This window comes from Canis lupus, chromosome 5 (genome assembly GCF_003254725.2).
Source record: "Canis lupus dingo isolate Sandy chromosome 5, ASM325472v2, whole genome shotgun sequence".
Classification (NCBI taxonomy): domain Eukaryota; kingdom Metazoa; phylum Chordata; class Mammalia; order Carnivora; family Canidae; genus Canis; species Canis lupus.
Window position 1 is genome coordinate 76,360,165 of NC_064247.1, and position 69,420 is coordinate 76,429,584.

General features: G+C 51.5%; 2 protein-coding genes across 6 annotated transcripts; one reads left to right on the forward strand and one right to left on the reverse strand.

Annotated features, from left to right (window-relative positions):
• Positions 1-1,936: 1,936 nt before the first annotated feature.
• Positions 1,937-38,433, reverse strand: PDPR (pyruvate dehydrogenase phosphatase regulatory subunit). Of its 3 annotated transcripts, none has more exons than XM_025426823.3 (18): positions 38,283-38,433; positions 31,166-31,452; positions 29,877-30,010; positions 25,645-25,726; positions 25,384-25,547; positions 24,552-24,673; positions 23,453-23,570; positions 22,570-22,719; positions 21,056-21,248; positions 19,547-19,671; positions 17,586-17,741; positions 17,264-17,397; positions 16,762-16,910; positions 16,201-16,313; positions 14,699-14,793; positions 12,838-12,927; positions 7,538-7,720; positions 1,937-6,434 (listed from the first exon to the last, which is right to left on the reverse strand). In XM_025426823.3, exons 2-18 carry the CDS (start codon positions 31,387-31,389, stop codon positions 6,030-6,032), a joined length of 2,637 nt encoding a protein of 878 aa, XP_025282608.1. In that variant the 5' UTR covers positions 31,390-31,452; positions 38,283-38,433; the 3' UTR covers positions 1,937-6,029. The 3 variants fall into 3 exon arrangements, with proteins under 3 accessions (XP_025282608.1, XP_025282609.1, XP_025282610.1); XM_025426824.3 differs by lacking the exon at positions 38,283-38,433 and adding an exon at positions 37,783-37,922; XM_025426825.3 differs by lacking the exon at positions 38,283-38,433 and adding an exon at positions 30,418-30,519 and having other exon boundaries at positions 31,166-31,304.
• Positions 38,434-48,381: 9,948 nt separating this feature from the next.
• LOC112646639 (C-type lectin domain family 18 member A) lies at positions 48,382-62,489 on the forward strand. 3 transcript variants are annotated; one of them, XM_049109617.1, is made up of 13 exons: positions 48,382-48,399; positions 48,855-49,066; positions 49,605-49,696; positions 51,740-51,979; positions 56,767-56,864; positions 57,253-57,374; positions 57,509-57,616; positions 58,169-58,261; positions 58,654-58,760; positions 59,335-59,464; positions 59,766-59,862; positions 60,688-60,779; positions 61,284-62,489. In XM_049109617.1, exons 2-13 carry the CDS (start codon positions 48,952-48,954, stop codon positions 61,319-61,321), a joined length of 1,332 nt encoding a protein of 443 aa, XP_048965574.1. In that variant the 5' UTR covers positions 48,382-48,399; positions 48,855-48,951; the 3' UTR covers positions 61,322-62,489. The 3 variants fall into 3 exon arrangements, with proteins under 3 accessions (XP_048965574.1, XP_025282606.1, XP_025282607.1); XM_025426821.3 differs by lacking the exon at positions 48,382-48,399 and having other exon boundaries at positions 48,679-49,066; XM_025426822.3 differs by lacking the exons at positions 48,382-48,399; positions 58,169-58,261 and having other exon boundaries at positions 48,679-49,066.
• Positions 62,490-69,420: the final 6,931 nt, after the last annotated feature.

The following is a 69,420-nucleotide window of genomic DNA, read 5'->3' on the forward strand; positions in this document are numbered from 1 at the left end:
TGGTGTCTCTTTGATGCTGGTGGGCAGTGAGAGAGGTGGGGGCGGGGGCGGGCTCTGGGGATCATCCTCCGTCTGTCACCCCCATTGCAGTTCAGCAGTGGTGTGGTGAAAGGGGACGTGGGGTCCCCCGCTGGAGAACTGTGTTACCTGGCAGGATGCGCAGGTTGCGCTGCATGGATTGCTGCCAGCCAGTGGACTGCTTTTGAGACATTGTGAAGTCAAGTGACCTATGTACAGCCTGGATTTCCCGATACTACATGCTAATCCTCAGAGGACGGTGCATTGAAGTGACGTGTGTGATTGGTACCTAAATATCCTGACACACAGTCCTTCATCCAGATCTGGTTGCCCACACGGATCTTGTCTCTCCAAAGTTACGTGTCGTTTTGTTGACGCTGTTTATTTAACTGTGTATCATACAGTCTTTGTACTACCTTTTGTATTGGGGATTGTCTTTCTGCTATATGTGTTTATTTCTTGTTTCCTCAAATACAGAAATCCTCAGAGGATGGTGCATTAAGTGATCTTGATTATGTGCTTTTTGGTCAACGCCTATTTGGCTCTTCTGAGAAAAGCCTCTTTCAGGTGATTTTTCTCTTGGAAAGAGAGCAGCAAAGTCTAAGGAGTGGAAAGTTTCTGAATTCACCAAAGTGAGGACATGTTTGGGTTTCTGGTTTAGAGCCCTGCTGAGTTCCCTCCTGCGGCGCATGCCTGAACTGGACACTCTGGAGATCATGAAGTTGGTGAACTGCCCCGAGACCTTCACCCCAGACATGAGGTGCATCCTAGGCGAGTCTCCTTTGGTGCAGGGCTACTTTGTCCTGGCAGGAATGAACTCTGCTGGCATCTCCTTTGGTGGAGGGGCTGGGAGGTAAGTGTTCCTGCTGACACCCTGCTGGTGGGGCTGCTTCCTTCCTAGAGTTACTTGTTTCTGATGTTGTGTGTAATGTCCAGGTGTAACCTGGTATGTTAATGAGGAGGTACACCTAATTTGAGAGTTGTCCATTTCAAAGTAATCACTGTGGATGTTCCAGAAATGTCATTGTGCAAAGTGTTTGGGAATTCCTCTTTTGAAATTGGTCTCAGAGACTATGGGATATACTTTTGTACTCAATGTTGGCCATTCAGTCATCTGGTTATTTAAGATGTAAGGTTTGGAAGACAAATTGATGAGGTTGTTATAGACACATTATTCTATCTACTGATTCATGGATGTAGTTTCTCAAAAAAATAGCTGAGTAAATAAAGTCCAGTGACTGAATTTGTTAGATCCATATAGTGAAAGATCACTGGTGCTTCACTCCCTTTTCTTCCCTCCCTGCTGTGTGAACAGAATATGGAGAGTCTGTTTTGCACCCCACTGTGGGCTCTTATATAAGGGGTGATATTTGCAGTCCAGCTTCTTACTATGAAATCAGTTGTCAGGCAGGAGGGGTGGTCAGATCCAGCGACAGCGATAGTAGCCTCAGGATGATCATCAGAGGCTCTGTCTGGTCTGCTACCCCTGCATGGAGGTTACTTAATGCCCCTATATTCCCTTGGTTTCCACATGGTTTTCTTGGTCTTTAACAGGATAAATGGATTTATGGAAAGTGTCTACCCTTTGTGATGGCAAATACAGGTAATTGAGGTACTAGAGATGAGGAACATTTCACCGGGCAGCCCCGGTGGCACAGCAGTTTAGCGCCACCTGCAGCTCAGGGTGTGATCCTGGAGACCTGGGATCTCCATGAGTTCCATGTCGGGCTCCCTGCATGGAGCCTGCTTTTCCCTCTGCCTGTGTCTCTGCCTCTTTCTCTCTCAGTGTCTCCTCCCTGCATGGAGCCTGCTTTTCCCTCTGCCTGTGTCTCTGCCTCTTTCTCTCTCAGTGTCTCTCATGAATAAATAAAATCTTAAAAAAAAAAAAAAAAAGATTTCACATGTGGACACAGCCAGAGTAATTAAAATGTCTATTTATTCATTTACAAACTTAGTAACATGGAAATCTGAATTGGAATCTGGCTTGATAGAAACACAGTGCACAATGTTAATACCGCATTCGTGGAGGCAGAAATGCTCAGTCACCCCAGATGCCTAAAGTCACCAGAGCTCTTGAGAAAAATCCCATCCCCTAAAGTGCCTCAAATATCTTCAGCACCACAAGCTGACACTACATGTGTAGAGAGGGGCTGAGTGGACCGCACATTTACAAACATAAAGGAGTTACAGCCCTGTACAATAATTACAATGGCATTTCTTATATCCCAAGAGTAGACCAGAGAGTAAAGTGGTAACTGTGCTGCTAGAAACCCCTTGAGTGAAAGAAGCCTCAGAAACTTTCTACCCCACACCTGTTGGTCTAGGGAAGGGAGGTTATGGTGCAGTGGATGGGAGCCCTCAGATTGGAGTTTCTTTTCGACCTTCCTGTCTACACCCCACCATGGGACATTCCGGGGTAAGGCACGAGAACCGGGCTAGGAGAGAGGTGCTCCGATCTCCAGTTCTTGGTGTGCACAGGAAATCTGGCACAGATCTTTTGAAACGGATATTAAAAATACCCTCCCTACCCTCTTCTAATTTCTGTCCTTGAGAGACAGGACACCAAGAAGGCAGAAAAGGGTTGTGAAGGGCAAAATAGGTACATCTAAATGAGAAAGCAAGCCCATGAAGAAATGCGTTCTCTAAGGGACGTAGATTCTTTACTCAGAGAAGTCAAGAATATTATACAATGAATAACTGATGTTTAGTGGACAAAGAGAAGGCAAACACATAGAAAAATATTTCATTCTCTTGAAAAATAGTGCATTTGTAGTGATGAGGGACTGCAAATGCAAGCCCCATACAGGTGACAGGAAGCCTCACAACTCAGCACCTTAAAGTGAATGAGGCTGAGGTGGGGGTTGCTGGAGAGGCGCTGCCGGCAGGCCCAGAGCCTGCTCCCAGCCCCAGCAGCGCATGGCTAGCGTGTAACACTCCTGTGTCCTCCACCCTCACGTGTCCTCCACGGTTCCCACCCCTCTGCTGTGTGCTCCTGAGTCCTTGTGCCTGCAGAGGACAGTTCTTGACTCCTGAAAATCTTCCCTTTATCATGCTGATCAAAGCTGCTTAAATCAAGTTGGGGAGGGAGGCAGGTGCAGAGGGGGTGCACAAAAAGAAATGAAAACAGTAGAAAGTTCTTCAGTATTAAGCACTAGTGACCAAGCCTCCATCTTGGATGTAAGGAGATCCTTACTAGTTATACTGGCCAAGCAGCTACAAAGAAAAGTCAACCTGCTAGCGCACCCTGAAAGTGTGCCAGTGCAGTTCTACCAGGACACAGCCTTCCAGGGGCAGAACCAAGACTACAGGTTATGCAAGATTCCCTTTTATCTCCCTTAGGTTCTCAGAGGAGGGGGAAGACTCACTCAGATGCCAGCATGTGTGTCCCTCAGGCAGAGGATGAACAGAGCAGGGTGGTAGGTGAGCTCTTCAGTGAAGCAAAACCACCTTCCAAAAGTTGCTGTCATTCCTGCCACATCCGTGCTGGTGGTAGGGGTAATGTCTCAGGCGCACTCAGAGGCAAGGTAATGGAGAAAGTGGTCCAACTACTGGTCTGTACAAGAAGGTAAAATCCCGGGACAACAGGACTTCTGGTGAGAAGCCAAGTGACCAGGCTCCCCTCCTGCAGAAATGGGACAACTGAGATTAATCCCCGAGCTTCATGGTCTCTGGGTCCCTGGCTTGAATGGCAGCTCTTGTATTAGGGGGTACAGCCCCCACCACGGCAGAGCACTAGAAATGTAGTGGGAATTGTTTGGTTCTCTCTACTGTCGCAGGTCCTGCCTACGCTTTGTGTTTCTAGGTTCAAAAGGAAAAGAGCAGAACCCTTGCCTGAAGAGAGCACAAGAGGGGACCATGGATTATTTCAGAGAGAAAAAGGACCAGCAACCTGAAACCAGAGTCCTGCTGACAATTCTCAGGAATCCAGATCCCACAAATCTCTAGGAAGAGATGAGCGGTCACACAAGGTAAATGTGTGTGTCACACAAGGCCCAGCACATGTGGCCCTGCTGGAATGACAATGACAATGTTCTGACCATCAGCTATGCTGGAGACAGGAGAGTCACCCTCTTCAGTGTTAGGACCAAAGAGAGAAACTACCAGATTCATATTGTCAATACCTGAATTAACCAAAAGAGATTTCAAGAGAGAGTTTTAAGGAGCTAAAAGCAAAGTGTGTATGTCAGGGCACTAAAGTGATGCCTCAGAAAATTAACATCTTGCCAGAGTCTTAAAAGTGTGACCCCTATTTATGGACAAGATGTAACTTACACATAAGTCTAGAATGGTCTTTTAGATTCAACCCCAAATATTTACGAGGAGGAGTGTGGTGCGGAGCATGGGATACCTTCGGTGCCTCATTGTCTGTTTCCGTCTTCCTTTGTCAGTGAGGCCCTGCTGCTCAGCCCGGTGCCTGGTTCCTGCTCATCACAATGGCTGCCCTCTGCTCTCCAGCAGGGCCGCACCTCTCCCCTTCGCTACTCCCTACCTCAAGGAGCATCGCTCAGCAAACAGAACTCTACCTACCTAGTCCCTTAATAAATCAACTAAAGCCTTTCTTTAAAAAGCGGACACGGCTGTCAATGATCAAGTAGGGATTGTCTGGCTGGGGAGTGTAGAAGGAATCTGTCTGATGAAGTGGGTAAACTGATCCCAAGAAATGCCACAGCAGAGAGACACACCTGAGAACTGTAAGCTGCTCTAAAAACAAAAGGCCCTTGTTTAGGATACTTAAAGATCTCTCAGAGCTAATGCTTCTAAGATACCAAGACAACAGTTTAAAATCAGTAACAGCAAAGGCTGGGTAGTGGTCTGTGATGGTTTTTCACCCCTTAGGAAACAGACCCCCCCTAAAAGTGTGGAGGGCCTTCTTGTACCCCTACCCCCACCCCCACACTTTTCCCATTAGAGACCCAGACTGTGGGCTAGCTGGCCACCCCACTCAGAATCCTCTGTGCCAAAAAAAAAAACCTCTGCACACTCAGGTGGGCCACCTCTGCGTGGACATGTCTGTTCTGGGCCAGAGGAAACAAAACTCGGGAGGCCAGCAGCTCTCCTGAACTCAGCACAGCCAGCAAGGTTTGGTTCCTCCCCAGTACAGTACTAGTTGCTGAGCGAGCCAGCTGGCTACAATGGGCCAGGCGAGGGAGGACAGACCAAGTCCCATGTGCTTGGGGAAGGGGGGGGGGGGTCAGGCTGGGACGACAGCATAGAGCAGCAGCAGCATTCTAGCAGCAGAAAACCACCTCAGGGCCACCTTCTGAGATCAGACCCTTTCAGCTGGGAAAAGCAACACAAAAGGCAACATGGTTTTCCCTTTTAAACACTGGCTTATTTACAGAGGCCTCCAACCCTCTGAGAAATGAGTGAGACATGAAAATTTTAGGCAGGGGGCCCTGGCCTGACAGTCTAGTAACTGGGTCGGTAGGGAGGCCAGGATGGTGCCAGATTAACCATTGACTACAGACCAGGTAACGTCCACGTGGCGCCTCTCGTGAGTGAGGTAGATGGTCATCCTCTTGCTAGAGGTATCAGGGTGCCAACCCACGGCACGATGGAAGAGAATGATCTGCCCGGCTCAACGGCACAGGCTTTTGCCCAGGGCCGACTGAAACCCACAGCAACCCTCCAAAACAAACAGGTTACTCCGGGCAAGGTGGCCTCACGGAGCTGGACTCTTGCCCTGAGGCCTGCACACCACCAGCCTCCCTGGCTTTGAAACACAGCAGGAGAAATCAGACCGCCATGGTTACCTATTTCCAAAGTGGAGTTTGCGCCTGTCCTGCCTGTCAGGCTTCGTGTCACCACGGGGCTCGGGGGGGAAGAGCCCAGAGTGGCATCAGATGGAGGCTGCAAAAGGGATAAGGGAAGGGGGAAGAAGGAGAGAGGTTGCAAAGCAAAAGGTTTAAAAGCCGGTGAGGTTAAAGATCCCATCAAGGAGCTGAGAGCGGGACCAGGAGGAGGAGGGGCCCTGCAGTAGGGGGCAGGCGGGCAAGCAAGACTGGCGGCCATTACTTCCCGTGCAAGTCACTCAGCTCCACGTCATCCTTTCGGCGCTTGTGGGTGAAGAGTGAGGTGACTGGGTAGAGCTTGGCCTTGGCCTGGAACCGGTGTCCTGCGATGTCAATCTCATATTCTCCCCGGTTGATGAAATCTGCTGTCACCACCTGTTCTTCTCCAGTGTCCTCGGAAAAGTTGTGCACAAATCCCAGGCAGACGTGGCGCTCCAGGGTGTAGCTGTAGGCGCTGCTGGTAGTCTTGCCCGCGTACTGCCCGTTGCGGTAAATGGGCTCTCCCCACCAGGGCCAGAGGTCCAGGTCTGTGTCGTGATCGTCCAGGATGAACATGGTGAGGCGTTTGTACACTCCGTTCTGCTTCTGCTGCAGCAGGGCATCTCGGCCCATGAAATCCATCCCCTAGGAGAGAAGAGCAAGGCTGAGACGGGACGGACAAGCCGCGTGGCCTGAGAGCAGCCAGGGGCAGGGGCCCCCGGCGTCACAGCGCCAAGCCCCACTCCCAGGCTTCCCACGTGAAGAAGCTGCATTCACCATGTAAAAGATCTCCTCAGAGGACTTCTGTAACACAGGCACACATTTTATAAACCGATTTCAACCACAAGACCACATAGGAAAAAAAAAAGGAAGAAAAATCAAAAATACTTGTCAGATCTTAGAAAAATGTTTATATATACGTACACACACACATATATATAATCTAAACAAAAAGCCCATGCATAGGTATCGATGTTCACTATATATGTTTGCATGTACAGGAAACCTGAGCAGGACAGAAACTGAGTGATCATGATCAAATGGTGATTTTTAATTTTCTTGATACTTTTCCCTATCTTCCAAAATTAGTATAGATTACTTTTTTATCAGAAAAAGACTGTGGATCTGTACGATAGGCAAGGATTGCTAAGATATTAAGTTTAAAAAACAAGGTGTGATGAAGCAAGCATGTGGAATCCTCCAGCTAGGCTGAGGGGAGTGCATGCTGTGTGTTTGCACTGCCCGGAGCGCTCAAAGAGACACGCTACGCTGGTGCTTCTGCAGAAGCTCGCAGTGCAGTTCAGTGGGGTTCAGAGGTGGGAAAGAGACCTATTCCTATCCTCTTGACCTATGACTTTTTTAATGGTGTATTTACTTTTAAAAGAAACAAAATATGAGGCAAGTGAATATAAGATGAGTAATTTGTACAAATACCCGTGCATGTTAATGGAAAAACTTCCCTGAAAGCACTCAGTCTAAAGGAGAGCCAAGTGGGGCTCCTGGATGGCTCAGACGGAAGCACGCGACACTCAGTCTCGGGGTTGTACGAGGGAGGTGTGGGAAGCGCCAAGTGTTCACAGCCAGTTTTCATATCAGGACAGACATGTTTTTCATTCTAAGGGCATCCTCACTGGCCTCGTCCACCCAAGGCCATCCCAGGGCCTTCCACGTCAGCCCTTCCTTTCCTCTGGAGGATTCTGCTCCTGCGGTGGCGGTGGGGGACGCAGTGGGCTGTGCAGATACAGTACCTTCTCCAGTTTTACCCGAGACTCTCGTCCACATTCCAGGGGGGTGGTGAGGGTATTTAGATCCTGACCCCAGAAGGCAAAAAACTTCTCAATTCGAAGACTACGAAGAGCATAGTACCCAGCATTCCGGATTCCGTATTTCTGCCCAACACTCATCACTTCGTTGTACACATGCAGGGCATACTAGAGGGAGGAGACGAGACGTCAGTAACCCGCACACCTTTAGAATTCAACATGGGGGTGTCTGGCAGTGCTGATAGCAGATAACATTGACCTTGACAAGGGAGAAGGTCATATGAAATTCTCAGGATGTCTCATCCTTGACAAACCAAAGCACTACTGCTGAGGAGTAATGAGCCAGGGTTACCCCTAACCCCGACATAAGCTCCATGAAAGCAGTATCTTCCCCTTCTCTCTAGTGCCTAGGACAGGAAACAATCCTCAAGTAACACTCCCAGGTGTACTCTTACCATCCAGTCAGTGGCCAGGCTCCTAACTGCCTCTCAAACAGCCTGCTCATCTGCCCCTGGCTTTGTTTTCTCCCCACCCCCCCACGACCCCTTAGGCACTGCCATGCTGTGGAATGTGTCACACGGAACTCTATGTACAATGTCTGACTTTTCATAGGTGACAGCACATCTGAGAGACCCAGATCGAGTCACAGAGGAGCCAGGAAGGCAGTGTCCCCCCACCTGTGTCCCACAACAGCCAGCCTCATGGCATTCTATTCTTGGTTCCAGAAGCTGTAAGTATCAGATACCTTAAATAAACAAAGTTTGCCAAACAGAAAGCCAATGTTCAATCCCTGCCTAAACATACTCTGTGGAATCTAAAGCCCAGAACAGACTACATTATTTGCTTTAAAAACTGTAAAACAGAAAAAACAACAAGCAGAGAAATGCTGTACAATCACATTTACGTGTAGAATCTAAAACAAAAATGCAAACCCACAGATCAGAGTTGTGGTTCACAGAGGTGGGGAGTGCAAGGTGGGGGCGGGGGGAAGTGGAAGAAGAGAGGGCAGAGGACAGGACTTCCAGGTAGGAGACAAATGGAACTAGGAAGGGAGCAGACACCCTGAGAACTGCACGCCCCTGCTATGTGACCAAGGCTGAAGTTGTTAAGGGAGTGAATCCTAAGTGTTTTCACCTGGAAAACACCTTTTGTGTTTTTGATCATATTTATGAGAGATGAAGGACACTCATGAAACTCAGCACAGTAGTTCTTTCACAGGGCACCTCAGCCTGCCATGCTGTGCACCTCAAACCTGTCCAGCGGTGTGTTCCCATGACAGCTCAATAAAAGTGGAAGATGCAGAACCCCAGCTTTCATTGGTGTTGCAGTTCTTTCCCCTGGTGGGGTCCGCTGCCCTGCTGGTGGCACTCCTACAACTGAGTAGGCGCCTACCGAATGGGCCACGGCAGTCAGGATGCTGTGAACTTCGGCAAGAGCCTTCATGCTATGGAATCCACACCACACTGAATCCACACGCAAGCGGCTATGGCGTTTGAATGGGGCAGGGGGCAGGGCTGATAGGGAAATGAGAATAGGCTGGCTTCCCTGGTACATTTGCCCTTTGCTGCCTCAAGTGGAGTACTTAAGAGGAAGGCCAGGGAAGAAAGATTTAAAGTAGGTCCCCAGCACATACTCATTTTCTAAGTGCTGGGGATTTAGTGTGAACAAAACAATCTGCCACTTGCTGCCAAGTTCTGGAAGACATTCCCTCAAAGAGACATATGTATAGTTGACAAGTATAGTTAACATGGGTTTCAACTGCGTGGATCTCACGTGCCCATGGAATTTTCAATACAGTACCAGACTGTAAATGTATTTTCCTTAGAATTTTATTAACATTTTCTTTTCTCTAGCCTTTTGGATTGTAAGACTACAGTACACAGTATACATAGCACACAAAGTATGTATTCATCAACTCTTTATGTATCAGTAGGGCTTCCAGTTAACAGTGGGCTATTAGTGCAGGTCTCTGAGGAGTCTGAAGTTTTACACAGAGCTTTAGACTGAGTAGGGGGGAAGGTGCTTCTGACCCCCCAACATGACTCAAGGGTCAACCATATAACCTTACTGAGAATGAAAGTCAGCTTGAAAAGAACCCACGCAGGACACAAATCACTTCCTGGCCTCATGGAAAAATCATAAAAATGGGACCAGCCCAGGAAAATCAGAAGTAGAAACCAAGGCCTCAAGTAATAAAGCTGTTAGAACCACAGAGCCTTCCCTGCCTAACTGGGTTTTTCCAATTAATGACAGGCACTCAAGTGGCAAACCCGACTGACCCTGTGGCACTTCAGAATCAATCCCTACCTATATAGGCACAAGTCAACTACCTCTGTATGAGCTCTTCCAAAATAGTGAATAATCCCTTCATCTTAATCTTCTTATATTTGTCTGGACAAGCACATAACATTTCATGGGCTGGTAAATCCATGCTTCAGCTAATAACTAAAAAACAGCCTACCGCTCTAAGTAATGTGACTAACATCAAGAACAAGACAAAGATGCCTAGGATCCCTATTCCTTGTCATAGCTGGACAAGAGAAATTGTAGGAACAAAAGTTGTTAAGAATTCCTATTACTGTTGGTATATGGTAAGACTGGACCCTGAAAATTCCAGGGACTCAAATGAAAAATAACTAAGATAACTTAGTAAAGAAATAACACAATAGAAAAAATAGCTTTCAAAAATCATAATCACTTAGGGGCGCCTGGGTGGCTCAGTCAGTTAAGTGTCTGCCTTCAGCCCAGGTCATGGTCTCAGGGTCTTGGGTTCAAGTCCCCCATCAGGCTCTGTGCTCAGTAGGGAGTCTGCTACTCCCTCTACCTTTGCCCCTCCCTACCACTTGTGCTCTCTCAAATAACAATCTTTTAAAAAAAATAATCACTTAGAAGATAACGGAACAATGCTACCCTTTCTCATTCACACCACCACCACCGAAAGATTTTTATGCCTGTATCAAGAAAACTTCAAAAACCCCTGAAAGTCACACACAAAAAAACTTGAATAAAAACTAAAAGGCATTCTTTGTAAGATTCAACATGTCAGTTCTTCCTAATGTATAAATGGAACATAATCCAAAAAAAAAAGTCCCCCAAAATGGTGTTTTTTACTAGATAATTATAAAGTTTCCAAGGGGGAAATAAGGAACACGAAGGTTTTTTCCCCAGATTTTCCAAGCACTGGAGGATAAGCACTACCAAATATTAAGATATCTAATAAAGACTCAATAATTCAAACAGTGTGATCCTGATCATGGCTAGACCAAGGGAACAGAATAAAAATCTAGAAATAAGCCCAAATACATACAGGACTTTAGTATCTGGTAAGGGTAGAATGTCAAATCAGTTGGTTATTCACATGGAAAAAAAAGTTTGATCAGTATCTCATGAAGTACAGCAAGAGACAATGCAAAATGATGGAGCACTGAAATATTTTTTAAAAACCACAACCCTATACAACAGAATACAACTATAAAAGCACTAGAAGAAAACTGGAAAACTTTTACAGTCCTGGAGTGCAGAAGTCCCTTCTATGTATCAAACTCTAGAAGGCACAAAAGATTAACTCAATTACATAAAAATAAAAAAATTTATGTAACGTGCAACATTTCTCATAATTTTTTTTCTCATAATTTTTTTTAAAAAAACCTACTTGGCAAAGACAAATGGAAAGAAAAATGACAAACTGAGGAGCACCTGGGTGCTCAGTTGGTTAAGATTCTGACTATTGGTTTCAGCTCAGGTCACAATCTCAGAGTGGTGAGATCGAGTCCCACATTGGGCTCAGTGCGGAGTCTGCCTGTGACCCTCTCCTTCTCTACTCCTCCCCCTACTCTTGAAAAAAAATCTTTAAAAAAATGACAAATGACAAACTGGGAAAAAAATTACAACTCAGCAGCAAGGATTGATTTAGTGCCTAGAAACTGGTAAAAAGACCAATCATTCAATAGAAAAATGTACAAAGGGTATGACCAGAACATTTATTAAGCATTTACTAAGTGCCAAATAACTTCTCTAGGTGCTGGGGATATAAACATTAAAACAGACAACACTGCCTTGAGAGAACTTACCTTTAAACAAGGGTAATCTGATGAACTAAATAAAGAAAATACATTTTATCAGACAATGGTAAGCACTATGGAGCAAAACAAAACAGGGAAAGCAGAGAGGGAGAACCGGGGGTAGAGGGGTAGCTGCGCCCATTAAGGCCTCATCCTGAAGATGCCATGTGAACAATCTGAAGCAGGTGTGGCTGTGAGGACACTCTATGTGGGAGAAGGACACGCCAAGGAAGGGGAACAGCAAGTGCAAAGCTCGAGATAGGGTGAGGTCCGAAGAACAGCATGGAGGATGGGCAGGCAGGAGTACGTGGGTCCTACAGATAAGCTTTTACTTGGAAATGGATTCTGAAAAGTTGCTTCACACATGAAGACAATTAAAAGCTCAATGACGGTTCTGTACCTATCAGCCAAAGCGTGAAAAAGCTGTCTTGGTGCGTGCACACACACGCCAAGCGGAGACACTCGTACGCAGAACCTCAAACAGCAAAGGACAGCAGAGGGCTACAACCATTAATGTCTATTGGTACCAGACTAATAAAATACATTATGATTCAATGATTTGATGGAATACTAACCACTGTTAAAACAGAAAGAGGAAGCTCTTCTCTTTAGGTACTGACCGGGAAGAACCTCTATGAGAAATCGTTAAGAGATCAAGATCAACAACAGCAGAATGCTTTCATCTGTGTTTCTGAAAAAGGGCTTGTGAATGTCTCTGAATTTGCTTGCATATGCACAGAAACTGCTGACATGACCTACAAAAACCAATACTTGCTTCATTAGTGGTGGGTGGTGGGAACTGGTCGGATGGCACTAAATCCTTCCTACAAGTTTTTATGTTTAAATCATGTAAATGGGGATCCCTGGGTGGCGCAGCGGTTTGGCGCCTGCCTTTGGCCCAGGGCGCGATCCTGGAGACCCAGGATCGAATCCCACATCAGGCTCCCAGTGTGCATGGAGCCTGCTTCTCCCTCTACCTATGTCTCTGCCTCTCTCTCTCTCTCACTGTGTGCTTATCATAAATAAAATAAAATAAAATAAAAAAAGTTTAAAAAAAATAAATAAATCATGTAAATGTATTTCTTCTTCAAAAACAGTATGTAACTTAATTCAGAATGTTCAAGTCCCTGTATTGCAGCCTTTCTCAGTTCCCAAGGCCTGGTCAGACAGGGCTCTCTGGCCCCGCCAGTGTCCAGCAAGCCACCTTCCTCTGTTGAGGCTCACCTCAATGGGGATATAAAGCATGAATCCCGGCTCTCCTGTGTGAGTCATGCTCATCACCCGGATCCCATTCGCGTAGCCCACGCTCATCTCCTGTGGAAGCAAAGGGAGAAGGGCAGCACAGAGGCTCTTCAGAGAAGTGAGGGCTCCATGTCTGCTAAAGTGATGAACACCTGAGGTGAACCTCTCCTGAGCTCTGCACCCTCTGTCTGACCCTAAAGGGGATACACATGAATGAAAGAAATTCATCCTCAAAGTGGTCTGTTTCCAAGTATTGGGGTCACCAGGAAAGGAGTACAATCTCTCCAGTCTCTCTTCTCCAGAATGCTAGCCAAGCTGCTGGTGGGAAGTTGAACCAGTCTTTATAAGCATGAAACCTTTCTTTTTGCAAAGTCCTACTAAAGATTTGTTTTCATCGGCATCAGGAGCACCAAGGACCAGGTAAATGTCTTCTTGGGGTGGGGGGGCGGGGGCAGGCAGTGGGGGGTTGGTTGTGCTCTGGTGGTCAAGTCCTGGGCACCTGCCCTACAAAACAGGATGCCTGATGACCACAGAACATGATGCACCTGCTACTCTGGGGTCAGAGACCAGGCTTCTCACACTCAAAACGTGTTCGTAGCAGCTCAGTTACCTCATGGGCCTCTGACACAATCACTGTTCCTATCATGGAAAGTGGTAGGTCCCAGATGCCACTAAAGCAAACTATTCCCATGAGGAGCCCAACATGACATGCTCCTCTGTAGGCTCATGCATGCAGATCACTCGCTCAGGAAGCAAATGGTACAGGGACCCTCTCCGGCCGATGGCTAATGCAAGAGTTTTCTGTTGCTCTCACTCCACCATGGAGAAAAAGGAAAACTATACTGCCAGTAGGTGGATCCAGCTTGGGTTTGAACTTCAGAGAGCGTCCATCAGTAACTGGCAGCTGTTTGTTACAGGTTACCAAACCCACTAGTCTGTTTGGGACTCTCATCAGTATTTAGTTCAGGTTTCTTTACACAATTACAAATTGCTACTGTTGCCAAATTTAAGAAACATAAGCTGTTTAGAGATTCGCCTAAACTGCTTCTCACATGGAGATGCCACATACACAGAAGTTACTCTCTGAAGGGAAAGGGGGAAGCGCTGCCAGGAGAGGGACCTGACCTAACTACCATTTTTTGGCATCAGCATCATAATCCTTTAAAACTTACAATATTTAATCCACTGCTACACAAACACAAAACACTAAATATATAGGACTGATATTCTGAGAAGTTAAATCCACTTCAAAGATATTCTAATGCTTACTGAATAAGGAGAACTGGAAGGGTAAAAAATTTAAAAAATGAATTTACTCAGTCATTTGTTTACTTAATAAAAGCCAGAATACCCTTTGTGGGCATTAATGCTACAATAAGAACATGTAATTGCCATCCCCATAAAAGAAATATTCCCTGCCCATTTAAAACTAAAACTTTGGGGGATCCCTGGGTGGCGCAGCGGTTTGGCGCCTGCCTTTGGCCCAGGGCGCGATCCTGGAGACCCGGGATCGAATCCCACATCGGGCTCCCAGTGCATGGAGCCTGCTTCTCCCTCTGCCTATGTCTCTGCCTCTCTCTCTCTCTCTCCGTGACTATCATAAATAAATAAAAAATTTAAAAAAAATAAAAAAATAAAAAAAATAAAACTAAAACTTTGGGACGCCTGGAGTGTCTGCCTTCGGCTCAGGGCGTGATCCTGGGGTCTATGGATTGAGTCCCACATCGGGCTCCCTGAGAGGAGCCTGCTTCTCCCTCTGCCTGTGTCTCTGCCTCTCTGTGTCTCTCATGAATAAAATCTTAAAAAAGAAAAAAAAAAAAGCTAAAACTTTATTAGCACTTACCTTGCAAAACAGACTTGGGAAGTGGTCTGGAGTCATAGGAGCATAGGACAGCTCAGACAACACATCCACAGCCCGAGGACCAATCAGATTGAGGGCTAAACGAAAAGAACAAGAGATGCTCATCCAGGTAACAGCTGAGCCAAAGAGAAAAGTCTGTTTTGGACACCCCGGCCAGGGTGTTGAAACCGTAAAACCAACCTTTTGGTTAGGTGATCCAAGGGTGGACACAGAGCACCCCAGTTTTGGGGAACACACCTCTAAATGCAGCTGCTGAATGCTGGCAAGAGAGAGCGTACTTCCTCTTCCCAGGTACACAGGGAGACAACATCCCATAGCCTCAAATGCAGTTAGATAGGGTTGTGATCTGTTCCGGCCAACAGGCTAGGAGCCCGCTTTCAGTTCGCACTGTCTCCTCCCCAGCATTGCTACGTGACAGGCACAGCCCAATCCCAAATCTGCACATGGAGGAGAGCCCTGAGGAGAGCTGCCCAACCACCTTGGATCCCATCACATGACAGCAGGTTGTGGTAATTACACAGCAACCTCATAGGCTGGAAAACAACTGTGGTTCTATAGTTTCCCAATCAGGTAGCAAGAAGTTAAATGGAGTTACTGCTATGATGAACTGGTGGTGAGGGCCTGCTGGGACAAGGGGCAGGAATTTGTTAAGTGGGGGTTGGGCAGGTCTTAAACCTGGAATGAGGAGATAGAAGGGGAAATAGAAGTCCCAACAGGACTGCTGAGGAGGAGATCATCAGAAAATTAAGTCATCCTCAAAACTTATTCACTCACTTAAAAAAATAAGGAGAAATTCTGAAGAAAATAATACTTAAGTAATAAACTTAAAAATGCTTTTGGGGGCTTCTGGGTGGCAGTCATTTGGGCATCCGACTATTGATTTCTTCTCAGGTCATGATCTCAGGGTTGTGAGATCAAGCCCTGAGTTGGGCTTAGCACTCAGCATGGAGTCTGCTGACAAATCTTTTTTTAAAAAAGACTCATTTATTTTAGAAAGAGCGCATGCACATAGGAGGGAAGATAGGGAGAGGAAGAGAGAGAATCTCAAGCAGACTCCAGGCTGAGCACAGAGCCTGACAGAGGGCTTGATCTCATGATCCCTGAGATCATGATGTGAGACAAAATCAACAGTGGGAGCCCAACGGACTATGCCACCCAAGCACCCCATCAAATAGGTAAGTAAATATAAAAAGAAAAAATACCATTCAAATGACTGACCCATTCAATATCTGACCAATACCTGCGCTCCTCCACACTGGCTATAGGGGATAGAGCAGTGCACAAAACCGAAAGTGAAGCACAACTCACTCCACACCTCACTGACAGAATGTGGGTATTAGAGATCGACATATGACCAGAGAGGCTCTTATATGCCTCTCACTCTGACCCCACTTCTGAACATCAAACATTAAGAAGACAAATGGAGAAGATATGTGGACGGACTGGTGGTTTCCCATGCAGCTGATGGCCTGGGCCCAGCTCACCGGTGTATTTCCAGGTGACGTCCTCCAGGAGCAGGTTGCTATCTTCCGGCATGTGTTTCTTAAGCCAGGCCCAACAGTGGACCTGCTGGTCAGTTGGGGAAATCATGAAGAAGCTGAAAGGGAGGCAGAGAGTAATGAGAGCCAGGCAGCAGACAAGGGGTCAGGAAGCAGGCAAGTTAATTCATTTCAAAGCGACCAATGAGCACAAGACTGGCAAATGGTCTGAGCTTTCAGAGAGGGCCAGTAGCACCTAATTCCCGGATCTACCACACAAGGACCAAACAGAAGACTCTGGCTTCCTGTTAGTGCCAAGATAGCTACTACCATAAGCAAACACATCTGCCCTCTAGGGTGACTGATCTGTCCACATCGAGTTCTACAGAATCTGGGGTGTTCTCTCTCCTTCCCTTGTGATTTGTGTTGCACTGCCAACAGACGAGGCAGGAGCTGCTGAAACCTCTTTTTCCTCAGTATATACTCCCTCCCGGGTGAGTGAGCTGGGGGCTCTGCTCTACTGCATCTCGTCCTCAGAGGGCGGGTGGGGGGGCAGGGGGGCCTCACCTGCGCTTGCTCAGGCGCGCTATACTGCAGTCATTCTCGTAGCCCCCGCCCTCGTTGAGCATGCCGGTGTGCACGATGTGGCCCACGGGCACATCCAGGTCATTGGAGAAGAGGTACTGTAGAACTTCCAGGGCCTGGTCCCCGGTGGACTGCAGGGTGAGGGAGCAAAGCAGAGCGCGTGAGCACAAGCACATGTGGCCAGGTGACACAGTCCACCATGCAGAGTGACTTGCTGAGGAAACTCCTCTGGTCTCTGTGAGCAAGGTCTATGGATTTACTCCACTCAAGAAGCTCCAGAGAAAGCTAGCTCTGGAGTCGAAGGAAAAGTGGGCCTCTGCAAGCAGACTAAAAGAGCTAAAAATTCAGAAAACCGGTATAATACAGATAAAAAATGAAAATATACCAGAGTTCTTATAGAAGTAGTTTTAAAGTGACAGCAAAGAAGGTGCATTCATGTATATGCACAGGGTCCTCCTCTATTCTTTTGTTCCCAAGCACTTACTGTTATTTCAAACTTTGTGAAAGAAGACATGTCGATGACACACACGGCCTCCTTACAGCACTTGACTTCAGATTCCACGATGTCGAACCAGTCTGGCTTATAGAAAGTCTTGCTCTGCTCCAGTGCTAGGAGGTCTGCGGACACAATGAAAGGAAATGAGAAAAGAGATTTCTATCGGGGACTCTCTATATACATGTTGGTATAGTTTGAAGGTTTTTCTTCTTTATTCTTCTAGGAACACATTCTAGCTGTAATACATTTTAAATGGGTTTTATTGGTTCTTAGAGCAAAAAAGAACAAAAATGAGAACGGGCCCTCTTACCCTTGTCCGGTGGCACAAAGTACTTTGGTCTCTCAAATCCATGTTTCTCCATCCACCTGGCTCCTTGCGCATCCAGCCGGTCATAGAGAGGAGAGGTGCGCAACTGCCTCCCGGTCTGGAAGTCCCAACGGGGAACCTTCAGGTCATACAGCAGAGCTGGAACAGAATAGAACAGTCTCTGCAAGCCCAAACTGCTGGGCCGGGAACACAACATCCACCAGAACCAGGAGCTGCTCCTAGTCACAAAAACACACTCTCCAGGCTAATGGACCTAATGTGCAAACAGTACCCAGTGTAACAGGCCGGCTCCAAAAGAAAGAATAATGCTGCAAGAGCCACTGTCATCCCTCCGTGGGTACGTAGCTGTGAGCCACACAGATCCAGGTCTCTGCTCACAACTATCATTTCAAATCCATAGGCAGAAACCGCAAGCAGGAGGTCAGAATTCTCGGCAGAAGGCAGCTGCAGCACAAGCATGCCGGGGCTGCAGTGTGCAAATGTGGCACATGCTTCTTTACATAGTGCCTTTGTCACTGAAACCTCACAACTGGTACAGACATTTCCTAACACCTACCCATTTCTGAAGTGAAGGGGCCCACAGCCTTGATTTTGTGGCTCTGAAATCGGACAGGTTACATAGTCCTGTCCCAGTGACATCACATAACAAAGCCAGGTCAGAATTCATTTCTCTTGTGGCTAATCAGCAACAGCAGTTTGTAAAAATTGCCAGAAAGAGTGTGATCTCTAGTCCCTTGCACAGGGAAGACCTGACCTTACAGCATTCCAGATAAAAGGGACAACAGGGAGGGGACGCTAAGAGATCCAAGAGAAGGAGCCACACTGGCTGCTCCACCTTGTGACGATTTTTCAATCTCCTCTCACTCTGAAGGTCCAATTTACACTTTCCCCAGTTTCTATCATGTGAGAACCAGAGACAGCCATCATGTTCTCAAGGACAAACTTAAGCTCCATTATGATTTGCACAGATTCTAAACGAACTATGCCTGGGGAAGTCAGGACTTATGGCAGGTCAACATTTTAACTAAAATATTTATTAAAATTGAAGAACCTTAGTGGCCACCCACACTGCTGGCCAGACCCCGTGACTCCCACAGACAGTTCTCTGCCACAGGCTAGAGGAGCATGCAGGTGCTAACAGTTATCTAAAGCCTCATCATCAATGGAACCCCGGCTACTAAACCAACAATTCACTGTTAACCAAGAATGGTGGTTGCAACCAGTGTAGAAATTTAGCTGTGAGCAGAAATATGCCCCAAATATTCAGGTACATTTTGGCAGTCTCAGAATAGTTCCTCAGTATAGGACAATGACACGACAGTCTGATTTGGTTCAATTCCTGATACAAAAGCTGGCTCTAACAGCTTGCTAGAAAATAAATCAGAGACAAGGTAACAAGTGAAAATAAAGAGCCTTTCAAAGTTGGAGGGAAGTGAGAACAAGGAGAAAAACAGAAATGTACATTCTGTATTTACCCAAGAAATGGTTTCCTACCTTGCTAGCATGTTACAGTTAATGGCAAAGATCACTCAGAGAAGCTTGAAGCTTTGAGAATAACCTGGCAAATTCTCTGCCATGGAAAGCACACCATGATCACAGATAAAAGAGGCAGCAAGAGCATTACCTGGCATTCTAGGCAAAGTGGAAAGCAGATGGCAAACACTAGGAATCTACAAGAAGCTGCTGCGGGGACTGGACAGCAACCAGCACCTGAAAGTCCTAGTCTGCATTCCTGTTCCCCGAGGTTAAGTAGAAAACAATATACTAAAGAGACTGTCCCACAAATGTCACATGGGGCTTCATGCCCCAACCAAACATCAGAAGCCTGGCTCACAGCAATTATTACACAACTGAAGGAAAAACCTGCCCCCACTCAGAATGATCACACAGGCTCGAGGGAAGATCCCTTCAGCGAGGTGCAGCTGGGCCAGAGCTCCACTCACGCATGACTTCCATGACCCGGTGGCGCAAAAAGGTGCGGCTGCTCTGGAGTGCTCCAAAACGCTTCAGGTCCAGTTCCCAGATGTTTTCTGAGGGATAACCGTGCACCATCCATTCGGCGAGGTACCTGTTTAGATGTGGGGGAAGTTGCTGGGCCTCAGATGGGACGCTCTCCCTACTGTACACGGAATCAAGAACCAACAGAAACATCCTGTCTGGTCACAGATTGGTTGAAAATTTGGGGCAATTTCCTTAACTTTTCTAAACAAATATGTATCTGCTCTCAAAACCACTACGATGATTTTAGCTCTAATAAGATTCCCTAGAAGTGTTCTAAAAATAAGCCACATCTATTAAAAAAAGACTAAAATAAAATTACAAATGTACTCTAATTTATACATCCAATGGTTTTTTTCTGGAAAACCCTCAGGTCGTTATACAACTATCTGACCACATTTCTGTTCCAAACACTTTTGGTAACTCCTCTTCCATAACTGTTTTCAGAACCATTCTACAAGCCACTAAAGAAAAAAATGGCCTCATTAATAAATTTAAAAATTTAATTGCGGTAAAATACACAGAACATGACAGAACATAAAACAGAACATAAATTTACCATCTTCATCATTTTCATGTGTAAGGTTCAGAGGCATTAAGGTACTCTGAACGGCTGTGTGACAGTCCCCACCATCCACCGCTAGAATTCATTCATCATCTTCCCAAACTGAAACTCCCTCCCCTGACCCCAACCCTGGCCATCGCCCCTACACTCTGAAGTAACTCACAAAAGTGAAGCCACACAATATTTGTCCTTTCTGACTGGCTTATTTTAACTGGTACATAATTTTTTTAAAAAGACCCACCTTAGGCAACCCAGGTGGCTCAGCGGTTTAGCGCTGCCTTCAGCCCAGGGCCTGATCCTGGGAACCCGGGATCAAGTTCCACGTCGGGCTCCCTGCATGAAGCCTGCTTCTCCCTCTGCCTATGTCTCTGCCTCTCTCTCTCTCTCGCTCTCTCGCTCTCTCGCTCTCTGTGTCTCTCATGAATAAATAAAATCTTAAAAAAAAAAAAAGACCCACCTACTCAGCATGATCATCTGTCTTACTCACAGTACTTAACGGTTTCCAAACTCAAATGCCTTCAAAGGATCAACATTTTTTTAAAAAGATTTTTATTTATTTATTCATGCGAGACACAGAGAGACAGAGACAGGCACTAAACCGCTGAGGCACCCATTTGTCCCAGGATCAACATTTGTAACTGCTGCAAGAACTGAAAAGTACAGCCCACAGGCTCCAAGAACAATTCCAGAAGAGGAGTTCCCAAAATACTTTGCACGATGACACTTCTGGAACATCCGCAGTCATTACTTTGAAATGGACAACTCTCAAATTAGGTGTACCTCTTCCTCATTAACATACCGGGTTATACCTGGACATTACACACATCAGGAATAAGTAACTCTAGGAAGGAAGCAGCCCCACCAGCAGGGTGTCAGCAGGAACACTTACCTCCCAGCCCCTCCACCAAAGGAGATGCCAGCAGAGTTCATTCCTGCCAGGACAAAGTAGCCCTGCACCAAAGGAGACTCGCCCAGGATGCACCTCATGTCTGGGGTGAAGGTCTCGGGGCAGTTCACCAACTTCATGATCTCCAGAGTGTCCAGTTCAGGCATGCGCCGCAGGAGGGAACTCAGCAGGGGCTCTGAACCCGAAACACAAACCCAAACATGGTCCTCAGCTTTAGGGGATTCAGAAACTTCCCAATCCACGGGCTTCCCTACTCCCTCCCTCTCCTTGCAGAGAAAATTTCCTGAAAGAGACTTTCTCAGAAGAGCCAAATGGGCCCTGACCAGAAAGCAGAAACCATGGTGGAATTAAGGGGCAACCCCACAAAGTGCATGGCATACAGACTGAGAAAAAAAGACACTCTTCAGAATGACCAGAAGCTGTAGGAGGGCACACAATACACGAGCGTCTAGGCAAGATCTCCAAGGGAGCAGTACTTGGGGACAAGCTCTTCCATAGCACCCAAGGGGACATGCAGTCAAAGCAAGGATTTCCTAAACTGGACCAGCTGCAAAAGACAAGTCCTTGGCCTGTGTGCCAGTGAGCCCACCATCTGGGAATTATTCCACTAGGACAGTGGCAACAGATGAAACCAGACTGGAGCTGGCAGGAGAATCCATATACTATTCTCTCCACTTTAAAAGTCTGAAATCTCCCACAATAAAAAGTTTATTTTTAAAAAAAAAGTCCAGGGATCCCTGGGTGGCGCAGCGGTTTAGCGCCTGCCTTTGGCCCAGGGCGCGATCCTGGAGACCAGGGATCGAATCCCACGTCGGGCTCCTGGTGCATGGAGCCTGCTTCTCCCTCTGCCTATGTCTCTGCCTCTCTCTCTCTCTCTCTCTCTCTCTGTGACTATCATAAATAAAATAAATAAATAAATACATAAATAAATAAATAAATAATTAAAAAAAAAAAGGCCATTAAGGATAGGAGGGAAAACTCTTCATTATAGACCCTTTTATCTTTTGAACCTGGACTATGGGACTGTATTAACTATTTAGGAAACAAAAATAAAATTATTACAAAATCAAGTTGTATATAAATACCAGATCACTATGATGTACACCTGAAACTAATACAATATCATAGCTCAATTCTTCTTCGATACAAAAAAAATAAAACCTGAATAGAAGACCATATTAACAAAAAAGATTCTGCTTTCTAAAAATTTCTTCTTCAATCTTACATGCCATCCTACAAAAAAGTCTCCTTCTAGCCTAGAATTTCAGCAATGGTTTTAGGTAAGTAATTAGCCAGAGGTCCCTTGACCAAGATCTTCGTCCCCTGAATCTGCTACCCAGTTCGCCTTAGACCAGGTGAACTCTGTAGACTGCCCCCTGGGAGCACCTCGTGGGGTGGTGACAAAGATCAAAGAAAGAACTCTTCTTGAAAATGCTTTCAAAAGATAGCATCTTAGACAAACACAGGACATTATAGTCATCCTCTAGTTCACACACCAAAGTGATCCCAGTCTTCCTGCAGATTCTGAATCTCCAGCTGGTTCTTGCCCTCAGTGAAGATTGGCTTCGGGTTCTTCTCAAAGCCCCCAGACAAGATGCCACCCTGCCAGTTCCGGATATAAATTCTTCCATCAGCATCCACAATAGCTGAGGAAGGGAAACAACAAGGGAGTGGGGGACAGAAGAGAAAAACAAGGTTTAGAGGTAGGCCAACTTTCTAAATGGACAGAAAAAGCAGAACAAAAACACCATTACTGGCTTTATTAGCGAAAGAGCATCCAGTAAACACAGATCTTCTGAGATCATTGGGAAGGATCTTCCCTCTCAGATTTACAGTGGAGACTATTTCCCTGGTCGTCCCTAACCTCAGCAGTTAACCTAGAAGCTCTAATTGGTCCTCACAACCAAACTACGGAACTACCACAATGCCATGAAAAAGCCTAGCAGAAAGGGGGGACCTCAAGCCCATTCTAGGGATTGAGACCTTTCAAGTGATGTCAAGCCCTCCCCTGTGGCGCTTGGGGCCATGGAGCCATGTGATTCTGTAGCTTACCTAATAACCTCTCTACAACTATATGTCATTCACGTCAAAAACTCCAGGTTGCATTCCAAATATTCTCAATTTGGACCTCTGTTTGGGATTGCAATTAGCTTATAAAACAAACCAACCAAAAACTGCTTCAATGGAATGCCTGTTTTTGTCCATCCTTTCATAAAGAGCTCTTAGAGAAAAAGTAGAACTGGGTCCGCCTCCTTATAACATGCTCCAGAAAAGATAAGGCTCTTTCGAGCATAGTCTGTCCTGGGCAGAAAGTCTTCCTTTTCAGAGGACAGGACAGTGGCAAGGAAACAATATTAAAAACAAAGCAGAAGTCCTCACTTGGTGTGTTGCTCTGCAGAGGGGTCTCCAAGGGGCGAGTCAGAAGGTAGAAGTGTTCGCAGGCATGTAACGGGATACTAACCGGCTCCTCGTTGGACAGACCCAGCTCGTATGCCCACTACAAACTGGACAGATTGATTTGTGAGTGGGAAGAGGAAGAGGAAGACAAATGAGCAAGTTTAACCGCTTGCAAAGAGTTTGATTTCAAGTGGCCTGTGTGCACTCTGGCCCCGATGTCAGGGGCAGGGAGACAAGCTGTAGCCTGCTATACACAGTTATGTAGATGGGGAGCAACTTTATACTTCTTACACCATAACAATTATTCTTGACCAAAGAATTAGAGATTTAATAGCTAGTAAAAGGAGCTCATGGGGGGCAAGTGAGGCCCTTTTAACAAAAAGCCTGGCCTCGACTACAAACCCCAGACACCATCCCACTCGGCCTTCATTCACAAGGTAAAAAGTACCCCTAGGTCACCTAAAGACTAGAGTGGAAAGCAAGGGACCAATCTGCCTTAAAAGTAGAAGCAGCTTAGTATTCTAAACTGAATCCATGTTCCCAACACAAAAAAAACAGCCTCATGGGATGCCTGGGTGGCTCAGCGGTTGAGCGTTTGTTTGCTTTCAGCCCGGGCCAGGATCCTGGGGTCCCGGGATTGAGTCCTTCATTGGGCTCCCTACATGGAGACTGCTGTTCCCTCTGCCTGTGTCTCTGCCTCTCATGAATAAACAAAAGCTTAAAAAAAATTGCCTCATATTTTATTTGCCAGGTTGCAGAATGAAAGGAAATATCATAGAAGACCCAACGCCAAGGATTTCTGTCAATGCCCGACTGTTTCACAGACTTCCTGGCCAGGAGAGCACCGATTAACCTGGGGTGGAGGAAGGAAGAGGTCACCCCAGTGCTCCTCTCTGAGGACCAGCTAGAGGTCTTCTGATTTAGAGTAAAGGATTCTGAGGTTTCTAGTCCAAACAAGGAACATGTGGTCCCTGACGTGTGCTTAGCCCAACACAGTACTGACCCTACGTTTCTACACCTAAAATCCCAGAGGTAACAGTTAAGTGAGAAAGTCAGTGACACAGTACAGCTGGTAACCTACCTGACCAGCACAGTTGACAAAATACTGGCACTCGATCTGTCCTTTATCTGTCTCCACACCAGTAACCTGACCTTTCTTGACCATTACATGAAGAACGCTTGTCCGGTCATAGATCTGAACACCTGTTGCAAAGAGTTAGAAAAAAAGAAAGAGTTAGGTGCATCCAACCTCTGATGACGCAGAATTAAGGCCTCTGCACCAGATTCTCAACCCCCAAGAAATGCTGAAAATGCCAGATCAGTGCTTTATTTAAAAAAACAAAATTCCCAGGAACCACATCCTGAGACTACATCAGTGTGCCTCTTCCAAGACTGAGAACAGCAGGTGACTGTAATACACAGCTCAACTCCCAGAGTCACAAAAGGCATAGGAGAAAAAATTCAAATACAGCATTTTAAATCCTAATTCACCCACGCCTCGGATCAGTTCATCTGAAGTGCAGAACACCTTAGACACTGGTTAGTGCTCCCCTCATTCATTCCAAACCCAGGACATAGTCAGCTGTGGATCCAGTCCTCACTGTGGCTTCTTGACCTCGGAGCCTCTCTGATTCTGTGTGTGTGTGGGGGGGGGGGGGGGGGGGGGATTTCTAGGAGCCTGAAGTGCACACTGCTTAGTATAAAAGCAGTTCTTATAACTTTAATAAGAAAAATGTGGCCCTAAGGAAAAACATTAACAGTACATTCAAACAAATATTGTGAGAGCCAGTGTTCAAAACCAGAAGGCAAAAAAACAAAACAAAACAAAACACAGAAGGCGAGCTGGTATCAATGCTGATGGTAAGATACCTTCCTACGTAAACTCTTCCTTCCTCACCCAGACACCTCCTTACCATTTTGGGAGGCAGCACTTGCCAGGGCGAGAGCCACATCAGCAGAGGACACCACTGCATCCTCGGGAACATGCATGGCCCCCACCAGGTCGTGCACGTTGAGGAGAGGGTGAAGTTCGGCGACTTTCTTGGGGGAGATGATCTCAGAAGGGATGCCTATGACACTGCCGCAGAACACAAGGGGACAATGACATGCATGGCCCTCTGGCAAGAGGTCAGTCTGACAGGAGCGTCGGGACAGGCTTCTAGCCTCATACGTACTTCAGCCTCGAGTTGATGCGCTTCAGGGAGATCAGCCGGTCCTGAGTTTGGGCCAGAAAGATCGAGCCTGTCCTTATGTAACCTGTAAGGAAAACCAGCCCAGACTAAGCAGATCAGGCCACCTGCAGGGGCCAGGAGGGGGGCGAGCCCACTAGACTACAAGCTAGACCAGTGAGGAGTCCTGGCACTACCACCATCCAGACATCCTCAGCTAAGATTTTGGAAGATCAAGTGAGATTTTCATGTACATCTTAAATAATCACTCTTAAAATAAAAATGAGAAGTACTGTTTTTACAAAGCCTTTTGGAAAAGAATGTAGCTCAGAACCCATCTCTTTCTTCAGTCTTTTTAGGCTTTCTCCTCCTGGTTTTGGTGGGAGAGTGACCCGTGATGTAGGCCACTCACATCAGCACCCAGGGGCTGAGACAGGGCCAGTGGGAATGTGGCTGAAGCTCAGCCAATCAGGTCCTCCTGGGATACTGTGTCTGGAGCAAGTGAGAGAATGGCTGTGGAGGCCAGTCCTCTCTGAAGCAGCAGCGTCCTGCCAAGTGGGCCCTGTTTCAGCTGAGGGGCTGCCTGCTGTGGGGTCCCCATGGCCCAGCCTCCACACTGCCTCCTCCAGCTGGCAGCCTCCTGCCAAACTGACTGGCTCCAACAGCCTTCCAACCAACTCCTTTTTGCCCAAGTTGGTCAGAGTCAATTCTTGTTCGTTGCAATGAATATTCCTGACACAACCATGATCACGCTTGGGTGAGTGACAATCTCCCTAACATGCAGACTCTCAGTTCTGATGATGAAAAAGCTGAATCAATCAGGGTATCTTTTTAAAAGGCAGCACAGGAGGATCACCTAAATATTTTTTTATCTAGTTTGAAATCTTCAGGGAAATATGCCCTTCCCTGACATTACAAGAATGTCTCAATTGGAGAACTGACATTTTAGAGACTGATTTTTAAAAACTGTAGATAGACCAGACCAGTGCAGTGATCATGGTCACTGACTTGGAAGCTAATCACACTCTGAGTCTCACCTGCAGACAAAGGCTTCAGCAGTCACTTCCAGTCACTACCAAACACTCTTCATGGGAGGACAGTGCCACTGTGCACAAAGCTAACACATCACGGTACACACATGATGTCAAATCGCACTCTTCCAAACAGAACCAGCTGCCATAACAGCATATCACTGGTTCACAAGATTAATGGCCTACTGTATTCCCACAGAGGACTCTAAAAGTTTGGTCTAGACCTTTCTGACATAAAATTTGCTTTAACACAGGTTTGAAGCTGTAAAACAGAACTCTTACATTCAGTAAGAAGATAGACATCTGATATTAAAAGACAAGTCACAGAAGAAATATGAATGGCCAATAAGACTACAATACAGGGAGACACCAGGTGGTTCAGTGGTTGAGTGCCTGCCTTTGGCTCAGGGTGTAATCCCATGGTACCGGGATTGAGTCCCACACCAGGCTCCCTGCACGGAGCCTGCTTCTCCCTCTGCCTCTGTCTCTACTTTTCTCTCTCTGTGTCTCTCATGAATAAGGGGATAAAATCTTCAATTAAAAAAAAAAAAAGACTACAATATAATGTTTAACTGAAAAAGATGCAATTTGGAATCTGATTACTTTTTTCATCTCTCAGATTACCAAAAATTAAAACAATACCGTTGGGGTAGCTGGCTGGCTCAGTCAATAGAGCACAAGACTCTTGATCTTGGGGTTGTGAGTTTGAGCCCCATGTTGGGCATAGAGATTACTTAACAAAAAATAGAATGAAAAAATAAAACAATACCCAATGTTGAGAAGACGCTAAAGAAATAAGCACTCACACACATGATTGGTGAGAGGGGATACCTCTTTTGGAAGATGATCTGGCAATACCTATCAGTTTAAAACACAGACACCTTTCGCTCAAATTATCAACTGACTACATCTACCCTTTGGAAATAGCAAGAGAAAACAAACATATACTGACAAGGGTCGGTGCTGCATCATTATAACAAAAAAAAGGGGGGGTGGACCTATAAATATCAGGTTTATATTTGCAGGTAGTGGGACCTGCATAAATAAACCAGCACACATATGGACCCTCTCTCTGTAGTTATAAACAGACTTAATTATGAGCTGATCTGGAAAGCCATCATAACACGATTTCATTTAACAATTACTAAGAATGTTTCTGTATTTGAGGAAACAAGAAATAAACACATATAGCAGAAAGACAATCCCCAATACAAAAGGTAGTACAAAGACTGTATGATACACAGTTAAATAAACAGCATCAACAAAACGACACGTAACTTTGGAGAGACAAGATCCGTGTGGGCAACCAGATCTGGATGAAGGACTGTGTGTCAGGATATTTAGGTACCAATCACACACGTCACTTCAATGCACCGTCCTCTGAGGATTAGCATGTAGTATCGGGAAATCCAGGCTGTACATAGGTCACTTGACTTCACAATGTCTCAAAAGCAGTCCACTGGCTGGCAGCAATCCATGCAGCGCAACCTGCGCATCCTGCCAGGTAACACAGTTCTCCAGCGGGGGACCCCACGTCCCCTTTCACCACACCACTGCTGAACTGCAATGGGGGTGACAGACGGAGGATGATCCCCAGAGCCCGCCCCCGCCCCCACCTCTCTCACTGCCCACCAGCATCAAAGAGACACCAGCCCCACTACGGGGCTCCTGACAGTGACCCAGACCTGAAGTGAGACTAACTTACCTTATGGAAGAGAGGCCTAGGACCCCTGTCCCTCTAGCACGCAGGCTGGGCTTGGTAAACAATGCAAGGCTCGGCAAAGCACCAGGGACCGAACCAGGGCACCCGAAGTCAGCAGTTCCAGCTCAGGGCCCCTTATGTGGACCCCCTTCTGACTCAAACTCTGCTTAATACCCGACGTGAGTACCTGTTGCCATCAAATTAAATCTAACCCAAAGGGACTCCCTCCCACATGTCCTGCGTGTAGCAGGCAGCAACCCTAACAAAAGCCAGAGGTGGTGAGGCAGCAGGAACTACTTTTACTATCTGCACCCAGAGGCCTTGCCTCTCAAAAGGAAGCCTGGCCAAGTCAGGCCCATCTACCAGGCGGGGACCAGGGCGAGGCAAGTGAGGCGCCCACTCTCAGGGCCAGCCTGGGAGCTCCGCTTATGTGCTCAACGGCGTAGGGCCTCTTCCCTCCCCACCTCTAGCTCCTCTCCCCACTAACACACCTACCCGATGCCAGTCTCTAGACATCGGGTCTTAATCTAGGATCTACGGACAACGTTACACTTCACCAGAGTAGGAATCATATGAAAGGGAAATGCCACAAAGCCTTAGTCCGTCATCAAACTTTCTAATAATTCAAATCTCACCTTCCCAATGAAAACTCTATCACGGGTCACATAATTTCTAAGTCGGCCAGCAAAGGAAACCACAAACTGTGCTTACGCTGGGGTCACATGGCAGAGCCGCTTTACTGTTCCTTGTCAGGATGGGGTCTAGAATTATCTGTGATCTGAATCATGCAGGTCTTCAAAAGAGCAATGCTGACGTAGACGAGCATCCTGAATTTCATCACTAGGCCCTGCTACTTCCTCAGGACAATTCCCGTGGCCACCAAACAGTTTCTCATCAGCCACGATGCTCGGTTTGACCCTGGGCTTCCGACCAATCCATCCCCTGACACACGCTGACAGACAGGCTCCTAACTTGAGATCGTGCGGGACCATCCCGTGGCTCCAGTCCTACTTAGCTCACGATTCCCTGGGTTTCCTTTCCTTAATGACACACATGAAGGAGTAACCTACGTTTAAGCTTCTTAGTCAGAAGCAGCCTTAAGAGCACCTGGTGAAACACCACGATTTCACCATCAAGCACCGAAACGGAAGTATTTCCTCGGCTTCTTCGTTCAGGAGCCAAACGTGGCCACTTACTGTATGTGCTCCAGGGAGTGAAAGAATAGGAAATGGGGCAGGAGACCCTCAAGATCCTAAGAACTACAGGCTCTGGGCAGTATCTGGGACGAGGACAGAATGCCCTCGACTGATGGGAAGGGGTGCCAGAGACAGCTCAACACGCTAACAGACTTGCCCAAGGTAAGACCACAGCGAGCGGCAGAGCCCAGGCTCACGCACAGCCTTAACCACCGAATCTCCAGGCAAACGTGGTGTCGGGCCACGTCAAGTGCTGAGTGCCAGACTCTGGGCACAGGCAGACCGGTAAGCGGGGGACTACCTGCTTACCTGTCTGGATGCCCGTTTCTTGCTCTAACTGCTGGTAGAGTTTGTTGGAATAGTCTGCCATCTTCTGCTCGATGGACAAGTGCCTGGCGGTGCTCAGGATGCCAGCACAGAACCTCGTAGAGCCAGCAGCCAGCCTGCAGGAGGCATCCAGAACACTATTAGGTAGACTCCCACACCTGTGAGCACAACTAGTTCAAAGATCCTCATTACGGCATTGTCTGTAATATCGAAAGATGGAAGCAACCTACATATCCAGCGACACGAGCGGGATCGAACAGTCTGGAGTTCCCCTCTACCCTGGGACGCTCTACACAGCCATAAAAAAAGGAACGAGAGGAAGCTTTTATGCAACACTATGGAACAATCCTAATGAAAAAGCAAGGGCGGGGCGACACTGTTTGAGGTATGCTACTAACTCGTATAAAAAAAGAGAAAAAAATAATAAAACAAATACCCAGGCACACATATACAAACTGACCCATACAGATTTGCTCATGTACATGGGGACTATCTGGAACGATACACAAGGAACTTAACTTGCCTCCAGCGAGGGGAACTTCCAGCTAGAAGTCAGGGATGGGAGGCAGACTTTTCCCTGTACACTCTTTTACACTTTTCAATCTGAATCGTGTAAATGTATTGCCTATTCAGAAATAAATACAACAGACGGGTTAAAGGTCATCCAATTTCTGGTAGGCAATAGAACAGAAGAGGGGCATTAGGGGAAGAGTGAAACAACTTGGGACAAAGTATGAACTTCAGTTAATAAAAAGGCATCCACGCTGACTCGTTCTATTTAACGGCGATCCCAGCCTCAGATGTTCATCCGAGGTGCGCACGGGGCTGAGGCATACGGGAGCGCGGCACCGCCTTCCCATTTGTCCTGTAAATCTACCGTGGCTCTAAAAGAAGCGGATTCAAGGACAAAAGGGAACAGAAATCAGGCGGGACGTAGCCGGTTTCATTTGGGCTCACAGAGGAGGCTCTTGAGGGTTTCTGTTGCTGTGTACAACAACAAAGAGGACAAGAGGGTATGGCGTGCCGTGACCCTGAAATGAAACACACCCTTTCTGGATACTTGGCGAGTCGGAACCTGCCACCTCTCCCAAAGCCAGAAAATGGGGGTATCACGTACTCCGAAACCGCGGACAGGAGATCTCGCTCTCTCTGGTTCTTCTCAGGCTACTTAGCGCCAATCATCAGTCAGGTTAGCTACTGGCAGGACAACGTGTGTGTGTGTGTGGGGGGGGGTGAGGGGAGCCCCGAGCCGCGTGCCCTCAGGTCCTTACCTGCCCTGCTCCAAAAGGACAATATCCTTCCACCCCATCTTGGAGAGGTGATAGGCCACGGATGTGCCCATGATTCCCCCGCCGCAGATGACGACCTGCGCCTGGGCAGGCAGGGCGACAGAATGCGCCTCGGCAGCAGACGCGCCGCTTCTCCCCGACGACCAGTTCTGCCATCCTCGGCCGGTCCTTTGTCTTCGGACCACCGACAGCAACCGGTGGAACATCACGTCCGTCGGCGGCCTGGGAGACGTGCTCTCACCCGCCTAGGGAGATCCCCGGCATTCACACTAGATGGAGAGAGCAACCAGATCTTATCCCGCTGTACTCAACGCACGGGATTAATGGGGAAACGAAAAGAAGCAACAAAGGAAGACAATCGTGCTTTCGGCGCGTGTCTGAGGCATCTGCACACTTCCAGACGCTTCACTAGCTGTACGCCCAGCAGTGGACAACGGGGAGGAGGTCCTCGCCTCTATGCAACTTTCGTCAGAGACACAGAGGCGGGGGGGGGGGGGGGGGGGGGGGGTTTGAGTGTGGGGGAGGGTGCCGACGGGCGGGGGGGGGGCGGCCCCCCTACGCTCATAAACCCTCATAAACCGAGGACCGAGGCCAATGTGCTGGAATAACTGAAGGCACCTGTAAGACAGGATGCTCGGGAGAAGGTGACCTTGGAAAAGCCACCTGACGGTGAACAAGAACCAGCTGTATGGTCTCCCAGACAGAGGCACACGCACGTGCCAAGGCCCTGAGGTGAGGCCGACCCCGAGGAGTCCGGGCACAGAAGGGAGGCCGGTGGGCCCACAGCACCAGGAGCGAGGCGGACATGACCCAAGACGAGGCTGGAGAGGCAGGCAGAAAGCAACGACACACGGCGCTCGGACGCCATCGTGACGAGCGGGGGCTTTGCTCCGAGTGCAGAGGAAGATACCAAAGCAGAGAATGGCATGACCGGATTTGCTTGTCCAAGATCAGTCAGGCTCCAGGGCGGGCGCGGACTCCACGACCGGAGGGAAGGCAGGGCTAGGAAGCTACTGCGCAGTCCTAGCGGCAGGGCCCGGGGGCTCCCAGCAGGATGGTGGCGGCGAAGTCAGAGCCACGACTGGATTATTTTCGAGGTGAAACAACAGAACTCACTTGCCGACAAACGGGATGTTAAAATGGGGCGAGGGGAGGAACAAGGACGGCGGCGGGGTTTCTGGGTTAAGTAACCGGTGCCAGGGACTACAGTGTGAAGGACCAGGGTTGGGGAGGGAGGCCGAGGAGGGCACAGGTACGCGTGCGCAGACAAGCAAACGTCCCCCTCTGAGGTGTCAAGGCAGGTCGCCTCGCGGGCTTCCGCGTGGAAAGGCCAAGCAGCAGCTAGACATCCAGGCCTGAAGCTTGGGGACCACATGGGGTATCTGGAGACCCGGCATGCCGGGCAACAAGAAGAACCCTGAGGCTCCCCAGCAGATACAGCTCGGAAAGAGAAGCAAAGTACCGGGCAGACTCACAGAGCGTCCAGACAAACACAAGGGGTTCAAGAGACGGAGAAGGAGCCGCTGCGAAGCAGAAAGAGAACTGGGCAGAGGGTCACGGAAGCCAAGAGAGAAAAGGGTTTCAGGAAGCAGGTTCACTACTGGGGGTGCCCAGGGGTGCAGCAAGATGGCCTAGTTCCACTGGGACTTGACAACAGAGGCCCTTGATGTCCTCAAAAAGAACAACCTTCACAGGAGAGTGCTCGGGATGAAACGCGGACAGGGCAAGCTCCAGAGTGAGGAGGTGAGGGAGCGCAGACTGCTCCTTCACATCCTGCTCTGAAGGGAGCAGAAAACCCAGCCAGAAGCAGGAAAGAATGGGAGCAGAGCAAGACTCTTCGCTGGCAAAGGCTCAGGCCGTGGACGCTGTTTCACTGCTGGTGGGAAGGGCAGGGGTGAGGAGGAAGGAGAGGTGGGGACAAAGAATGAGGTCCTGGAAGAGAAGAGAGAGAGGACCCAACGCCACAATGAGGGACGGTGGGCCCCGGGTCTGCACAGGCCCCGGGCTGGGGACTCAGGTCCATCGGGCCTCTTCCCAGAAGCAGGGGAGGGTCAGGCGAGGTGGGCTTCTCACGCACCCTCGGGTGTCACAGGCTGGGACCCTGCCCACGTGTCTACGAGACAATCAACACTGTAAGGCAGAGAAAGGAGAGGGTACAGGATTGGGCCACCGGGGAGAACTGTTCTCCCGGCAAAACGGAGGCCTGTCCAAAGTTCCAGAAACTGTAGTCAGACCTGCCTGGAGATGGCAGGGTCACCGAGCTTGGGAAAACAGAGACTCCAGAGCAGAGCCCTGGCACGCAGGGCGCCCAGCAGCATGCCACTCCCAGGCCGGGACCCACGGTGGGCCCCAAACAGCCCAACTAGCCCAAGGCCAAGGCCCGGGTGCCCGTCCACCACACAGGATCTCAGAAGGAGACCAAGCAGGCCCACTCGGGTCCCGAGACAAACCCCATCCAACCAGGGCTGATTACTGGGCTACCCTGAGGCAGTCACCAGGCCTCACGCCACCCCACCCCCCACCCCCACCCTCGTCCCTGTCCAGATGTCTCAAACAGAAGCCGCCACAGGGCCAGCCCCGGCCCACCGCGCTCGCCATCAGGAGGGAAGGCGGGCATCCTCCTTCTCCTCCCCTCAGAGGACCCTGCTCCTTCCCGGCTCTGGCCAGCAGGCACCCCTACCTAGCCCCGGGCCACCAAGGGTTCGGCCACAGGCAGATCTGAACCCACCACGCTGTTCCTCTCCCAACCTCAGACCCGGCCTCCTTTCTTCCTTCCTCCCATGCACATAACCCATCTCATCTCCCCACCCCCCCCGCCCCACGAAACTCTACCATCATCCCACTTGCATCTCTAACCATCTAACCATCTCTCCTTCCCTCAGAGGATCAAAAGTTCACGCCCGCACAAGTCCCCCAGAAACCTCTCCCTCCTTCCCCTGAGCCCAGCTTTGTCAAGCCAGCTCCTCTTCCACGTACCTTCGGGGTTCCCCTCTGACCCTCAGCGTTTTCATATGCTTGAGTCCTCCCAACCAATTTCAGAAATGGAACAAAAGCTCCGTAACAGTCTTCAAAGAATGATTTTGAATTTTAAAAATTCTGAATTATAAAAATTATGGTCTTGGCAAAAAAAAAAAAAACAAAAAAACAAAAAACCACACACACACATAGGAGATTATGATTTCCCGTCAGGGCACCTGGGTGGCTCAGTTGAGCGTCCGACTCTGGGTTTTGGCCCAGGTCACGGTCTGGGTGTCGTGGAATTGAGCCTCACAGCGGGATTCTCTCTCTCTCCCTCTGCCCCTTCTGCTCACAGACGTGCACTCTGTCCCTCAAATAAATAAATAAAATCTTAAGGGGCACATGAGTGGCTCAGTCGGTTAAGCATCTGCCTTTGGCTCAGGTCATGATCCTGGGGTCCTGGGATTGAGCCCCACATCAGGCTCCCTGCTCGGTGGGGATCCCACTGCTCCCTCTCCCTGTGCTGCTGCCCCTGCTTGTGTGCTCGCTCTCTGTCAAATAAATAAAGAAAAATCTTAAAAAAAAAAGCGCTTTCCCTTCATAGGAAACAACCAGTCCCAATGAGCTATCCAGATGTCCACCTGAGTGTCTCCACCTGTCTTGTGACCTTTCCTTACTCCTTAGTGATTGCAGTGGCCGGAGGTCATGTCAGAACTGACTCTTAATGTGATCTCACAACCCGTCTTTTCACTCGACAAATATTGTTTCTGTTTTTGTTTTTTTAATTCAAATTCAATGAGTTAACATGTACTGCTTATTGGTTTCAGAGATAGAAGCCAGCAATTCTCATCAGTCTTATAGAACACCCAGTGCTCATCACATGTCCTCCTTAATGCCCATCACCCAGTGGCCCCGTCCCCCCACCCCCAGCACTCCATAGCGCCTATTGCTCCTGCTACTCACACCCTCTTGCCCCGTTTTATTCGGACTCCTACTGCCCCCTGGTCACGTCTTCGCCGGCCTCTCTCCCCCGCCCGACCTTCCGACTCCATGTCCCTCGGGGTGCTCCGGGAGTAGCCTCTCCCCTCGGTCCGCTACTCTCCAGGGTGACTTCACCGCCTACCGTGACGCGTGGCCCCACCTCTAGTTGAACCCCGGCCGTGTCCACTTGGGTTCCCGGAGGTCAAACTGAGCACATCCAACAGGGACGCCCATCCTCCTCAATCTCCAAACCTGCTCCACTCCTGCGTCCCCAGCGACACCATATACGGGAACCCTGGGTAATACCGAGGGTTCTCATCTCCTCCACGCGGCCCGCCAGCAAGGAGCAACGCTTCCACACGCTACACTTCTCTCATCCCCACCGCAGCTAGAGTACAGGCCGCGCCCCTGCTCAGATTACTGCAGAAGCTTCCGTCATGACGGGGCTTCTGCCCACCGTTCTCCTCCCCACCCCCCACAATCCTGACAGGACTCTGAGCCGGTCTTCTCAAGTGAAAATCTTGCTTCACGCCCTTGCTTCAAACTCTTCAATGACCCTCTGATGTCCTCAGGAAAAGGCCATCTCCTTAACAGGAAGTGCAGGATGCTTCACCATCTGGCTCACTTGTCGTCCCTGGTCGGTCGGTCGGTCGGTCGGTCTCTCTCTCCCTCTCTCTCTCTCTCCAGACTGAACTACTTGTAATCAATTCCTCAAACGGGACAGGATTCTGGGCACACTGTTCCTCTAACCAAGTAGTCTAGTTCCTGCCACTCCCCCCGACCCTCAAACGAAGGTCATCCCCTCAGCTCTCAGCCTGTTTGACACCGGATCAGACCTCCTCTCCCCCAGTGCTGAGGCGGGTGACGCCTCCACATTCTCCCCTATCACCCGCACTTCTCCCAGCACAGAGCTTCCCGGGCTCTCTCGTGGTCTGTTCGCCACTCAGGGAAGCAGCGCAACAACCCAGCTGACCATGCAGGCTCCTGAGGCAGACAGCTGTGGGCCTGAAAACCTCCCCCACCTCTCATTGGCTCTAGGACTTTCAGCAAGTCAGACCGTTTCTGGCCCTTGGGCTCCTCATCCAGAAGGTGAGCTAGGACTACCTACCTCGCACACCTGCTGCAGACACTCCATCTGACAGTAAGGAACAACCCGGCGACTGGCACCTAAGAAGCACCCAGTAAGTGGTACTTTCTAGCTCCTATTGTAATGGAGCTCTCTGGGAGCCCGGACCAATTATATCATGATTTTCCCAGCATTCAGGGTAGGCACCCAGGAAATACACGTTGATGAATGGACAGAGAATGCACGACAGGGGAAAAAGCTCAATGAGGACTCGGAGGTCTCAAGGCCAGGCCCTCAGATTTGACGGGATATCTAAATCACGTGAAAGCATTTTAAAAAAGAAAATGGTACTATTTTCATAGGCAGTTACAATCGGCTTGCTAGATGCTGCTTCGTGTGTACAGCTGACTCAAGCCTCACAATCCTAGGAGGCAGATATCAGAACTTCTTTTCTACACTCCCGGAAGCTGAGACACAGAGAAGTACCGCATCTATGATTCTCGAAGGCCAGTGAGTGGCAGAGCCAGGAGTCAAACCTTGCCAGGCCGGCACCACCGAATCTACCCTAGAACGTTCCTCCCTGCTACCTTTCAAATAAGATCAGATGAATAAAGAAAGGGTAGTTGTGAGGACAGAACCACCAGGCACACCCCCTGGCAGGATAAAAGGAACTGCAAAAGTCCCAGAAGCAGCATGATGACAGATGAGGTCCCAGATGGAAGAAACTATGTTAAAAAGCCTCTGGCGATAAGAACCGAGGAGAGGATTCGTGACCTCGTGTGCATCGTGACCTTCAGAGAGAGAGTCACCGAAGTGGTGAGGGCAAACAAGAACAGAAGAGGATTTTAAGTGGATAAACAAAGAAGGAAGGCACCAGAGTATCCCTGTAGGTTTGGCAGCAAAACCAAAGCAAAGCTTGCAAGCAGAGGCGGGAAAAAGCCAGTAGAGAAGAAACTGAAGATGGCAAAGACCGAGAAATAAAAGATGCCACCGGGTTTACAGCACCTTTTACGGACGTTGGTGTGCGGCGGCACCTACCTTAGGTTCTATTTAAGTAACCTCTACACCACTCCAACTAACCAGCAAGTCACGTGCTCTTCCGACTGAACAAGCCAGGCACCCCTAAAATACACTACACCTTTTTAAAACTAAGATGACCCCACAATGTTTTCTACTAAGAAGAAAAACACCTGCCCAGCAACCTCCGTATGGGGCCTAGATACGCTCACACCAACAAGGGCGAGAGGACAGCTCCAAGGCCCTGAGTTGTTCCTCTGCATGGTCACGGCGCGTGTGCGAACGGGCCGCTGGGGACCAGGGGGCCCGGTGAGTGGGGGTCGATCAACATTCCCCCCACCTGCCTCAGCCTAAGAGCCACCTGGCACGTCTCTAGCCCAGGCTGCGTCTCTGGAGAGCCTGACCCTACTGGTCCTGGTGTGTAATCCTCAACAAGTGCCCCCAGGTGATCAGGCAAGTTTAGGAACTTAACGCAAATGCCCAGCGCCGGCCAAGTGCGCCCCGTGGCCCGGCTCCCGTCCCCCGGACGTCAGGCTTCCACGCCCCGGCAAATGCACTCGAGGGTCCCGGCGCTGACCTGTGTCCTTCCCGTCGGCCCCGAGCGGTCACGCGCCGCGAACACAGCTCCCTGCCCGGCCTACGCTTCTCCCGGTAACGCGGCCGCCGCTCTCCGCAGCCGTCCGCCGATCCGGGAAGCACCGGAGGGGCGCGCGTCTCCAGGCGGGAAGCGACTGCACCCGCAGGGGAGCCAGCCCCGGCGAGACCCGCCTCGTCCGCGCGAGGGGCCGCGCACCCCGAGGCCGGGGACCCCGGCGAGGTCGCCGCGGACGCCCGGAGGAGCCGCTGCGCAGGCCCGGGGCAGCCGGGCACGGGTTCCCCAGGCCCGGGACGCCGCGGCCGGAGGGGAGAAACGGGGCGGACCCCCGTCGGCCCGGACGCCCGAGGCCGAGGCGAGCTGGCGCAAGCGACGCGACCCGGGGGCGGCCGGGACCCCCCCCCCGGGAGCCCGGAGCGGAAGGGGGCCGCTGAGACGCGCGCGGAGCGGAGGCCGGAGCGGCCCCGCCGCCGTGTCCTCACCTCACGGGCCCCGGCGGGCTCCGCGGGCCGCAGCACAAGCCCCGGCGGCAGCGGGGCAGCAGCCACAGCAGTTGCCGGGAGCGGTCCCGGCGCCAGAACCGGGGCCGAGGAGGCAGCGAAGGGGGCGGGGCGGAGGGAGTAAAAAGTTCCGGGGAAGCCCGGGACCGCGACCTTCCGCGCTTTACGGCCCCCAGCAAGGGTACGCCGGCGCCCGGCCGTCGCTGCCGCGCACGCGCGCGCCGTGACGTCCCCGAGGCGGCCCCGCCCCTGCCACGTGGGGCTTGTTTGGGTCTCGCGAGGCCCCGCCCCGGGGCTCTGGGCAGCGCTGGGCCGCGGGCTCGCGGCTGGGAGTGGGGGCGGGGGCTGGGGCTCGGCCGCCCGCCCGCTTGACCCCGACGGGCGGAGCCGGGACGTCCGCCGTCCGCAGAAGGGCGCGCGGGACCGGCGGGCGCTCGGCGCCTCCTGGGCGAGGCTCTGGCGGGGCGCGGCCGAGTCCCGCCTGCCGGCCCGGCCTGACCTCGGAGCGCGACTGGAGACCCCGAGCTGCGGCCCGACGTCACTCCGCGTCCCCGGCTCGTCGCGGTCGCGGGAAGGGGGCTCCTTGCGCCCGCCCCGAGGTGCCCGCCGCCGCCGCCCGCGCTCCCCGTGCGCGGCCCGGTTCCCTTCCCCGGGGAGCGCCGCGCCGCGCCTGCGCCTGCGCCGTCCGTCGGGCCGCTGCGGTTCCCGCCCGTTGCAGGCCCGGCCCTCCCTCCGCAGCGCCGCGGTCGTGGGCCGGGCGGGCTCCCCGGCGCTCGGAGCCCGGCCCGGCGCGGCGTGCAGTCCGCCCCCCGAGTGGGCAGCGTGCTCGGGCTACGGCGGCCCGTGCCGGCTGCGCCTCGTCCTCCTTTCCCGCCCGTGGGATCCGAGCCCCGGCCCCGCGCAGGCCCCTGGCGTCCCTGCGGCCCCTTTCGGCCGAGGCGCCCGCGTCAGGGAGGGGCGGGCCAGCGCGGGCCGCGGGGCTCCAGGCCGCCCGCCAGCTGCAGACGTGGCTCCCCGCGGGGCCGCCGCTTCACTCGCACGACGCGGCGCCCGAGTTCTGGCTGCTGAGCCCGGAGACTCCGGGAGCGCAGAGGACGTGCTGGACTCGGTGCTGGAGAAACGATCGAGCATTCTAGCCAAGGGCTGAGAGCTTGGGGCCACCCGACTGGCCCGAAGACGAGCGACTAGACGAACCCATCCGAGGTGTATTCCTGGGGAGCCAGGCCCGATGGCCGGACGCGGCAGTGTGGGGAGAAAACCTCGCAGCTTCCCGGCCGAGCGGCGTGACCATGCCATGCCGCGCCGCTCGTGGGCTAAGGACTGGGAGGAAGCCCGCTGTCCGCACGGAGCGGAGGGTGCCGCGCGGTGACCGTCGAGGCGTGGATTCCCTGCGGGCGACGCGCAGCGAGGAGCGGTCGGCACAGCTTTCCCTCTTCCCTCAACCCATGACCATCACACATGTCTTCATAGGACCTTCTCCTGCTGCTCGGACTCAGCTTTGCAACCCTCGGGGACAGAGATTGCAAGGGGTGGGGAGGGGGTATTTTTAGCATCTGTTTCAAAAGATCTGTGCCGGGATTTCCTTTGCACACCAAGACCTGGAGCCGAGGTCTCCGGCCTTAAGGCCCCGGAATGTCCCCTGGGGGGTGTAGACAGGAAGAACAAAAAGTAACTTCACTCATTCTGAGGGTTCCCGTCCTCGCCCCATAGCTTCCAGTCCCCAGATCAAAGGCCTTTCTGCAGCTTGTTTCAATCAAGGGGTTTCTAGCAGCACAGTGAACGCTTTGTTCTCCGGTCTACTCTTAGGATACGGGAAATGCCATTGTGATTAGGGCACAGGGCTGTAACTCCTTATTTACGTTTGTAAATGTGCAGTGCCTCAGCCCCTTTCTACCCCCCTGTAGGGTCGGCACGAGGTCCCGAGGACATTTAAGGCACTTTCCCGCGTGGGTCTTTCTCAGCAGCCCTGTGACTTTAGGCACCCAGAATGACCAGCGTTTCCGACTCCACGAACGCAGTGGGAACATCGTGCCCTGTGTTTCGATCAAGCCGATTTTATTTTATTTTATTTTAAAGATTTTATTTATTTATTCATGATAGTCACAGAGAGAGAGAGAGAGGCTCAGAGACACAGGCAGAGGGAGAAGCAGGCTCCGTGCACCGGGAGCCCGACGTGGGATTCGATCCCGGGTCTCCAGGATCGCGCCCTGGGCCAAAGGCAGGCGCCAAACCGCTGCGCCACCCAGGGATCCCGATCAAGCCGATTTTAATTAAGATGTTCTTTGCCTGCTACTAGGTTTGTAAATGAATAAACACACATTTTAATCACTCTGGCCGTGTCCACTTGGGAAAAGTCCTTCATCTCTAGTGATTTATGTATGTATTTGCCATCACAAGGATAAACATTGTACGTAAGACCATTTGCATCTGTTACCAGAGTGTGAAACGGAATTTGGACACCGAGGTACAGCACACACAGGCATCGTATCACCCGCCATCAGTGGTGGCTTGGCTGGAGACAGAAAGCCTCCCTTCCTCCTTCTGAAGGTCATGAGGGCACACACCTAAACCTTTAACCCACAAAACAGTGAACTAGTCCAGTTAAGTGCTCAGCGTGTGGTAGATGCCAGCGGTGGTGCCCTAGAATCACCCGGGGACACCTAAAGCAATCTCCTCTGAGCGAACTGGAATCAGCGAGGCTGGAGGTCTGATCACTACTTCCCAGGGGATTTCCAGGAACTTCTCTTGTGTCTAGATACCACTGCATGACGACTGTGTAAGAATCTGGAGGGGAGCCCTGGTGGCTCAGCAGTTTAGCGCTGCCTTCCACCCAGGGTGTGACCCTGAAGACCCGGGATCGGGTCCCACGTCAGGCTCCCTGCATGGAGCCTGCTTCTCCCTCTGCCTGTGTCTCTGCCTCTCTGTTTATGTCTCTGTGTCTCTCGTGAATAAATAAATAAAATCTATAAGATATTTATGATAAAGAATCTGGAGGACAAATGGTAGTTGTTGAGAGGTGTGTGGGTTAGAAAGGATTTTTGCTGGTTCCTAAGCAGGACAAGGTTTTTCTTACACATCATCCCATGTGGTCTTTATGACAGTCTTAGGAGGTGAGGTTTTAGCAGATGATGTAGACTCAGAGGTTAGCTGACTTTTCCAAGATCTCAGGGCTTGTGTGACGGTCTAGGAAACGGAGCCGAGGTTGTCCATCTGAACCCAAAGGTCTTTGCCCCGTAGCAGAAGGCATGCGGCCAGGAGGACTTGGGGCTGGTGGCTGGGTCTCCAATGCTGCAGACAGAGAGACGGAACAGAGCACGGCCTGTACCAGCGAGGAGCTCCACTGGCTGTGGTCCGTGGGCATCCGCGGCTCCTCGTTCCTCTGCCAGGTGACCCGGCAGTGCATGGACGTGCTGGAGTCTAGCTCTCGTCCTGTGAGCTTGGTTGGCTTCAGCCACGCTGAGACCTTTCTTTAAAAGACAGGCAGCAGCCACGGTGTGCGGGTCTGCAGCGAGGCCTTAAGCGAACTCTGCACGCTCATTAGCCCTGCTGGGGGCTGCTCTTCATCAGAAGACGGTGCGCCCTGTGTAGCCACCGTGTCGTGGAGGGTCACGCAGGATGAGAGACGCGGGAAACAGATCTGACCTCGACCTGAGGCCGAGTGCACTGACCCACAGCCTGAAGCAGCTGCCCGGCCTAACCGCAGTCCCCTGCGGGCCCGTAAGCATGAGACGAAATGCTTGTGCAAGGCAGCAGGTCTTGGGCTGGTTTGTGGGCCGCCTCTTGCAGCAAATGGAGGGTCTCCGCCAGTGTCGGCGTGTCGGAATGATGCCACCGGTCCCCAGCCCCTCGAGGAATTCTCCACTCGCTGCAGCCTGGACTCACTGGTCTTTATTCGGCTCACCTCGCCGACGTTCCAGCAGCTCCATGCGGGGATCCCGTAGGCTGACACGGCACGAACACCCTCATCGTCTTGTCCCGCACATCTACTCTTATTTCGCTTCCACAAACGGTGGACCGAACTACAAACCAGGGAGCCATCTGGTGGCTCCACTCACTGCTCCCTGAACCTCCAGCTCATCGGCCACACAACCAAGTCTGTGTCCCCGTATCTCTCGTCTCTTCTGGCCTCTGCTTTGCCAGCATCCCTTGCTTTGGTGACCATCTCTGAGAAGATGTCCCTGCTTCTCGTGTCACCCCATCCTCGCTCTGCAGGATTATCTTTCCAACTACGTCCAATCATTTTACTCGCTGGCTGACTTAGCACATACACCTGACTCCCTGTTGTGGGGGAGACCGTTCACACTCTTTGGTGTGCAGAGCAGGGTTCATGGTGGCCCTGGGGCCCAACTGCGAGTGACCCTCCGGCCCGAATCCTGCCCCATTTAGCCCCTGTGCGCAGCTCATCTTGTCTCGTATCTTGCTCTCAAGCCACACTCAGCCAAACCCCTCATTTGCTCGCTAAGCTGCCCTTCCTGGCACCTGCCCTTCTGTGTTTGGGAAAGAATTCTGAATTTAGAATCAGATGGACCCTCACGGCCCTTCCACTCAGCTTGGCACCCCTCCAGAATTTCTGAACCTCGGCACACCATCACCAGCTTGTCGTCGGTGGAGCCTTTCCTTCCCAGGACACCTGGATCCCTCGGGGGTGCCCGCTCTACTCCTTCCACCTCTGTCTTTGCCCTTCTCCCCGACTCGTTCTATCAGTCCCTCCGAGGAACTGGCTTCTCTGAGCCCCCAACACCTAGTATCGTGCCTGGCATCTAACAGATGATGGAACGAATGGGGGAAAGTGCGAGCAAAAGTTCCATTTGCCAATCTGTAAAATGGGGATAATATCCTGGCCTCAGAGAACAGCGGGCATTTGGTTTCTGCCCTTGGCCCTCTGTGTGACCAGTAGGTGGCGCTGTGATCTACGAATTCACGTTTCCTGGGGCCTCTGGGGCCTACATCTGGAGTGCAGGTGGTCTGGATGAACTAAAACCCAAATCAGACTAATCAAACCTCCCCCTGAGAGGTGCTAACCCATGCGGCCCCTGTCCTCTGGGCGGGGGCGGGCGGGACGCAGCGGAGAGGCTCCTTCTGCAGCCTTGAATGGAGGGACATGCCCATTCCTCCCGCTGTGCTCCCCTGGGGAGGCTCCGTGGAGTTAGGGACCCTCAGACACTTGGATCTGGGGCCTCATCTGACTCGGACCCTCATCGTTCAAGGTGAAAGGGCCATTGTCCTGTTTGGTTAAGAACATGACTTTGGAGCTGACCTGGCCTGGGTCCGAATGCCCGCACCGCCTCACCCTTGGTGTATGACCCTGGGACGGTACCTTTCCTGAGCCACCTGTGTAGTAGTCACCCATCACCGATAGAGACTATCGGGAAAGAGACCGGGTTCTATAGGATGTGTATATATAGAGAGATTTATCTAAAGATTTGGCTCACCCGACCGTGGGGGCTGGCAGGTCTGAAACCTGCAGGCAGGCAGGCGGGGTGGGGACCCCAAGGAATAGTTGATGCCGAGATCTCCAGTTCAAGGGTAGTCTCGGGGCAGCATTCCTTCCCCTCTGGAGACCTTCGTCCTTGGATGCCCAGCTCCGCTCCTACAGGCTCCGGCTTGGAACCTCACAGCAGCCTCCCAGGGAAGCTGGGACCCTGCATGCGTCTAGTCTCTCCAGCCCATGACCGCGAGGGACCGATTCCCTCCAGTCTTGAGGAACAAAGGCAGCTGGGACCCCTGGCCACAGAGGGGAGTGTCAACACGGGGGCTCCTGGCCAGAGTCTCACCACAGCAGAGATGCCCCACTTGTGACAGAGACTCCCCACTTGTGACAGGCTCTCCTGCTCCTGCAGCTTCTCAAATGGAAGTTCGGCAGCATCATGGGAGGGACATCCCAGTGGCAACAAGCATGGAGCATGGGAAAGCACGACCCCGGGGCACCTGGGTGGCTCAGCGGTTGAGCATCTGTCTTTGGCTCAGGCCATGATCCCAGAGTCCTGGGATGGAGCCCTCCATTGTGATCCCGGCTCAGCAGGGAATCTGCTTCACCCTCTCCCTGTGCCCCACTCCCCTGCTCATGCTTGCTCTCCCTCCCTCCCTCCTCTCTCTCTCCAATAACCTAAAAAGAAAACCAAAAGCAAACAAACAAAAGCAAGTGCCCATTCTCCTTTCCAAACCTCCTTAGTGCAGAGGTCTGGGCCTGACGACACACCTGCCTGTTCTAGGCTCCACCTTTTCTCTCAAAATGCTTTGTAAACGTGAGGTCCCTATACTCTCCTCAGCAGGCGTTAGGCACAGACTCTCCTTATGACCTGGTGCCACACCTCGTCCCAAATGTAAAATTCCCTTTGCCTGGCTGGGACCTGCTTGCCTCCCCCAGGCGGGATGCCAGGTGTCAGACTGCGGCTACTCAGCCTGCCAGGAACCAAGAGGAACAAGAGAGGGGGATGCAGCCTCAGGCTCCTGCCCACTGCAAGCCCCACCGCACCAGCCGAGGCAGAGGCAGGATCTGGGGTCTCTGGAGGGTGAGGGACCCCTCCGGCACCCAGGAGCCCTCCCCAGAGAAGCAGCCCTGGCCTAAGGGAGCCGGCCTTGGGCAACGCTGGTCTCCTGCCGCCCCAACCATGCAAAGGCCTTGGGTCTTACTCTTTTTCTAAGAGCTTAAGCATACGCTTTTGGTGACTGAATTTTTTAATTTTATGTTTATTTTTTATCAAAATAATGCGGATACTAGTTTTTAAGTCAAGCAAAACTACAAGGCTGATGATGGTAAACAGCAGTTCCCCGACCAAGCCCACCCGTGGGATTCTCGGCCAACTCTCGAAGCTCTTTCTTCTGGTGCTAAGTCCATCTCCTCACCCACCCTTATACTGCTGTTTCTCATACTTTAAGTTCAGAAATCCTCCCCTGACTTACACCATGATGTAGCTCTCACACCACACACATACTCCTTCCCCCCACTTGCCACCTATATTTTTATTTTATCTTTTTAAATATTTTATTTATTTATTCATGATAGACATAGAGAGAGAGAGAGGCAGAGACACAGGCAGAGGGAGAAGCAGGCTTCATGCAGGGAGCCCGACATGGGACTCCATCCTGGGTCTCCAGGATCAGGCCCAGGGCTGAAGGCGGCGCTAAACCGCTGAGCCACCCAGGCTCCCCACTAGGTCCCTTTTAATGCTGACTGGTTCTATATTATGGCCACACACAGTTTATCAGTTCAACATTCAAGGGACCCGTGGGTTGTTTCCAGCTTTGGGCGCTCACTTGGGGCCAAGTATGGACGTGTGTGTCCATCTCTCTTGGGCAGTTAACTAGAAGCAAAATTTCTGGGATTCACAATAAGCATATATTTAACTTTTAAGAGACTGTCAAACTATTCCAAAGTGTCCTTTTTTTTTACATTGCCACCGGCAATATATGCAATTTCTGATCTCACTACATCTCGCTAAATCTTGGGAGTGCCTATCTCTTAGACTATTCTCATTTTCCTGGATATGTAATTGTATCTCATTGTGGCTTTATTTTTCATTTTTTAGTGACTAATGTTTAACATCTTTTCATGTGTTTTTCTCCATTCATACATCTTTTGTGTGAAATAGCTATTAAAATCTTAAGCCCATTTTTTAAAATGGTCCTTTATCTTCTCATTGTTTCGTTGTAAGTGTCTTTGAGTACTGCATGTAAGTCCTTTACCAGAGATAGTATTTAAAAATATTTTCTCCCAGTGTGAGGCCTCTCTTTTCATCTTCATGTGATGGCTTTGAGAACCAAAACTTTTTAATTTTTACTAAATCTGCTTTCACAATTGTTTGTTTTATGGGTTGTCTTTTTTGGTGTGATATCTTTTTTTTTTAAGATTTTATTTATTTATTTATTCATGAGAGACACAGAGAGAGAGAGAGAGGCAGAGACATAGGCAGAGGGAGAAGCAGGCCCCACGCAGGGAGCCCGGTGTGGGACTCGATCCCAGTACCATGGGATCACACCCTGGGCCAAAGGCAGGCACTAAACCGCTGAGCTGTCCAGCGGTTTACAGGATCCCCTGTAGTTGTTTATTAAAAGAAATTTTTTAATTGTACAATCATGTCGATAAGCAGCTTTATTCATAATAGACAAAAGCTTAAAACAACTCAAATGTTCCTCAACAGGAGAATGAAAATATAATTAACTACTACCAGCAACCAAAAACAAACAGGGGCACCTAGGTGGCTCAATCAGTTAAGCATCCAACTCTTGGTTTCGGCTCAGGTAGTGATAATAGGATTGGGAGATCCAGCCCCTGCATCGGACTCCGCTGTGATCTCAGTGTCTGCTGAAGTTTCTGTCTCCCTCTCCCTCTCCCTCTGCCTGTCCCTGCCTCATGTGCATGTGCATGTGCACGCACACTCTCTCTCATAAACAAATTTAAAAAACCAAGAAACAAACGACAAAAACAACCTACTGAAACAGACCACAACATAGATGAACCTCACAGACATGATGGAGGGTAAAGGAATCTAGGCCTTAAAGTGTACATATCCTAGGAGATGGTTTATACAAAATTCAGAATGATAAAACCAATTGACAGTGATAGAAACCGAAGAGAAGTTGCTTCCTGGGCAAATCCGCCATCTAGGAAGGGAGGTGCCCCTTCTCCACACCCACCCCAAACACTCAGCAGGCTCCCGTAAAAAGCCTAGGCCCGGGAAGCAAAGTACAGTGCCCTGGCTAGTGGAGTCCTGCTTCACTCCAGGAGGCCCAGGCGTGGAAGTGACAATCAGGGTCACACAGAGAGTCTCAGTTAGAACCAGGTCTTCGGTGGTCTGGTGTTTTATCCCCTCAGGTCCTCCTCTTCCAGCTCCTCAACCTGGCTCACCTAGGCCTCCATCTGCAGCAAGCTAGGGCCCCTCGAAAGTCATCCCCCACCCCCCCCTCCGGGACTCAAAATATATTTTCCTACCTGTCCCTTGTACCTGGCCTCGTGCCACACAGGAGAACTGCCACATTTTTCTTCGAAGCCCAGGAGCAAGAACTGGGTTTGTTCCCACGCATAGAGCAGGGCCATGGGATTTGAGCTCAAAGGGCCACGATGTAAATTAAAGCAGATCTGTACCAGAGTCTAGGAGTGTGAAGACAGAAATCTCAGATCAGCTGTGGCACCCCCGTGTTCACCAGGTGACCTGAGGCCAGGTCCCTTAGACGCAGGGCGCCAGCTTCCTCAGCTACTAAATGGCACGGCATCTGCTATGCCCAGTGTTGTTGCGACAATTCAGTGAAGTCACGTGTATGGTTGTGTTTTGTGAGCTCTGTAGAGAAATGTCACTATCACTAAGCATTGCTAGGACCCAGGCAGGATGAATCTGATGTTGTCTGGCTGTCCGTTTGAGGGAGATGAAACTCCTGAGGCCCTGGGTATCATGTAGGGGGACATACAACCCCAGGCCAGCTTAGGGGTCCCTTGCTTGCCCCAACCCCCGCCCCCACTCCCCACCCCCATAACGATACCCACTTTCCATCAGTGTTTCTCCCCAAGAAGCCAAGCCCACTTGTATCTCAGCAGAGTTTCCTGGAAGTTGACACCTGGCTCTGAGAGGGTGTTGGCCTGCAGGTCAGGGCTCACACAACCTCCAGAAGGAGGAAGTAGTTGGCTTCCAAGGCTGTCCTTTGCGGTGAGTGAATAAGCTTTCATCTTCCCGGAGGGGTGTGGGGGCATTTGGCTCTGGCCTGCAGGACAGCCTTGTCTTTTCTAAGAAATGTGGGCCACGGTGCAGATCTGTTCCAATTTATTCTTGTGGGATTGTGTAGGCCTCAGCCAGGTCCCCAAGCATTGTGGCCATTTGCTGCCCTCCTGCTACACTGCCTGTTAGTCTAGAGCCTGACTTCTTCCCAGCAGGACTCCAGTCAGCCAAGGGCATCACGTGTTCTCCTCTGCTTGCCTTGCCCTCTCCTGACCTGCAGACCTGTGGGGTTGAGGGGTACTCTGGGGCTGGGGCTCAGCACCCCCACACTGCCCAGACAGACACTGCCCAGAGTCCTAAGGCACTCTTCCTCCCACAGGTGCAGCCCTAGCCCGTTCCTCTACAAACCCAACACCCCAGTGCCCCCACCCACCAGTGGTACCTGCCTGGTATGTGGTTACCATCCGCCTATGTTTAATTCATGGCCGGGGGTTGGGACGAGCTTTCCAAGAAAGGGAAGAACTCCCTTGGGGTCTTGCCCAGTTTCTGCCTGCCTGCCCTGGGCCTGGGCCTGGGACTGGAGCTACCAACGGCCTGAAGGACACCGTCCCAGGCAGGGCACGGCCATCATTTGCTAATCCACAGCCCTGGAATGTCTGCGGGCCAATCAGCGGGGTCTCCCAGGGCTCCCCGAGGGCTCTAATAATCCTGCAATGATTAGCAGGGGCCACAGGGTCAGTGCACACTGCTCGGTTGGTTGTCGTGGGCAGGGCTGCTGGCCAGGCCCTCGGTTGGAGGAGGGAGGGAGCCCTGGGATTGGAGCTGGCTGTCTCTTCATGCCAGTTTGACAGGAGGCTTTTTGGATAAACCAATTACTCACTAGCCTCCCCCTTTTGTCTGCCAGTCCAGCCTGACTCCTTGAGATTGTGAATAGCTCTATCTAGCCTGGGAAGCAGGCTGGACGGCTGAGCCGGGCCACACCCGGAGCGCCCGACAGGCCCATGCTGCGGCCAGAGCCCTCCGCCAGGCTGCCCTTGCTTCTGGCTCTCCTCGGCATGGCCTGGATGGAGGTGCAACTCCTCCCATTACAGGAGGGACAGGCTCCGACACCTGGAGGTAAGGGGTCCCTGAGTGAGGAGCGGCTGTGAGCTCTGCAGAGGGTGCTAGGGGGCTGCTAGAAGCCAGTTCCCAGGCTTGAGCTCTGGGCAGGCTGGTGTGGTTTAAAGGGCCCCCCTCAGGTCGTCCAGGGACCCAAGATGGTTGAGGGAGGCTGGGACGCAGCGGGGCTTGGGGGTGGGAGGGTGCAGAATGAATGGGAATGGGCCCGGGCTTGGGGGTCAAGAAGGAATGCCAGCCCAGAGTCTGTAGCTGGGGGCCCCAGGGCTGGCCCTCCATGCACCTGTCACCCCAGCCTCAGCTCAAGGGCCCCTGAACACCTGCCTTCCGCGCCGCCCTGCAGCTCTGTTTGGGGGCCCTCTGCTCAAGCCCTCCAGGAGGCCCACCATCCCCCCAGGCCACTTCAGCTCTTGTTTCCTAAGGGCAAGGCTGCCCTCTAAGTTGCGGTGGCGAATCCCCGACCCAGGGTCACCCGGGTCTGGGGTGGGGCAGGGGGTGTCCTGCCGTGCAGGGGGCCTGACCTTGTCTCCCACCCCAGCCCTGAGCAGCAAGGAGACGTTCCTGCTCCTCTCCCTGCACAACCGCCTGCGCAGCCGGGTGCACCCCCCCGCAGCCAACATGCAGAGAATGGTGAGTACCCCAAGGCGGTGGGTGCGCCCGGGGCAACCCTTGCCAGGGCCAGGCGCCCTCCCACCGACGCCGACGTCCCACTGGGGGGACCGGGCCTGGTTGCTAGGGCTCCGCAGCCTGCTTCCCAGCAGGGCAGTCCTTCGGCCTTTCCTCACATCCCATCCCGTTGCCCTGGAGACCAGAAGACAGGGAAGGAGCCTGCAGGAAAGAGGCACTCCACAAAGGGGTCCCAGCAGGATGGGGGCCAGGAGGCCGAGGGAGAAGCCCAGGGCGCGTGTGACCAGGACCCAGCGCTTCCCGTGCTCTGTCTGCGCGGCTAGGGGGGGCCCTCCAGGCTTCCCGCTCACTCCCTGGGGCCGGGGGAGGACATGCAGGGTTTCCCACCACCCTGAATGGCCTGCAGGGTTGGCAGTGTCGTCCCGGGTCCCAGGAGGGAGGGCAGGACGGTGTGGGGGTGGACAGGGTTCCCCATGGCTGCCTCCCATACACTCCTCCGGCTGGTGACCTTGAGAGCTCCCGGGTCAGGTTCCCAGGAGGTGGGGGTGGGGCGCGCGGGCGGGAGGGGTCCTTCTCCCCCTTTCCCGCTCTCTGCCTCTGGTCAGGCCCAGGTCCTGGCTGCCACCGCCCATGCCCCTGCTCCCAGCTCCAGGCTGGCCTGGAGGTGCTCCCGACCATCCGGGCCGCAGTTCCTATGCTTGTCATGCCCCTTTGGCCAACGTCTTAGAAAACAGTATTTCTGGGCCGCCTGGGTGGCTCAGCAGTTGGGCATCTGCCTTCGGCCCAGGGTGTGATCCCGGGATCCGGGATCGAGTCCCTGCATCGGGCTCCCTGCATGGAGCCTGCTCCTCCCTCTGCCTGTGTCTCTGCCTCTCTCTCTGTGTCTCTCATGAATAAATAAATAGAATCTTAAAAAGAAACAAACAGTGTTTCATAAAAGATAAGAATGGAGCCCTACCACTCAGCCTCCCTCACCTCTCCGGGCCTCTAGGGTTTTTACCCCAAGGAGGCTAGGCCTCTAAGGATGGTGCAGGGGCCGCCCAGGCGTTCCCCACTGCTCCGGCTCCACTCCTCCTCAGAGACAAAATCACATGAGCCCCCTGCCAGCCCACTGTGGGTCCGGCCCTGAGCACAGCACTGTCCACCCTTTTACTCCCCAGGACAATGTTACCCTTATCTCACAGTCCCCGGTTTACAGCTGAGGATGTTGAGTCTCATGGAGATTAGGGGACACACAGCTGGAATGAGGTGGCTTGGCTGGCCCAGGGTGTGGTGATGGGGTGACCCCAGACTTCTTGATGGCTGAGCCCCTCATTTAAGAGGAGGGGGGACCGTTGGGTGGCAGTGGGGGTTCAAGGGGAAATCTGTTGGTATGTGGGTGGGAAGGGAAGATTAGGGCCGATCCAGGGAACCGTGCTGGCTGGGACCAAAGCCCTGAGGCCAGGAGCCTCTCTGGTCCTGCTTCCCTGTTGGCATCCCTACACACTCCAAGGCCGGGGGAGGGAACAGGACAAAAGCAGCGTGGCTGCTGAGGCCTTCTGCGTCAGAGACAGGCCAAGGGGAGCCAGCAAGCCTTTCTGACAATGGCTAGGGCAGTCGTACCTACCTAACGGCAAACATAACAGCAGTCCGAAGGGCTTGGGCCCTGCCCAGGGCTCACATTACCAGACAGGAAACACTACCACAGAAGCCCATCCCCTCACCCAGGCTGGATGGCTCCCTCAGGTACGCCCACCCCTCTCGGGCTGGAGCCTAAGCAGGGCCAAAGGGCACCCACACGGGGGTCAGGAGGACAAAGCTCTCAGTCCCAAGTAGAGCCAAGCTCTGGGTCAGGTGTCCAGATATCGCTGGTGCTTTTACCAACACCTCTTGGAGAGCCCCTTGCAGGTCCAGTCTGACCTTCCCTGGCCCCTGGAGAAGTGGAGGAAACAAGACTCCCTGTCCAGTGCTCTCTGCATGAACCCACACCTTGGTGAGGGGGGAGTTGGATCCCTAAGACCTGGCCCAAAGGTCTCTGCTGACATCTCTGTTTTGTCCTGCCCCCAGGACTGGAGCGAGAGCCTGGCCCGATGGGCTCAGGCCAGGGCAGCCCTCTGTGGTGCCCCAACCCAAAGCCCTGCATCAGCACCTCGAGCCACCCAGCAAGTAGGCTGGAACGTGCAGCTGCTGCCCATGGGTTCGGCGTCTTTCATCTACGTGGTGGGCCTGTGGTTTGCAGAGGGGCAGTGGTACAGCCACTCAGCAGCCGAGTGTGCCCACAATGCCACCTGCACCCACTACACTCAGGTGAGGCTGTGGCACTGGCTCCAAGACCCTGGGCCACTGGGGTCAGCTCAGAAGGGCTACAATTTGTCTTAAAAATTGGTGGTTGTTTTCCCTCTGATTTGTATAGTTTTCCTTTTTTCAGCTTTAAATATGAACTATTTCTTTAAAAAAAAGATTTTAGAGGCAGCCCGGGTGGCTCAGCGGTTTAGCACCACCTTCAGCCCAGGGCCTGATCCTGGAGACCCGGGATGGAGTCCCACGTGGGGCTCCCTGCATGGAGCCTGCTTCTCCCTCTGCCTGTGTCTCTGCCTCTCTCTCTCTCTGCCCCTCATGAATAAATAAGATCTTTAAAAAAAGATTTTAGGGGATCCCTTGGTGGCTCAGGGGTTTGGCGCCTGCCTTTGGCCCAGGGCGTGATCCTGGAGACCGGAGATCAAGTCCCACATCGGGTTCCCCGCATGGAGCCTGCTTCTCCCTCTGTCTCTCTCTCTGTCTTTCGTGAATAAATAAATACAATCCTTAAAAAAAAGATTTTATTTATTTGTCAGAGCAAGTGAGAGAGAGAGAGAGAGAGAGAGAGCAGAAGCAGGGGGAGGGGCAGAAGGAGAAGCAGGCTCCCTACTGAGCAGGGACCCCAATGTGGGCTCTATCCCCAAACCCCAGGATCATGACCTGAGCCAAAGGCAGATGCTTAACCAACTGAGCACCCAGGTGCCCCTAAATATGAACTATTTCAAACATAAATCAAATAATGGACTCTCTTTACCCACTCCCTAGATTTAGTAAATGTTTAACTATATTTGTTTCTCATCCTCTAAGAAAAACAACTGGACAAAACTAAAGCCCTACTCCTGCCCTCTCCTCTGTCCCTCCCCAGAGACGACCTTTCTGAAGTCCAGGTGGATCCCTCCCAAGGACATTTCCTCTGGTTTATTCTATATACCTATCATTGTTGAGGTGCTAGGGCACAGCGCTGAAAAACACAGACCGAAGCCAAAGCATGTTTTACTACCTTTACTACATGTCTAAGTGTTTTGATACCTTTACTCTTTTTGCAAGTGGGTCATATGTTATTAAATCCTATATGATTGCTCTCTTGGTGTGTCTCATGTACCACCCAGACCATGTCTCTAAGATTTACTTCCCTGGATTCAGATACACAGGGGTGATTCACTATGAATAAACTGCAATGTAGAGGCAGCTGAGTTATTTCTACTAGCTCAGGTCCTCTTGTGCATATGTGTCCAGTGTTTCTCTAGGATGCACTTGGAAGGCAAACGGCTGGGTCGTAGCAGGCAGCTCTAGGAGTTCACGAACTATTGCCAAAGTAACTGTTCCAACTGTATACCCACCCATGGGTCAGTTCTCACCTCCTCAGTATTGCCAGGCTTCTGGATTTTGGCCTACTCCAGGCTGTGGAATGCATCCTTACTTGATTTTTAATTTGCACTTAACTTGAAATTGAGCATATTTCCTAATCTGTTAATTATCTGTTCATACCCCCTGCCCATTTTTATAACATGGTACATCTTTTTCTTACTAATTTTTAAGCATCCTTTCTATATTCTTTCTACTTTTTTTTGGTCATATTGATAAAAATATTTTCCTAGCATATAGCTTGTAATTTTTCCTTGTTTATGTTATATTTTTTAAAAGAGAAATCTTTTAGAAGATCTTAATGTTAATTAAACCATTTTCTCAATTTTTTTAAATGTATATAGTCCATTTGTTTGTAGTATTATGTTTAAGAAATCATTTCTGGGGCACCTGGGTGGCTCAGTGGTTGAGCCGTCTGCCTTTGGCTCAGATCACGATCCTCCTAGGATGGAGTTCTGCATTAGGCTCCCTTCAGAGAACCTGATTCTCCCTCAGCCTATGTCTCTGCCACTCTCTCTCTGTGTCTCTCATGAATAAACAAATAAAATCTTAAAAAAAAAAAGAATTTTCTAGGAGCCCTTGGGTAGCATATTTGGTTAAGTGTCTGACTCTTGATTTCAGCTCAAGTCATGATCTCAAGGTTGTGAGATCCAGCCCCACACCTGCTTAGGATTCTTTCTATCTCTCTCTCTCTCTGCCCCTCCCCCACCTAAAAAGAAGGAAGTAAGAATCCTTTTCTACTCTGACATCAGAAATAGATTTTCTTCCAAATTTAAATTTTTCCTTTTTCATATTGGCATCATTAAGCCACCTAGAATTTTTCATGCAAGGTGTGATATAGTTATTTAATTTGATCTCTTTCCAGATGGGCACTGACTGGGTGGCTCAGTTGGTTAAGTGTCTGCCTTTAGCTCAGGTCATGATCGGGTCCTGAGACCAAGCAGGGAGCCTGCTTTTCCCTCTCCTTCTGATGCTTCCCCTGCTTGTGCTCTCTCTCTCTCAAATAAATGAATGAAATCTTAAACACACACATATACACATACATGCACAAATGGGTACCTTTTGTTAATTATTAAATCCTTCCCTGAACTGACTCATCATGCTACCTCAGTTATACACCAAGCTACATCTGCCCATTGGACTATTGCTGAGTTCTTGATTCTATTCTGTTGCCTTTTTTATCCCTGCCTAAATCATGTTTTAATTATTATGGCTTTATAAAAAAAAGCCTTGAAACAAAAATTCTCCATACTATTATTATTGTTCAAAACTGTGTAGCCTATGCTTGGCTCCCAATTCTCTCATAGGAACTTTTAAAAATATTGCCTCTCTCGGCTTACAGACATTTCTTTCTAGTCTAAGTTTGTTAGGGGTTATTTATTTAGGTTTTGTTTTTAAGTAATCTCTACACCCAACTTGAGGCTCAAACTCATGACTCCAAGAGCAAGAGACTTACATTCTATGACTGAGCCAGCTAGGTGCCCTTGTTAAGAATTTTTATTTATTTATTTTTTTTGTTAAGAATTTTTAAAAGCATGAACAGGTCTTGTGGTTTATCAAATGTTTTTTCTACATCTATTGAAATAATCATATGGTTTTTCCTTAACTATTAAAGTGATGCAATACATTAATAATTTTTAGATGTGCAGACAAAGCTGCTACAAAGAGACTAGATCTTGCTGGTCACAAATTTTAAATATTTTATTATAGAAAATTTCAAACATATACAAAGCAGGCAGAATAATATCACCCATCATCCATCTCTGACTATCAACTCATGGTCTCATGGCTCATCTTGTTTCATCGATATCCTTTTCCTCTCCTCTCCTATTATTCTTTTCTTTTAAAAAAATGTATTTATTTGAGAGAGAGAGTGTGTGTGTGCGTGTGCCAATATGGGGCTCAATCTCACAATGCCAAGATCACAACCTGAGCCAAAATCAAGAGTCAGACACCAGGGATGCCTGGGTAGCTCAGTGGTTGAGCGTCTGTCTTTGGCTCAAGGCGTGATCCCGGGGTCTGGGGATTAAGTCCTGCATTGGGCTCTCTGCAGGGAACCTGCTTTTCTGTCTGCCTGTGTCTCTGCCTCTCTCAGAGAAATAAATCAAATCTTTAAGAAAAAGAGTCACTTACCCAACTGAGCCACCCAGGTGCCCCAACCTTTCCTTACTTCTAAGTTATTTGAAATTTTATTGCATTGAATTTAGAGAATGCAGCCCATGGGCTATTGTTCCTTTGGTCTTTGTTGAATCTTGCTTTGTGGTTTAGTAAAGGGTCAATGTTTGCAAAAGTTTCATGCATTCTTAAAAAGAATGTATGTTCTCTAATTATTGGGTACATGTGTCCGTGTCTCCCTACTTCATAGTTGTCATTTTGAGTGCTACAGGGAGTTTGCTTAACTACTCCCATGTATCGACTATTGGTGCTGTTTCCAAGCTGTAACTGATTTTAAGATTTTAAACTAAGTTTTGAGTACTATCAGAGACCTGTACCTGATAGCTTTTGCTGCATGACATACTACCCCAAAGTTTAGCATCCTATGCTTCGGTAGGTTGGCAACTGGGTTGGGCACGGTGAGGAGGTTCTTCTGGTCTTTGCAGGCCCACGAGCAAGTGCAGTCAGCTGCTGTGTTGGCTGAGAGCTGGCTGTCTGGAGTGGCCTCAGCTAATTCATCCCTGCCTGCAGGGTCTCCTGAGACCTAGATTCAAAACCAGCTCAATAGCCCTTTTTTTAAAAAAAGACTTTATCTTATTTATTTATTTGAAAGAGAGAGAGCGGGCGGGGGTGGGTGGGGGGACAGAGGGAGAGGGAGAGACTGAGAATCCCAAGCAGACTCCACGCTGAGCTTGGAGCCTGACCCAGGGTTCGATCTCACAACCCTGAGATCATGATGTGAGCCAAAAGCAAGAATCAGACGATTAACCAACTGAACCACCCAGGCACCCCCAGCTCGATATCACTTCTGCTGCATTCTGTTGGCCAATGTGAGCCACAGGGCCAGCCAGATTCAAGCCTGGAAAAGACAGTCCTCCTCTTGATGCAATGAACTGCAAAGGCACATTTAAGAGTGGGCTGTAGGGAGGGGGAAGGGTTGTAGCCATGTGTGCCATCTGTCGCAAGGCCTTTGAGGTCCAGGACTTTCTTTGCCACCCTCCAACCACCCACAATTCTCTCCTTTCTTGGGGTATCTGCTGATCCGAACCTCTCCACTGTCCCCACCCAGAAAACCTCCCTAGGCTAGTCCCACCTGTCCTCATAGCTCTGCCCAGCACAGCTGCTGCTCCTGAGGCCCTCAGGGAAGTCTGTCTGCTTAATTTGGGGCAGAAGCTGTGTCTCTCCTCTCCAGGCAAGCATCATCAATGTTGTTGGCTCCCAGACTGGGAGTGGGGGTGGCCCGTGACAGGGTTTCTGAGCCATTGCATCTCCTGCAGCTTGTGTGGGCCACCTCGAGCCAGCTGGGCTGCGGGCGCCATCGGTGCTCTGGGGCCCAGGCAGAGATGGAAGCCTTTGTCTGTGCCTACTCTCCCGGGTAAGCCCCCACCATGGCAGCTACTCTGCCACCCACCGCTGGGCTGGAGGGTGGGGGTGCCTCCACCCAGGGGAACACTCAGCCACCCACTCAAAGGCCTTTACCCCTTGGTCCATACCGTCATGGGGAGAGGGAAGGAGGAAAGGGAGTGAGGAAGGGGGAGCCCCCCAGATTCCGGCCAAGCAGAATGTGGCTTCTCCTCCAACGCCCTTCCTTGGCAGCACCATTCTGCTTTGCCCAGTGGAAGAACCGAGTCTTAGTATTATTTGGAGGCGATCTGTCCTTTCCTAGGATGTCCCGCTGTGTCCCCCAGCTCCCTAACTCCCCGCATGGGCCAGAAGGAGCCGAAGGCCGGGCCCTAGCAGCCCTCTGGTGCTTGCTCTCACAGAGGCAACTGGGAGGCAAACGGGAAGCCCATCGTCCCCTATAGGAAGGGCTCCTGGTGTTCGCTCTGCACGGCCCGCGCCTCCGGCTGCTTCAAAGCCTGGGACCACGCAGGAGGGCTGTGTGGTAAGCGCCCCCCGCCCGCCTCCGGCTGGGACCCCAAGTGCTGATCCTCGTGGAGGGCGGCAGCATCTTGGGGGGGCATCGGCCTGGCCCGCCTGAGGGCGGCCCCCTCTCAGCGTCCATCCCCGTCTGACCAGAGGTCCCCAGGAACCCATGTCGCATGAGCTGCCGGAACCACGGACATCTCAACATCAGCACCTGCCACTGCCACTGTCCCCCCGGCTACACAGGCAGATACTGCCAAGGTGAGGGGCACCTGGAGCTCCAGGTCACCGCTGCCCCGGGGCGGGGTGGGGGCACCCAGTGAGTGGCGTCTGGGCCCGGGCCCAGGCAGGCGGCCTCAGGGGGCGAGGAGGGCCACGCTCTTGCGCGGCGTGGCCAGGGGTCGTGTTGCGCTCGCCCGGAGGCCCGGAGCGTTTGGAGAGTCCTGAGGGAGCGTGTGGGTACCGACCGGGCCCTCGCAGGGAGAGCGCCGCGGCCTGCGGGCCCTGAGCCGTGGGGAGGCCAAGCGGAACCAGAGCTGGCGGGAGGAGGACGTCAGCAGCATCTAGGAGTGGGCTCTGGTCCCACTGCCCCCTCCCAGCTCTGTGACCATGGCAGGTGACCCCCAAGGCCAGCCTGCTTCTCTCTACAATGGAGACTGAACCAGACACTCCGTGCGGCAGCAGCCGGAAGCCCTGAGGGGTTCCGTCCCTGAGGGGTGTCTGGTCCCACTGGCCTTTCCCCACACCCTGAGGCGCCCGAGGGGCAGCACGGCCCGGGCTGCGGGCTGAGCTCCGACCCCACCCGCCCGGCAGTGCGGTGCAGCGGGCAGTGCGTGCACGGCCGGTTCCGGGAGGAGGAGTGTTCCTGCGTCTGCGCTGTCGGCTATGGGGGAGCCCGGTGTGCCAGTGAGTCCTGCCCCAAGGTCCCCCCATGAGCCAGGCCACCCCTGGGAACCGCCCCCCCCTCCCAGCAGGGCGCCGGGTCCGGCTCAGACCAGCTCGCAGGAACCCACTCTGGGCTTCTGTCCCCCACTCCCTGGTCAGTGACGTCACCCTGGGAGCTTGAAATTGACGGTGGCGGGGTACTTACATCACGGAAGCTGGAAATGCTGGGAATTTTTCTTTTTCCCAAGAGAGAGCAAGCTGGTTGTTAGTTGTTACACATTCCCCGGCACATGACTCTCGAGCTCGGGGAGGGTGGTCAGAGGAAGGGGCTTCCAGAGCTCAGCTCACGGGCAGGATGAAGGCGTAAGGAGTCTGAGGTCCCCCCACACACAGTCAGGCTCCCCTGTTCCCAGCCAAGGTGCACTTTCCCTTCCACACTTGTGACCTGAGGATCGATGGAGACTGCTTCATGGTGTCTTCGGAGGCAGACACCTACTATGGAGCCAAGATGAAATGCCAGGTGACGGTTGACCCCTGCCTTCCCAGGGATCCCCAGGGGCTCAAGTGAGGGTCTTAATGGAGGGCCTTCGATTTCTCCTGACCTGACTCTGGTGGTTAGCATAAAGCAGGATCAGAGGCCTGTGGAAGCCAGGAGGTCACTTAATAAGCCAAGGGACCCAGGGGTGAGGCACTACTCGACCCCCAACTAAGGAGCCATCCTGATTCAGCTCTAGCTACCATGCAAGTGTCCCAGTTCAGGGAGGCCAGAACTTGGGATTTTTCAAGAAAATCAGAAATTTAGATTTTCAGTGGCATCACCCGAGTGTTAATGTTGGCAACCAATTCAAATGTATTTAGGACACCGAACAGATGCAGCAAAAGCCTCCCAAGGGCAGGGCCCTGCCGGTGTGGGCCCCCGTGCCCAGAGAGAGGAGATGCAGGCGGGGAAGAGGGAGGGGGCCCCTAATCTAAGAAGCAGGAGGCTGTGGGATGGGGGGAAGATGCCTCGGGCCACGGCGGGGTGGCGGGATGGGCAGGAAGGGCTGGCCTGAGCTCTGGGGCGCTGCCAGTGCAACCTGGAGTGGGGGTTACAGGAAAAGGGTGGGGTGCTAGCCCAGATTGAGAGCCAGAAGGTGCAGGACATCCTTGCCTTCTACCTCGGCCGCCTGGAGACCACCAACGAGGTGACGGACAACGACTTTGAGACCAGAAACTTCTGGATCGGTGAGTGCCTGGTTGGTTGGGGGGAGGCAGGAATCTGGGTTCTGAAAACCCACCAGCAGACAGTCAGGGGATGGTGAGGGCTGGGGGCCCAGAATGGGGCTGGCAGCCTCCTTCCCCGGGGAGAACACGGAAGGGAGGGAGAGGCAAGCACTGGGGGCCAGAAGAGCAGGGAAGAGGGTTAAGGGCGGGCAGCAGAAAGGGCATTAGGCAGCAGGCTCCAAGGCAAGGGTGCTCCTGTCAGGAGCCTGGGCTCCGTGTGGGGCCCCCGGGCTGGGGGGCCAACTCAGCTGTTGTGGCCCAGGGCTCACCTACAAGACCACCAAGGATTCATTCCGCTGGACCACCGGGGAGCACCAGTCCTTCACCAGTTTTGCCTTTGGGCAGCCTGACAACCAGGGGTGAGTCTGGGGGGCCCTCCCTGCCTGGGCTCACTCTCACCTGGGCCCATTTGTGGAGGCTTCAGACACCACTGAAGAACCTACCCCCAGCCTGTCGCCTGGCTGAGCCCCCTGAGGGCCTGGCCTTCCCTGGTGCCCGGGTGCCAGCTGGGAGGGAGCTCCAGAGGCTTCATCCATTGTCCCCTCAGCTGTCCCTCCATCCCTCTGGTATCCATCCACCCCTTCACTCACCATGCTCTCTGCCTATTCAGCACACCGATCCTGGCGGTCTTTAGCAATCCTCCCACCAGCCTTCTGGTTATGTGGTCCTATACCCTGGTCTTCAAAGACCAGGAAGGCCCAGGGCAGGAGAGGCAGGGGTGGAGGAAGTCAGGCTGTGTGGCCACCAAGGGCTCCAGAAATCTGGCCCACGATCCCTCAAGCTGGTCGCTGGCAGCCAGGCCCCTGCCCTAGCAGTGAGAGGACCTCGGCCTTCCCCGGCTCCCAGGCGCACCTTCCTCTGCTTGGAGGAAGGGCATGGGCCTGTCTGCTCCAAATACGGCCCCACCCCACCCCCGCTGGCATAGCTGAGTCCAGGCACCGGGTAGGTGGAGTGCTGAGAAGGGGGGTGTGCTGAGAGCCCCCCGCCCCCGGCTTTCCTGAGAAGAGCTACAGAGGCCTGAGGACCAAGCACGGGAGCCTGGGCATGGGTCTGGAGCCCAGCAGCCTCGAATGTGGGGTGGGGCTCTTAGACACAGAGGGCCCGCCGGAGGGGAAGATGGAAGCCTCTCCCAGACTCCTAAGTTCATTCCTCCACGCTGAGCACCCAACATCTCGGCCTGGCAGGTTTGGCAACTGCGTGGAGCTACAGGCGTCAGCCGCCTTCAACTGGAATGACCAGCGCTGTAAAACCCGAAACCGTTACATCTGCCAGTTCGGTGAGGGCCCTCTCACAGCTCCCCTCTTCTGGCCACTGTCCCCTGAGGTCCTGCTGGCCCGCTCCAGGTCCTAGGCATCCAGCTCCCAGACCTGGAATGTGTCTGAGCACGCAGGGCCGCGGGGGAGTCCTGCTCAGGGCTCTGTTGTGCCTGGGGGCCCCTGAGGCCCAGGGAGGAGACCCAAGCCCAGCTTCACATAGCGTGTCCACGTGGCGGCAGGGCTGGAATACAGCCAGGCTGGGGATTTCTCCAAGGTCCCTTTCCTCCTGTCACTAACGCTACTACTTAGGGACCTGTTGGGTTCACTGTGTTCCCTGATTCCCTAGAGCCCAGTGAACTATGGCCGGGAACAGAGGTGAACAGAACTGGCCCCCAGCAGCCTCTGCTGGAAAGGTCTGGGGCTCCACGTGGGAACATAACCATCAGGACCAACTGCAGAAAGGTCCCTATCCTAGGATCACCTGAGCCGCCACTGACCCTCTCTCTGTTTGGCTTCCTTTCCAGCTGAGGAGCACCTTTCCCGGTGGGACCCGGGGCCCTGAGACCCGGCCGTGCCTCTCCCCTGCCAGCACCTGGATATGCAGTCCTGCTTGCCCATCTGCCCACCTGTCTGGACCAGGGGCCAGGCCAGGACTGCAAGCCCAATGTGCACAGAGGTCTCAGCCCCCACAGGAAGTGAGGCCGGGGGTACCAGCCAGGCCCAGAGGGTGTCTGCTATAGGGGGAGGGCAGCTGGGGCCCCTCAGGCAGCTCCTGATTGGGAAGATGGGTGTCAGGCACCCAGACAGGAGCCAGGGCCAGCAGTCAGAAGAGACCACTCTCTTCTGTGTGTGCCCGACCCTCTGGGGCGGATGGAGATGTCTCACTGCCCAGGGTGCACCCCACAAAGGATTAAATTATCAATCAGCTGGATTTGTGACCACTTGTTTTGAAGGGGAACTCAGCCGATCCAGGACGATCCTGGGAAGACCAGAGGGGGCCTGAGGCTCGCTATGCACCCCAGTCCCATCCCTGTTCACCCACATGACCTGGGCCACCCTCTGGAAGTTTTCTGGCCTGAGCCCCTGAATGACACACAGATTTAGAAGCTTTATTTGCATCCCTAACTTCCTGCTCCAGCTCTTCTCACCACTGCCTCTGTCAGCTTTGTGCTTCCACTTGCACCCTCTCCCTGTATTCACTATGCCTGCTCCTACATGTTCCTGCTTCCTTTGTGGTTATCTGAACAGGGGTATGTCATGACTCCGTCTCCCACCTCTCCCTACAGTGGGGATTGCCCACCTGTGTGTGGGCAGGTGAAGACTGGGAGTTGCCCTCATTAGGGCCCAGAAAGCAGCCCCAACCCATTTGTACACTGTGATGTGTGAATGTGGAGTTGCTTTGCTGGCTGGAGGTGGGAGTGTGGCCTGGGACCATGGATGGGACAGGGCCAAGCATAGCAGCCACCAATTTTATTATGGTTGCAACCAATAGAAACATAGAAACAGCTCTGACTCATCATGGCAGAAAAGGAAGCTATCAAAAAGACAGTGATTTAAAAATGAGCAAAAGATATAAGTAGACAATTCTCTAAAGAAGCTATGCAAATGGCCAAAAAGCATGACATCACTCGTCATTAGGAAATCCACATCAAATCCACAATGAGACACCACTTCACACCCATGAGGACAGCTGTTATAAAAAAAAAAAACAGACAATAGAGGCACCTGGGTGGTTCAGTCAGTTAAGTGTCTGCTTTCGGCTCAAGTCATGATCCCAGGGTCCTGGGATTGAGCCCCACATTGGGCTCCCTGCTCAGCAGGGAGTCTCCTTCTCTCTCTCCCTCTGCCCCTCCCCCTGCTTGTGCTCTCTCTGTCTCTCTGCCAAATAAATAAATAAAATCTTTAAAAAAAACAGTAATAAACCCAAACCATAACAATGTTGTTGAGACTTGGACCAGCTGGAACCCTCATATATTGCTGGATGTGAACAGTTGGGTGAGTCCTCAAAAAGTTCAGCACAGCTACCATCTGACCCAGCAGTTCCACTCCTAGGTATGTACCCAAGAGAACTGAAAACAAGTACTCAAATCCTTATACACAAAGATCCCAGCAGAGTTATTCCCAACAGCAAAAAGGTGGAAACCACCCAAACACCCACCAGTGGATGAGAAGACGAACAAATCATGGTGTGTACGCTCTGTAGAATATTACTCAGCTATTAAAAAAAATGAATAGAGGTACCTGGTGGCTCAGTGGTTGAGCATCTGCCTTTGGCTCAGGTCATGATTCCTGGGGTCCTGGGATCGAGTCCCACATGGGACTCCCCGCAGGGAGCCTGCTTCTCCCTCTGCTTGTGTCTCTGCTCCTCTCTCTATGTCTCTCATGAATAAATAAATAAAAATCTTTTTAAAAAATTGAAGAACTGATACATGCTACATGTTGGATGAACCTTGAAAACTGTTAAGTGAAAGAAGCTTGTCACAAAAGGTCACACATTGTCTGATTCCATCCATATGGAATACTCAAAATAGGGAAATCCAGAGAAACTGAGCACATATTATTGGGGATTGCCAGAGGCGGCAAGAGAATGGAGAGTAACTGCTCGATGGGTCTGGGTTATATTTTGGAATAAGTAACGTTTTGGAACTTAGAGGCGGTGCTCCCACAACACTATGAATGTACCCAGTGCCAGCCAATGGGTTACCTTCGTCTTATGCAAATTTCACCTCAATCTAAAAACAGCCCCCAAAAACAAAAAAGCACAAGCCCTGGTCACAGGATCCACAGGGAGAGTCAGAGGGCCAGGCTGAGGGTCTATGCAGTCAGAAATAGTGCCCCAGATTCTGCTGCAAAGTCAGGCCAGGTAGACACTACCGCCGCCGCTGCCGGGCACTGCGGAGCATCCCGGGGCAGCCCCACCTGTGCCCCGACACCTGCTGCCGCCTGGATCCCGACCCCAGCTTCCCCTCCAGGGCAGCCCCCCCTTCCCGCAGTGAGCCATTCCCCGCCCATGCGCTCTCCGTGCTGGCAAAGGCGCCCTCGCAGGGCGGAGGTGAGCGGAGGTGAGGGGACGGGTCTTACCTGAAAAGTCCATCCCAGCGGAGGAAGGCGAGAGTGGCCCGAAGCACTGGCCTCACCGGGGAAGGAGGTAGAAAAGCAAATTCTCGGCTGCCCGCAGCCGACTGACTGGTGAGGGTGAGGCCCCATCAATTGGGTTGTTTCGGGGTTTTTTTGCTTTTAGGCAGAATTTTATTTATTTATTTATTTATTTATTTATTTATTTATTTATTTATTTATTCATGAGAGATACGCAGAGACAGAGAGAGGCAGAGACCCAGGCAGAGGGGGAGGCAGGCTCCAAGCGGTCCCTCATGCGGGACTCGATCCCAGGACCCCGGGATCACCACCTGAGCCAAAGGCAGACGCTCCACCACCAGTGAGCCACCCAGGTGCCCCCGTTTGTTTAACAAGCTGTCCAGCTACTGCAGACGCAGGCTCTGGTGGGGAACGCCTGGCAGCGGCCAAGAGCGTGAGCCCTACGGCAGGCCGCCTGCCTCTGCACAGGCTCTGCCGCTTACCGCATCCCCTTGCACGAGACCAGAGCCCAGGGCCTGGACCTGTGTGGGTCTTAGCACTCCCACTCCACGCTCCCCATGCTGGGACACCCCCCTTCCCGCTCCCCCAGTCCCAGGCAAACCTCTCTGCCCCCTGGGCTTCTCCTGTAAGATGATAATAAACCGAGTTGGTACACAGAAGTGTCTGGACCAGAGCCTGAGACTGCAGTAAACACCGATGAACTTCAGCTCATGCCCAAATTTTTTTGATTCCTTCATCAACAGAACACCATCTAAACCTCACCTGTTAACTAAGTAAATTTGTGAAATAAGTAAAGTGCTTAAAACTGGGCCTGGTGGCTAGTCAATGCCAGTCGGTCTTAGGCTCATTTTCCTTCTTCTTCGCTATTAGCCAAGATTAATTGGCCACAGTGAAGTCTAGGTTTCGAGCAACTGATGTAGGAACCAGTTAGGGGCAGACGGGGCCAGGCAGGGAAAGATACGGGAAAGGCCTCAGAGTCAGGCTCCTGCCCATTCCAAGTAAACAGAGATAAGACAGCAAAAACAGAAAAAAATACACCTGGCTCCCTAGCTCCAAAATGTTAGGGAGTATCCCCTTTAAGGGCTACTAGGTAATCCCAGAAATATGTCATTGAGGTGTTATCAATAGTCCCTGCTGGGCAGCCCCGCTGGCTTAGCAGTTTAGCGCTGCCTTCAGCCCAGGGCGTGATCCTGGAGACCAGGGATGGAGTCTCACGTCGGGCTCCCCGCGTGGGGCCTGCTTCTCCCTCTGCCTCTCTCTCTCTCTGTGTCTCTAATCAATAAATAAAATCTTAAAAAAAAAAAGTCCCTACTCAAACCAAGACTCTCAAGGCCTTGGGCTACCTGACTAGGCTCCCAGAAATCCCAGATGTAGAGAAATATGGAGGAGATACCGACCAGAGAGAAGGGAACACCTTGTGTGGGCTCATATTTAAAGAAACATCTTGTTTGTTATTATGATAGTTATAAGTCCACCATGTTTGTTCTAAATATTCACCCTGATATTGACAAGAAATTTACCAACTTCCCTGGGCAGGTTCCTATAAAAGACCATAAAGCCCTCAGTGGCAACCCTGTTGGGACCCCTCTCACTTTTGAGAGCTTTCTCTGTGTCTCTGCTTAATAAGCTGCTCTCGCTTTGCTCACTCTCTGTTGTTGTCCCCGACATACATTCTTCGACTCCGTGGGACAAGAACCCAGCTCTCCCGTATCACAGCCATCAGAGCGAACCATTCGAAGCACCCCAGCTACTCGACTGGCCCCACGGAGTTCTAAGCGTCAGTCCGTGAGCCTCGCCTCACTGTCTCCCTCTCCTCCAGCCTCAGAATCCATTCTCTGATCACTCTGCCAGTTAAATCAGCCAATATAAATTAGCGAGTTCTCTTGGTTCTTGTGGTGATTCAATATCCTCCTTCTGGATTTGAAGTCCTTGACCCCTGGGGCCTACAGGGGTCTCACTGGTTATTTCACTCTGGGGAAAAGGAGAGGTGACGGGGTAGGGGACACAAGGGGTCTCCTTCACGGCAAGGTCATGGCGGGGGGTGTTGTTTAAGGAAATTCAAGGTGCGGCCACAGTTGCATGTGTGCACTGGCCACCCCTCAGCCACATAGCACCCTAACGGTGAGGGAGGGGAGGAAGGGTGCCCTAGGCATGCACCCAGGAGAGGGGTATGGGTTTGGCAAGTAGCTGGCAAGTTTCTGCCTCTAGGATGTTCAGGACGCCCAAGAGGTGGTTTCTGCCAGGGAGGGAGGCTCCATCGGGGTGGGTGTGTGTGGTGGTGGAGGGGGGCTGTACCTAAGTCTCCCACCTTCCCAAAGAGCCCTGTCCCTTTATTTTTTTAAGATTTTATTCATTTATTCATGAGAACACAGATAATGAGAGAGAGAGAGAGAGAGAGAGAGAGAGAGAGAGAGAGAGAGAGAGGCAGAGACACAGGCAGAGGGAGAAGCAGGCTCCATGCAGGGGCCCGATGTGGGACTCGATTCCTGGACTCCAGGATCAGGCCCAGGGCTGAAGGCAGGCGCTCAACCGCTGAGCCACCCAGGGATCCCCCCTGTCCTTTTTTTTAAAAAAAGATTTTATTTCTTTGAGAGAGAGAGAGCACAAGGAGGGGGAGCAGTAGGCAGAGGGAGAGGGAGAAGCAGGCTCCCCGAGGAGCAGGGAGACCGATGCAGGACTCACTCAATCCCAGGGTCCTGGGATCATGAGCCGAAGGCAGAAGAAGTCAGACACTTAACCAACGGAACCACTCAGGTGCCCACCCTGCCCAAGGAGTCCTGTTCTGATGGCCTGTGCCCTCCCCTCTCTGGTCTTTTCCAATTAGAGACCTACCAAGGGTGTGAGGCCACCTGATGGTGTCTTTTTTTTTTTTTTAAGATTTATTTATTTATTTGAGAGAGACAAATTTGAGTGGAGCAGGAGAGGCAGAGGGAGAGAGCAAATCCCAAGCAGACTCCCTGATGAGCCGGGAGCCTGATGTGGGGCTCGACCCCAGCACCCTGAGAGGACACAAGCTGAAGTCAAGAGTCAAATGCTCATCTCATGCTGAGATGAGCACTGGGTGTTATGCTATATGTTGGCAAGTTGAATTTAAATAAAATATTTTTAAAAAGGAAAAATAAAATAGTGTAAGCAACAAAATAATAATAAAATAAAGTAAAACGGTGTAAAAAAAAAAAAAAAAAGTCAGCCGCCCAACCACCTGAGCCATCCAGGCACCCCCCTGATGGTGTCATTTTATAGCCATTGATCAAGTTTTAAGATTGGTTTTCCTTTTCTCTCATCCTTGTAGCTGCGATGTATAAAAATTCCCCAGTTTTCTAACCATGCCCTGAGCAGAGCATTTGGGTTCTGAGCTTGTCTTTCTGTCCTTTAAGCTGTGTGGCGCCATTAGCACAACCCTCTGACCAGCAGCCCTTGACTTGGGAGTAATCTTTACGTTCTTCTATGTCAGGAGCTGCCAATCCCCAAAGCCTTGCCTTTGAGGGGCACTTTGTTCTGGGGGACGGCAGGATTAACTGTCTCACCATGGCATGCCCTGGGCTGCCTGTATCCTGTCCCTTAATACTGGCTGGATTGTCACCGTGCCCTGGCCACTTGCCAGCCTTAGATCACTCCCATTTCCCTCTGGGCTTCCTGCTCCTTCCATGCCCGGTCCTATTTTGCATCAATCAAGGTTCTTGTTCTAAGCAACAGAAACTGATTCTGGCGACTCCAAGCAGAGAAGGAATTTGCCAAAAATACAGGAGCTCTCGGTAAGGTCAGAGGATCAGGTTTAGAAGACACCCCACCTCCTCTGCCGGGCACAGATGCCACAGTCAGTGTCACCAACGTGGGACGGAAGTGCCACCCCCTTTGAATGCGGGACACAGCTTGCTGCTGCCACCATCTATTGCTGACAGCTCGAATTCAAAGTCAGGCATGGGGTCTGATGGGAGGGGCCACGTTCAGGCCCCAGGAGCAAGGAAGATTGGAAAGGGAGCCAGAAAGGGGCATTTTCGGCTTCTTTCCTGGGATGCAGTTTCTGTCTCAAAGCTAGGAGATACCTGTAACTACAGGAAGGGGGCTCAGATGCCGAGTGGCCAGAAGAATGGCTGGTGTCTCCTGCAAGGAGCCACCTGGTCCTCCCAGGACCAGGGCCTACTGTGCTCTCCTTGTCCGCTCATGCCGACACCCGGGTTCTCACCCCCTCTTTGGATTCTGTGCGGGGCAGAGCAGGCAACAGAGCAACCTGATGGTGCAGCCTGGAGGCACTGACGGAACTAGACTCTGCTTCCAGCTGATATCACTGGGTCCCTTCAAGTATGCCCTCTGACTTCTTTTTTTAAAGATTTTATTTATTTATTTATTTATTTATTTATTTATTTATTTATTTATTTATTCATCCATCCATCCATCCATCCATCCATTCATTCATTCATGAGAGACACACAGAGAGAGGCAGAGACACAGGCAGAAGGAGAAGCAGGCTCCTGGTGGGGAGCCCGGATGCAGGACTTGATCCCGGGACCCCAGAATCACACCCTGAGCTGAAGGCTGATGCTCAAACCCAGGTGTCCCTGTCCTCTGACTTCTTGGAACACTGTAGTGGTTGCATGGCAGGGGACTGGGATCCCACCGCTCCTCTCAGCTTGCTCTCCACCCGTCCCCGGGCACCGTCGCCTTACTGCCAGATGGGGTACTAAGAGCATCTACCCTGCAAGGCTTCTGTGAGCACTGAGATGACGGATGTGAAGTTTGTAGCACAGCGTCTGACAGATGGTTGGGATTCAATCATTTCTGGCTCCTGGTTGCAGTATTTCAATATTGGGGATGATACAATGACTCCTCCTTTCTTCCTGGGAGCTCTATGAAAATAAGTGAATACCCTGCGTCCATTTGATGAATTCAGGATGGACACATCTGGGAGTCGGCTCGGGGAACGCTGGAGACCAGCTGTCCCATATGTCCACCCCCTTCTGCTTCTCTCCTCTTTCCTTATTCTAGTCCTTCCTTCCACTTGGTCTGTTTCCATCTTCTGTTTTCTTCCCACCTGACCGCTGATGTCTCCTGTCCTTGTGTCATCTGCTGTCACTATCATGACTCCTGTTCATTCACTATCCCGCCTGTGTTTCACAATCAGGCACCCACCGCCTGGGAATGCAAGATGGCATGTCCCTCTACAAGAGATGAATATGGAGCAAAGACTTCCACTCTGCTTCAGGTGCTTGACCCCTGTGATAGCTAATTGTATGTTTCAATTTGGGCCATGGGGTGGCCAGAGATTTGGCCAAACATTATTTTGGGTGAGTCTGTGAGAGTGTTTTTGGACGAGATCAACATTTGAAGGGTTTGACTAAGTAAACCACATTGCGCTCCCCAGTGTGGGTGGGCCTCATCCAATCAGCTGAAGGCTTGAATAGAACGGAAAGTTTCACCTTCCCAAGAGTAAGAGGAAACTCTTCCTGCCTGACTGCCATGGAGCTTGGACATCCCTTTTTTCCCTGCTTCCAGACTTGAACTGAAACTTTGGTTCTTCCTAGGTCTCAGGCCTGCTGGTCTTTGGACTGGAACTATGCCATCTCT

Coding starts and splice junctions, on each gene's coding strand:
- PDPR (XM_025426823.3), bottom strand. CDS start 31,389: ATGTTCCACCGGTTGCTGTCGGTGGTCCGAAGACAAAGGACCGGCCGA. Junction 25,548..25,644: donor CGCATCAACTCGAGGCTGAA/GTACGTATGAGG, acceptor GTTCTGCGGCAG/TGTCATAGGCATCCCTTCTG. Junction 14,794..16,200: donor CGTCACCTGGAAATACACCG/GTGAGCTGGGCC, acceptor CTTTTCGTTTAG/CCCTCAATCTGATTGGTCCT.
- LOC112646639 (XM_049109617.1), top strand. CDS start 48,952: ATGCTGCGGCCAGAGCCCTCCGCCAGGCTGCCCTTGCTTCTGGCTCTC. Junction 57,375..57,508: donor CCACGCAGGAGGGCTGTGTG/GTAAGCGCCCCC, acceptor CCGTCTGACCAG/AGGTCCCCAGGAACCCATGT. Junction 60,780..61,283: donor CCGTTACATCTGCCAGTTCG/GTGAGGGCCCTC, acceptor CTTCCTTTCCAG/CTGAGGAGCACCTTTCCCGG.